Source organism: Heterocephalus glaber, unplaced genomic scaffold, assembly GCF_053883595.1.
Source record: "Heterocephalus glaber isolate CG9 unplaced genomic scaffold, H.glaber_assembly_v1.0 deba00001472, whole genome shotgun sequence".
Classification (NCBI taxonomy): domain Eukaryota; kingdom Metazoa; phylum Chordata; class Mammalia; order Rodentia; family Bathyergidae; genus Heterocephalus; species Heterocephalus glaber.
Window position 1 is genome coordinate 46115338 of NW_028258315.1, and position 72089 is coordinate 46187426.

The 72089-nt window shown below is 37.4% G+C and overlaps 1 protein-coding gene and 1 long non-coding RNA gene across 3 annotated transcripts; one reads left to right on the plus strand and one right to left on the minus strand.

The window, feature by feature from the left end:
• Positions 1 to 21350: 21350 nt before the first annotated feature.
• LOC147826351 (uncharacterized) lies at positions 21351 to 36860 on the minus strand. The gene is made up of 3 exons (XR_015439492.1): positions 36786 to 36860; positions 32410 to 32436; positions 21351 to 22339 (listed from the first exon to the last, which is right to left on the minus strand). It is a non-coding gene; the product is annotated as an uncharacterized LOC147826351 (long non-coding RNA).
• Positions 36861 to 37048: 188 nt separating this feature from the next.
• On the plus strand, positions 37049 to 49852 carry Kbtbd8 (kelch repeat and BTB domain containing 8). Of its 2 annotated transcripts, XM_004854174.3 has the most exons (4): positions 37049 to 37174; positions 37776 to 37986; positions 42341 to 43455; positions 46513 to 49852. In XM_004854174.3, the coding sequence occupies exons 1-4, from the start codon at positions 37159 to 37161 to the stop codon at positions 46974 to 46976; spliced, it is 1806 nt and encodes a 601-aa protein (XP_004854231.2). In that variant the 5' UTR covers positions 37049 to 37158; the 3' UTR covers positions 46977 to 49852. The 2 variants fall into 2 exon arrangements, with proteins under 2 accessions (XP_004854231.2, XP_021121674.2); XM_021266015.2 differs by lacking the exon at positions 37776 to 37986 and having other exon boundaries at positions 37127 to 37174.
• The last annotated feature ends 22237 nt before the right edge of the window (positions 49853 to 72089 follow it).

A 72089-nucleotide genomic window follows, 5' to 3' on the forward strand; every position in this document is an offset into this window, starting at 1 on the left:
TTATTTTTAGTCCAATTGATCTATCTATTTGTGACAGTTGGGGTGTTGAGGTCTCCCACTACAATTGTTTTAGTGCATATATGACTTTTCATGTCCATTAGCATTTGTTTTATATAGTTGGGTGCACTAGTGTTTGGTGCATAGATATTTATGATTGTCATCTCTTCCTCTTGGATTCTTCCCTTTACAAGGATGTAGTGTCCTTCTTCATCTCTCTTAATCAGTGTTGGTTTGAAATCTACTTGATCTGCCAGGAGGATAGCTACTCCTGCTTTTTTTTGGGTTCCTGTCACATGGAGTATTGTTTTCCACCCTTTAACTTTCACTCTATGAGTTTCCTTTTGAATTAAGTGTGTTTCTTGTATGTAGCATATTGTTGGATTTTGCTTCTTGACCCATTCTGCCAGTCTATTTCTTTAGATTGGTGAATTGAGACCATTAACATTGATGGTTAAAACTGAAACGTATTGACTAGTCATTGCCATGATTTTTTCTTTTTGTTGGGTTCTCTCCCTTTCCATTTAATTTCTTGTCATGCCAGATGGGTTCATTCTGCTTTGCTTCCTGGGGTTGTGATCCTCAATGTCTGTTCCTAGGATATTGTGTAAAATTCTTTGGTGTGCTGGTTTGGTATTCACAAAGTTCCTAAGATGCTCTTTGTCATGAAAGTATCTTATTTCTCCATCCATTTTGAAAGATAGTTTTGCAGGGTACATCAATCTGGGTTGGAGGCTGTTTACTTTCATGGCTTGGAATATGTCACTCCAAGCTCTTCTTGCCTTGATGGTTTATGTTGAGAAGTCTGCTGTGATTCTGATGGGCTTTCCTTTGTATGTGATTTGTTTCTTTTCTCTGACTGCTTGGAGAACTTTGTTCCTCTGTTTTGTTTCTGGAATCTTAACAATTATATGCCTATGTGTAGATTTCTTTTGATCAAGGCTATTTGGAGTCCTGTGTGCCTCACTTATCTGTATGTCAAGCTCCTTTCCCATGCTTGGGAAGTTTTCTGCCATTATTTCTGTGAAGAGATTTTTTGTCATCTCCACTCTATCCTGTTTCTTCATTGAGCCCAATCAGTCTTATGTTATTCTTCTTTGCATCATCTAGCAATCGCTGGATTGATTTCTCATGTTCCCTTATAATTTTGAAGCCATTTTTCTTTTCCTGGTCACTAATTGCAATTTTATCTTCTATATCTGAAATTCTGTCCTCACATTGGCCCATTCTGCTGTGCAGACTTTCAATGGAGTTTTTCATGTCCTTGAAATCTATTTGCATCTGTTTTATGGATTCCATTCGTTTTTTATGTTGGGATTCCATCATGTTCCTGAGCTCCTCTCTAGATTTATTAATCATGTCTTGCACTAGGGGCATAATTTCTCCTGTTATCGGAGAAATTATTTCTGATTTCATTTTTTCAAGATCCCCTTTTGTTGCCAGTTCAGTGGGTCCAGGTGGTTGTGTATCAGAGTGTTCCATCTCATTTCCCTTTGGGGTTGCTGTAGGTGATCTTTCAGTCTGATTTTGAGACTTATTTACGTGTTTTCTCATTTCGACTGGGCCAGCGGACTGTTAGCGCCTGCACGAATTACCTCCTCTGAGCTGGGTGAGGTGGGCCAGGGGCCGCGAGCAGCGGTAGGGATGGTGACCCAAAAGCCCTTTCCTGTGGGCTTGGAGCAGTGGGAGGGATGGTGGCCAGGAAGCCCCTTCCTCTGGACCAGAAGCAGTGGGAGGGCGGCTCAGAAGCCCCTCCCTCTGGGCCGGGAGCGGTAGGAGGGATGGTGACCGGGAAGCCCTGTCCTCTGAACCAGGAGCAGTGAGACGACGGCTCAGAAGCCCCTTCCTCTGGGCCAGGAACAGTGGGACTCAGTACCTTGGTCTGGTGGTCTGGTGTCCTCTGCGTCTTTGTAGTGTGGAACCAGGTGGCTGCCTCTCTGCAGCGGGGTGATTCGGCGTCTTCCACGCTACTCAGGACCTCGGTAGGGTATGCACAGACCTTCCTGTGTGCAGTGGGCTGATTCGGTGTGTTCTGTGTGACTCAGGACCTTGGTAGGGCATGGGCAGACCTGCCTGTCTGCAGCGGGATGATTTTCTGTGGTTCTCTTTTTCAATTGGGTGTTTCTCTGCTTTGGGGATCAAGGTGATGCTTGCTTCCAGGAATGAATTTGGGAGTATTGCTTCCCTTTCAATTTCACTGAAGAGTTTAAACAGTAGTGGCAGTAATTCCTGTCTAAATGTCTTGTAGAATTCAGCAGTGAAGCCATCAGGACCTGGGATTTTCTTAGTTGGTAAGATTTTAATTACGTTTTCAATTTCATTGATTGATATTGGGTCATTTAGAATTTTTAGGTCTTCTTTGGTCAAGTTTGCTAATTCATACTTACCTAGGAATCTGTCCATTTCTTCTGTGTTTTCCATCTTATTGGCACATAGGTTCTCAAAGTATGTATTGATGATCCTCTGGATTTTTGCTGGGTCCATTGTAATTTCCTCCTTTTCATTTCTAATTGCATGGACTTGGGGCTTTTCTTTCCTTTTTCTGATATGGTTGGCTAAGGGTTTGTCAATTTTGTTGATTCTTTCGAAGAACCAACTCTTGGCTTCATTGTTTTTTTGTGTCATTCTCTTAGTCTCCATTGGACTGATTTCTGCTCTGATCTTTATAATTTCCTCCTTTGCATGAGCTTTGGGTTTGTCCTGCTCTTCTCTTTCTAGAAGCTTGAGGTTCAGCATCAGGCTGTTTAATTGGGCTCACTCTGTTTTCCTAATATGAGTTTTCACTGCTATGAATTTCCCTCTTAAGACTGCTTTCATTGTGTCCCATAGATTCTGATATGTTATATTGTCATTGTCATTTAATTGTAGGAACTTTCCTTTGTATGTGATTTGTTTTTTTTCTGTAACTGCTTGTATAATTTTGTTCTTCTGTTGGGTTTCTGGAATCTTAACTCTTATTTTTTATTATTACCTATTACTTTTTTATTATTATTTTTGATCTAGGCTAGTTGGAGTCCTATGTGCCTCACTTATCTGTATGTCAAGTTCTTTTTCCTTGCTTAGGAAGTTTTCTGCCATCACTTCTGTGAAGAGCTTTTTAAATGTCATCTGCACTCTCTCCTGTTTCTTCATTGACTCTGATCAGTCTTATGTTATTCTCCTTTGCATTGTCTACCAACTGCTTGATTGATTTCACATGGTCCCTTACTATTTTAAAGCAATTTTTCTTTTCCTGGTCACTAATTTCAATCTTATCTTCTATATCTGAAATTCTGTCCTCACATTGGCTCATTCTGCTGTGACTTTCAATGGAGTTTTTGATCTCCTGGAAATTTGTTTGCATCTGTTTTATGGATTCCATTTATTTCCTATGTTGGGATTCCATCATGTTCCTCAGCTCCTCTATTATTTTATCTGTGTCCTCTCTACATTTATTAATCATGTCTTGCACTATGGGCACAATCTCTGCTGTTATGTGAGAAATTATTTCTGATTTCATTTTTTCTAGATCCACTTTCTTTGCCAGAGCAGGGAGTCCAGGTGGTTGAGTATCAGATTTTTCCATCTTGTTTCCCCTTGGGGTTACTTTAGGTAATATGGAAGTTTGTTTTTGAGACTTGTTTATGTATTTTCTCATTTCAACCCGGGGAGGGGGGTGTGTGTCCTGCTGGCACCCACGTGCCTCATCTCCTTGGTGCTCCAGGTGGTGGTATGGTGGCCTGGAAGTTTCACCTCCTTTGCACTGGGGGCAGCTCTGCTCCTCGGCGCTCTAAAAATAACTTTTAAACTGGGTGCAATGGAACATGCCCATAATTCCACCTCCTCAGGAGACTGAGCCTGGAGCAGGGCAAGTTCAAGGCCAGCCTGGACAATTTAGGAAAACCTCTGTCTCAAAATAAAAAAATAAAAAAGGATGGGGATATAATTTACTGGGAGGTGCTGGGTCAATCCCCAGTATTGGAAAAAATGTGTTTCAAAATATAGGAAATGAAATAAATTTTTATGCTTATTTCCACTGCTAATTCATTGTTTTATTTGTTCATTAATTTAATTCCTACTTCATGACCACAGAATTCAGGAAGGTCCTAGGACAAAACACGGCAGTCAACAACACACATTCAGTCTTGGCTTTCATGGAATTTATATTCCGATGGGAAATGCAGAGAAGAAGCAGTATTTGCACAAAAATATATTTCTTGGATACTGGTAATAAATAGAAAGTTCTCAAGTTTTCAAGCCAGGCAGACTTGAAATCAAATTCCACCTAGATGTGAGCTAGTGATCACATTTAACTTTCTCATCTCAACAAAGTAGGAATCACGATATCTACCCTAGAGAATTCAGTGAGCATTTAGTATAATGTCTGAAAAGGTCTGACAAGCATTCAAATCCTTCCCTTTTCCTCCCTTATTTGCATTTCTTCTTTCTTATTTTCTATAAATATGAACCTGGGTAACAAAAATTTAGCAGTAAAAATTCTTTTTGTCTATCAAATTTAAGAAGTTATTTAATAAAAAATTATGTCAAAGCAAAAGCTAAAATAATTTTCTTAGTCAATGAAAAAATTATCTATCTTGAGGCTAAGTGCATATTGAATTTTGATATCAAGTTTCTAGTCTATTGTCAGTGTTCATCCAATTTCCCTATAAACAAAGCCTAAAAGATAATTCCCTTAGGGACAACTAGATGTTACATGCAAAAGAACAAAACCCACAGAAAACAAAGAATAAACTACATACACTGTGAGCTATTTCCTCTCAGGTATTAGAAAAGCAAGTTTAAAGAATTAAAATCATTTACATTTATTATACTCAGTATAAATGTGAACAAAGTTAATGCAATCATCAATAGTTTATAAGAACTTTTTTGCTTACTAGGATTATTGGGTAAAATGAAATATTAATCTTTGTTAGAAAGCTTTACACATATTAAAATTTCCCTAGATTTTAACTATCTTTTAAAAAAATTAAATAGATAATTTAGTCTTGTGGGTGACATTATGAACAAAGACAATAATATTCCTTACATCTCTTCAGGTATTAATGATACTTATTTAAACCCTGTAGAATTAATTCTGAGCATTTTAATTTATTACAATTCATTTTAATATGACCTTCTTTAGCAAGAGTCTTAGACTTTTGCTTATAATCTAAAATTCCAATGAGCTAGAAAATCTACTACATTTTCTTTTTGTGATGTAAAGAAAGAAAAAAAATGTCATACTTTCAGAATCATGGCACCTTGGAGCAAAAGAAATTAATGTAGACCAATTCCCTTATTATAATGATGATAAAACTTAGGAGATTTAAATTACTACTTTGAGATAGTATTGTAGTCTATGGTGCAGATGTGGAGTGGCTGGGAGGGGTGGTGAGTTGCTGGGTGGGCAGGAGTCCACATGTATGTGCACAATACCGTGTTTCCTTATTCTGTCTGGTTACTGAGTGCAAATGAACCACTCAAGAACACCAGCCTTACTGGTAGATGGGAGGAGAAATTTTACTACTTACCTCAATGCAATTTTGAATCTTAATTTTAAGGTTCACACTTGTGTTCCAACAGTGCATGACAACCTTTTATTTGCTTCTTCTATACCCTTTAAACTATTTTTAAAATAATAATTAAAAGAATAAAACACAAACCCACCAAAGATATTATATTCCAAATTTGAACACATTGAGACCTCCAAAACATAAATCTTTGTCGCTAAGTTAACTTGCTTTCCTGGAGCCCTTAGATCAAAGCAGGAATCACAAGAGAAGTGCCAATAAGGACCAAAGAAGCATTGTGGGGACTGGAGGTAGTGAGGACTTCAGTGAAGGGGAGTGCCCAGTACCATCCACCCAGGAAATGGATTTCTCCCTAAGGACATATGGGGCCATTGTACAGGTCTTAGTCCTTCCCAGTAAAGAATAGAATTCTATCTCATTATGAAAATAGAAAAAAAATATTTAAGGATCCAGCCTGTGACTGGCTTCATTACCAGTTTCTCTAATGATCTGTGAATACGAACAAAAAGTAAAACAGGGAAAATCAAATGAAAGTGGAGTTACACTGTCTTTAGATTGGCAACTAACAGAACATATAAAAAGAGACCTGAACAAACTAAAACTGTATTCAGAGAAGGAATATCAGCTTGATGACCTTTAGAAAGAAAATTCTCTTTTGCTTAATTTAAAACTATTCTAGAATTCCAAGGAGCTTGTTAAAACAAACAACCAACGCTGCTATCATTTACAGCCACTATTCTCTTTCTTACTTTTTCAGCAACAATTTACAATTGTATGTTCCTCAGTGTCTTTTTTTTTTTTTTTTTTGATGTAAATGTTACATGTGTATTTGCAGTTTGTTGTTATGGCTTCAGCCTCCTTTAGGGGACAGACTGGCTTCTTCATTATTATTCCTCTTTTCTGAAATGGACCTGTTTGTTTCTTCATAATTAGATTCAGACTAAACGTTTTTGGCAGAGGTCTGACGTTGGTGACACTATGTCCTTCTGAGATCAGCCCATCAAGACAAACCATGTTCATCAGTCTCATTACCCATGGTAGGGTTTTATCCCTTGGTTTTGCAATACCCACCACATTTCTCCATTATAACCTCTACTTTCATTATAATTTATAGGCAGTAATTTACTATCATCCTTTGCAGCCATTTTTTCCTTTAGCAAGTTAGCATAGATTATGGATGTGATTATGAAACAGAAAAAAACTACTTATGGATCCAACCTGGGACTGGCTCCATTATTGCTCGCTCTAATGAATGGTGTTTACTAACCATAAGGTGAAAAACTAAGGAGAGTCACGTGAAAGTGGAGCAGCCAGAGAGGCCTGGACCTGAATGTATCCATCACCGTTATCTGCCAGAGCTTAACAGAGAAGATTCAGTCTTCATCTCTCTAATAGCAAATACCAGCACCATCTCATGGGACTGAATGCAAATTAAATGAGAGAACACAAGTACATACTGTTGCAGGTGCTGTGGAGCTAGTAAGCCTTTGTCATCATCACCATAATCATCATTATCATTGTTATTCATTATGGGTCTTTTTCTTCAGGGCTACACTGCAAATTGAGTCAATGTACCATAGTCCCATATAGTAAACAGATGAATACATTTTACAGGAAAAAACAAAAAAATCCCCAATAAATTCATATATAATTTTGTCTTTTACAAGCTAAAAATGATGCACATAGTATTTAATAAAAATATATCTATAGGGAGAGAAAATATAGGATGGGATTTTTTCTGATCTTCAAAAATTGAATATTGTTTCTAGGTTTGGTCATTGATGTAGTAATTAGCATAATCTGCCTGAATTTTTCTTGAATCTGTGATTGGTCTTTCCCCTATTATAATCTGTAACGTATCATTTTAAGATTAACTTTTCTAGAAGAATTTGATATGATTTAAAATTTTTCTTTAACATCATGGTTTAATCATTTCACAAGTTTGTCTCCCTCTACCAAACAATATATAGCCATCTGTTTCAACAAAGTCATCACTAAAATGTTGTTAACATCAGAAGATCCATGGCCCATCAGGGTGTTTTGTTTCACTAGCTTTCAAAGTCATACCAACCAACTAACCAGCACAAGTAGCAGGAAGTGCTACTATAGTTCTCTGAGTTTAGAGTCAACACAGGAAAATGAGTTGAAAATTTCAAAGATAATTTCTTTTACAGTTTAAGGTAGTGTATAAAATACTTAATTATATTCTTAATAGTATAACTGTATCATTTAAAAATGGTTATCTGAAAAATGGCTTGAAAGGGTGGTAATTTATATGTTTTTGTTGTTTATATTAGGTTCCAACTTATATGTGACATTTTTAGGGTGTATTTCCTAAATAGGCAAAAACATGCAGCTCTGATCACTATAGTATGTTAGAAAACTTTTCCTTTGCAAGGCCCAAGAGCCTCCAGAGACTTGAACACCACCCACCATACTTAGAAGCTTGCAATAAGATGAAAAGGGAACCACTGAGGGCTTTTCCCTACTGTAAATAGGAGCTTTGGCTATTTAGATTCTCCTTATTTTTTCCAAGGAAGTTCTGAGGAACAGAATAATCGCCCTTTCTCCTAAATCATTAAATATGATGTCTGAAACTGAAAGTCACAGTTCAAAAACTGTCTTGGAGCTTTCAGACTTCATTTTTGACCAATCTGCCTATATAAAAGGAGCAATTCCTGAGAAGCCAGACAACAGGGACCACATGTGAAGGAAATCTACACTGCACTGTCCAAGGGCCCACTGTGATACTGACACTGATTCCAAGAAGTTCACCACCAGAAAAGCCTTTAGGGTGATCCAAGTTCCAACCACGGCTTCTTCATTATGGAAGCCACTGCTGTGAAAAAAACTCTTCAGGCCTTTAATTGCCACTCATTTGGTGAGGTTAAATGCACTTTGGAGGGCTCCCAAGATCCAACCCTGTTCAACAGTCTAGCAGACCACAGGTCAAAATAGAGCCCCAAGTCGGTAAGATAAACTGAGGGGTGGTTTGTGAGTCCCTAAATGAGAATTACTTACAAATGGCTGTTTCTGAGAGAAGCACTAGGCAGGAGAAGGTGCCTGGCTTTCTGGGGCACCATGGGGCTGCTGAGGTTGCTCCACATTTGATTAGGCAGGCCCAGTTGGGGAGGCCACAGGAGAGGCATCTCTGCATCGTGTTGCTATGATGAATTACAGGTGTTCCCTTGTGTTTGCAAAGCTAGAAGAAGAGGTTTCCTAGAAATCAAGTTTTAGTGGCCCTCCAAGCTGTGCTTTCTATTTCAAAAAAAATGAACTGGGACCTGCTTAAATGGAGGTTGGGAGGAGTAGATGAGATAGCTGATCTTCTAAAGTTCTTTGTATGGTGCTTCATCAATGAAGTACTAGATAAATATTCACTATGGTTATTGCCACTACCAAAGGAGGGAGGGACCAGGAAGATTTTTATAAAACAAAGAGCATCACCCACCACCAGCACCACCAGCACCACCACCATCATCATCACCACCCCTCCTTCTTCATCCCTCCCTTCCTCATCCCTCTAGGCCTCAATATAACCAGCTGACTTGATGTTTTCAAAATAGGGCACCCTAGAGTTTCTTGCATCTTTTCAATATTGTTTACAGTTCATGCTGCGGGGATCAGGTAAAGGTAACCTGAGATCTGCCTCTACAGATCTGCATTACCAGCTGAGAAATTTGGGCAACTGGTTTGAATTCTTCTGAGCTTTGGTTTCCTCACCTGAAAAACCAAGATAGTAGTAGATCTTTTCTCCCCAGGTTATTCATGAGATAAGAAACCACATACTGACATGAGGATCTCTTAAAGACAGGGGTCTGAGAACAGCCAATGTCATAGCAAGAATGTCTCAAATAAATAAATAAAATAAAACCTGATTTCTTTGAGGCTCAGTTTGAACATCTCCATCTGTCTGCTTTCCCATTCTCTCATGTAGCACAGTCTCATGCCTCCTTCATACTCTGTGACATTAAGAAATGAATTAGACAGATCTTCTAGAATTAAGGAGTTCTTTGGGAGCAGTAAAAAGTCAGGTGTACAAAGTTCTTAGTGCACTGTAGAGTGTTAAAAGGCCAAAGAAGCATTTATTAAAAGATGGTGTTAACCTTGAAAGAATCTAGGCCGAAAGACATGGTGTACCATGTATCATTATAGTTAAAAAAAATGGAATTTTGTGTTACAGGGATAGAGACTTAAATCTCAGCTTTCCTGCATGTTTCCTAGATAACTCTGGGAAAGTTAAAACATTCTCTCCCAAGTTCAGTTTTTATATCTGTAAAATAGGGATAATTGTAGAAGTGCATAATCAAGATTGAAGTTCGCCAAAGAGAGGTCCCGGGTCACAGTGAACCCACCCCATCTAGCTTATGCCCATGACAATGATCCATGTAGCCACTCAGGCACCTGCAGAAACAGCCCCCCCTCCTCTGACATCTTGGCTGTACCACCACCTATCTCCACACTACAAAGACACAGGGGACACCAGACCACCAGACCACTGAACTGGGTAAGTTGGAGGGATCATCACCTCCCATTGGAACCTGGACTATCTTCAGGGGAAGGGCAGCTGGAACCTGCAGCAGAGCCTTGCAGAGCTCAACCCTACAGGAGGACAGGGAGCTCTACTTGGGACTTGTAGCCAGAAATCTGCCTGAACCTCACGGGTCTGTGACTGGCTTGCTGAGACTCATTGACTTATATCTGCACACTGCTACTCACATTGTTTATTGTGACAGCAGAGACATACCCTGAAGGTGGACTTTCATTTTCATTTTTATTTTTTTTCCAAAATTAGTATTATTGGTTTGTTTTTTTTCTGTTATTTTTAATTTTTTTCCTACTCTTTGCAAATTTTTGTTTTTCTCTTCTTTTTTTATTCTCTTTTCTTTTTTCTCTTTCCATTCCCTCTCTCTCACACTGACTCTCTTGCTGTCCCACATTGTTCTTCATCTCCATTTTTGTTCCTGTTCTGGTCCTAATTTGTATTTTTTCTTTTTCTTTTCTTCTCTTTTTTTCTTCTCTCGCCCTTGGCCTCTGGCCTCACTGCTAACCTTTCCCTATCCTTCTACAAATCTATCTCTCCCTCCCCAAATCCTTCTAACTCCCCCATCGTGAAGGGTAAAGTTGCTATATTGAAGAGTTTATTCACTATAAACATATTTTGGGTTGGTCCTAGATTTTTATTTAATTCACAGAGTTAAAGGTGATAGATTAATAACTACCACAGAATGTCATTTTCTAAGATGTTCTTGATGCTATGGTGTTGCTGATTGTATCACTTGGGCTAAGGTGTTGTTATTGATCTAGTCAGTGATCCTTCCTGGTATAATGAAAATGAGATAGCCTCAGAGTCATTAGAGACTCAAAAGCTAAAGACCAGTGATATCTGGAAGACATCTGTGAGAAGCAATCATTCCATAAAGGTTCTAATTACAAGCAACAAAGATACTTACAATAAGCAATTTCAAAGTATTAACCCAGGAATTAAACCAAGGACAGTACCAAAAACAAAAATGAGAAGACATTTAAGCAAGGCACAAACTCAGACATCCACCCCACCAAGGGTAAACTCTGGGGGAAACAAGGTAGAAAAGTCTGATAATCAACCACCTGGACACCCTGAACTGATGCACAGGAAGTAAAAAACCAGATGAATGAGGCCCTAGAAAAATTCAAAGCAGAAATAATCTCCCAGATAATGACAGAAATGGTGAGCAGAGTGAAAGACATGATTAGAGGCTCTAGAACAGAAACAGATAAAAAAAATAGATGAGCTCAGAAACATGTTGGAAGCCATGAATACACAGCATAAGAAAGAAATGGAAACCATGAAACAGATTCAAACAGATATCCAGGAGATTAAAAACTCCACTGAAAGTATGCACAGCAGATTAAGGGAATGTGAAGATAGAATATCAGATACAGAAGACAGGATTGAGGTTAATGGCCATGAAAACAGAGTTTTCTTCAAAATAGTGAGGGACCATGAGAAATCAATCCAGCAGCTGCTAGATGATGCAAAGAAGAATGACATAAGACTGATAGGAGTCCACAAAAAAGCAGGAGAAAGTACAATTGACATAAAAAAAACTGTTCACAGAAGTAATAGTGGAAAACTTCCCAGACAGAGGTAGAGAATTGGACATACAGATAAGTGAGGCATATAGAACTCCAACTAGCCACGACCAAAAAAAATCTACACCTAGACATATAATAGTCAAGAGCCCAGAAACCCAACAGAAGGACAAAATTCTACAAGGAGTTAGAGAAAAGAAACAAATCACCTACAAAGGAAAGCCCATCAGAATCACAGCAGACTTCTCAACACAAACCCTCAAGTCAAGGAGAGCCTGGAGTGAAGTATTTAAAGCCCTAAAAGAAAATAACTTCCAACCTAAATTGTTGTATCCTGCAAAATTATCTTTCAAAATTGATGGAGAAATTAGATACTTCCACGACAGAGAACACCTGAGAAATTTCATGAATACCAAACCAGCACTACAAGCAATTTTAAACAATATCCTAGAAAAAAACAATGAAGGTCACAACTCCATGAGGCCCAACAGAGGGATGCCACCAGGCAAGGTAAGAAACTAAAGGGAAAGGGGGAAAAAGAAATAAAAGAGCCAACAACAGTAAAACATCATGACAAGGATGAATCAATATCTATCAATTATAACCATCAATGTTAATGGCCTCAATTCACCAATCAAAAGAAATAGATTGGCAGAATGGATTAAGAAGCAAAATCCAACAATATGCTGTATACAAGAAACACACCTAACTCAAAAAGAACTTCATAGACTGAAAGTAAAAGGATGGGAAACAGTTCTCCATGCCACAGGAACTCAGAAGAAAGCAGGGGTAGCAATCTTATTTGCAGACAAATTAGATTTCAAACCAAAAGTAATTAAGAGAGACAAAGATGGTCACTACATCCTTGTGAAGGGAACAATCCAAGATGAAGAGAAGACAATCACAAATATATATGCACCAAATATGAATGCCCCCAGCTATGCAAAACAAATATTAATAGACATGACAAACCAAATAAGCAGTGACACAATTGTAGTGGGGAACCTCAATACCCCACTATTACAAATAGATCATCTAGACAAAAAATTAACAATGAAATTCTAGAACTGAACCAAGCTATTGAACAAATGGACTAGATAGATGTTTACAGAGTGTTCCACCCCACAAAATCAGAATAACATTCTTTTCAGCTCCACACGGGTCATTCTCCAGAATAGATGACATGCTAGCTCATAGGACATGTCTAAGTAAATGTAAAAGAATTGAAGTTACCCTCTGTATATTATCAGACCATAGTGCAATAAAATTGGAGATCAATAGCAAAAGAAATCGCAAAGCCCCCACAAACACATGGAAATCCTCCTGAACAAACAATGGGTCACAGAGGAAATTAAAGAAGAAATTAAACAGTTTCTACAAGTAAATGATAATGCCATTACAACATACAGGACTCTATGAGACAAAATGAAAGCAGTTCTACGCGGGAAATTCATAGCAGTGAATGCCCATATTAGGGAAACAGAGAGAACTCAAATAAATAGCCTAATGCAAAAACTAAAGCTAGTAGAAAAAGAAGAGCATAACAAATCCAAAGCTCCTACAAGAGAAGAAATTATAAACATCAGAGCAGAAATCAGTGCAGTGGAGACTAAGAGAACAATACAAAAAAATCAGTGAATCAAAGAGTTGGTTTTTTGAAAGAATAAATAGAATTGATAAACCTTTAGCCAATCTTATCAGAAAAAGGAAAGAAAAGCCCCAAATCCATGCAATTAAAAATGAAAAAGATGAAGTCACAACAGATCCAACAGAAATCCAGAGGATCATCAATACCTACTTTGAGAACCTGTACTTTAATAAAATGGAAAACACAGAAGAAATGGACAGATTCCTAGATATGTATGAATTGCCAAAGTTAAATGAAGAAGATATAGAAAGTATAAACATCCAAATTACAATGAGTGAAACTGAAAATGTAATAAAAAATTTGCCAACAAAGAAAAGGCCAGGTCCTGATGGCTTCACTGCTGAATTCTACAAGACATTTAAAGAAGAACTAATGCCATTACTCTTTAAACTCATCAAGGAAATTGAAAGAGAAGCAAGGCTTCCAAATTCATTCCTGGAAACAAGTGTTACTTTGATTCCAAAACCAGGGAAAGACCCAACCCCAAAAGAGAACTACAGGCTCCTTAATAAACTCCCTAAAAAACATAAATCTGAAGATCCTCAACAAGATACTGGCAAACAGAATACAGAGTGTTATCAAGAAGATCATACACCCTGACCAAGTCGAATTTATCCCAGGGATGCAAGAATGGTTCAACATTCATAAATCAATAAATGTAATACACTATATTAACAGACTCAAGGACAAAAACCATATGATCATCTCAATAGATGCAGAAAAGGCATTTGATAAAATCTAACACCCACTCATGAAAAAAACCCTAAAGAAAATTGGAATAGAGTGTCTTTATCTCAACCTGATTAAGGCTATCTATGAAAAACCAACAGCCAACATCATACTAAATGGTCAAAAACTGAAAACTTTGATGCTAAAATTAGGAACAAGTCAAGGATGCCAACTATCACCACTTCTGTTCAATATAATTCTGGAAACATTAGCCACAGCAATTAGAAAAGAGAAAGAAGTAAAAGGAATAAAGATAGGAAAGGAAGAAGTTAAACTGTCATTATTTGCTGATGATGATACTTTACATAGAAGACCCAAGAAACTCTGCCGAAAGACTTCAAGACTTAATTGACAGATGCAGTTGAGTAGCTGGATACAAGGTCAACACTCAAAAAACAATGGCCTTCTTGTACACTAATAACAGACTCACTGAAAGAGAAATTAGGGAAACAATTCCTTTTACAATTGCATCCAAAAAAATGAAATATCTAGGAATCAGTCTCAAAAATGAAGCAAAAGACCTCTACACTGAAAATTACATCACTCTGAAAAAAGAGATCGAAGAAGATATATGAAAATGGAAAGACATCCCTTGTTCTTAGATAGGAAGAACCAATATAATGAAAATGGCCATACTTTCAAAACTACTATATAGATTTCATGCAATCCTGATGGAAATTCCAACAATATACTTCACAGAACTAGAGAAAACAATCCAAAAATTCATTTGGAACCAGAAGAGACCTAGAATAGCAAAAGCAATCTAGGCAACAGAGACACGACAGGGGGTATCACGGTTCCCAACTTAAAACTATACTACAAAGCTACTGTGATAAAACAGCATGGTACTGGCAAAAGAACAAACCTGAGAATCAGTGGAATATACTAGAAGATGCAGAAACAACTCCAGACATGCTCAGCCACCTCATCTTTGACAAAGGAGCCAACCACCCTTATTGGAGGAAAGATAGCCTATTTAATAAATGGTGTTGGAAAAACTGGATTTTAATCTGCCAAAGATTAAAACTAGAACCATACCTATCACCATGCACTAAACTAAGATCAAAGTGGATTAAAGATCTAAATATTAAAACAGAAACACTACACTTGCTGGAAGATAAGTTAGGTAGAACTCTTGAAGACATTGGCATAGGAAAAGACTTTATGAACAAAACCTCAGCACCATGGGAACTAGCAAAAAGAATCAACAACTGAGATCTCATCTTATTAAAAAGCTTCTGCACTGCAAAAGAAACCACCAACAGAGCTAACAGACAACCTACAATGTGGGAAAAAAATTTTAGCAGCTCTACCTCAGACTAAGGACTGCTATCTAGAATATATAAAGAACAGAAAAAATCAGACCCACTGAATTCAAAGACCCAATTCAAAAATGGGCATCTGAAATGAACAGATATTTCTCAGATGAAGAAGTAAAAGCAGCAAATAAATATATGAAAAAATGTTCAACATCACTGGTCATTTGAGAGATGCAGATGAAAACACTGCATGAAAACACTGTTGGAATCTCTCAATACTGAGATTCCACCTCACCTCAGAAAGAGTGGCTGCTATCAAGAATTCAACCAATAACAAATGCTGGCAGGGTTGTGGGGAGAAAGGACCCCTTCCCCATTGCTGGTGAGAGTGTAGGCTGGTGCAACCACTGTGGAAATCAGTATGGAAATATCTCAAAGAACTAGGAGTAGAGGTCCCATTTGACCCAGCTATTCCTCTGCTGGGTATCTTCACAAAAGAATTAAACGAATCATACCACAGCGATATATGTGCACCCAAGTTTATAGTGGCACAGTTTGTAATAGCTAAATCTTGGAAACAGCCCAAGTTCCCATCAACTGGAAACTGGATAAAGAAGATGTGCAAGTTCCCATCAACTGGAAACTGGATAAAGAAGATGTGTTTTTTTTTTTTTTTAATAAAATGGAGTACTACTCAGCCATAAAGAATGAGAAACTAGAGTCATTTATAGCTAAATAGATGCATATTGAAGCCATACTCTTAAGTGAAATAAATAGGACAGGCATGTGTAAATACCAAATAGTTTCTCTAGTATGAGAAATTGAAAGTGTAAATAAGGGTTACCATGATTAAAATTAATAATTGACAATTTGAAATAGGAAGAAAACTCTAAAGGTGTAGGGGTAATGGGAGGGGAAGGGGAAAGGAAAGAAGGGAAAGAAAAAATTGTGAGAAAAGAACAAAATGGAAATGAAGCCTATGTAAATAGGGAAGGGTGGAGGGGGTGAAGGGTGCACAAATAATGGGGAAAAAATAAGAACCAAAGTACATCATGTACAGGTACAATCAACCAATGATAAATGCAAACGTATTGTATACCTAAAATGTACCAATAAAAGAACTTAAGAATAAAATAAAAAGATTGAAGTTAAGGGTATGTATGGAACTACTTGAAATGCTATAGAAGTTCCAATAAAGATTCACTATTATTAGTAGCATGGTATTAATATAGCTTATATTGTCATGGAGAGACAGGCGGAGAGTCCCCGCAGTCCTGAGCCTGACTCTTACAACATTGCAAAAGGTTGTGGAAGAATCAGATAGAGACTGAAAGCATAGAAGCAAAGGTGTACTTTTATTCAGCAAGCATGCAAGAGTACAGCTGCCTTGTCTCAGAGGGACAGGCAGGGGTGCCCGAAATGGAGCCACCCTTGAAGGGGGGCTCAAGATGCTGGTTTTATAGTAGTTGGGTCCTATCTTGGCTCTGGGCTGAGGGTGCCCCTACTTGATTGGTTAATGATTAACTTAGCTCATTACTAGGGACAACAGGGAAGGATCTTTTCAGGGGCCTTTTACATCTTAGGGCCAAGATTTTTTTCCTTTTGATCTTAGCAAACCAAGCTTTGCAGGGTACATCGTGAAGAGGAGGTGCAGCCACAGACTGTCAGCTCTTCACAGGTGGTTAAGCCTGTTCTGCCAGCTATCTGAACTCCTTCGGGGCGGGGGGGGAGGTCCCTCATCTCTCCCTGCCTATGCACTGTCAAGCCCTGGTGATAGTGGGACAGAACTGAATATGCTTCTTGAATTATGAGTAAGATTTGAATACAAGACTGGAGATTAGGCAAGAAGAGCAATTCAGAAGTAAGAAAGAAAAGATATCAATAAGAACCATCCAGTGGCTCCGTCTGGCCTTATAAAACACATGTATAATTAGAGTGATCAACTGTCTTGGTTTTGCCTGAGACTAAAGGATTTTCCAGGAAAGCTGGAATTTTAGTGGGGAATTGCTAATGTCTTAAGAAAACCCAGATAAGTTGATTACTCCATGCACATCTTGCAGTCCATGTAAAGGGCTTTATATTATGTTTGTGGACAACAGGGAGCTCTTGAAAATAATTGAAAAGGTGAATGACTGGTCACAAGTGACGTTCAGGCAATTAGTCTACAAAATGAAGGTTTTATCTCTTGTCCTTAACAAATAAATTGCTTCTTTACTGTTCCTCCCACCATCCTTTACTTATTTGTATCTGCCCTCTAGTGTGTATCATACTACATCTGTGTCAAACATTTGCATATGACCCCATAAACTTACAATCTCCTCGATGTAAAGATCGTGTCTTCATTATCTTATCTCCATGTTGTCTTATAACATGTTCAATATATATTGAATCAAATTGAAAACCTATGATTCTGTCTAATACAACAAGACATCTATTATTCATCTCAGTTCAAAATTGAACTTTAGGTGTCTGTGTACCTAGTAATTATTCTGATGACATAAGGTCAGTCTGTTAAAATATTGATTGGAAAACCACATACAAAATGATCCTCTGTAAAATGTAAGGAAGTATTCTTCCCTTCTTCATTATCATTTTTAATTGAAGAAATTTTTCTTACCCACTCATTTGACCAACAAATGCTTAGTGGTACTATGTGCTGGTCCTTGCTCTGGGCCTGGAAAACCAGGAAGAGTTGAGGTTCCTCACCTTATTATGTGTCAAACCCTGGGAAGACAGAAATGCATTGACTTTCCATCCAAGATTCAAGCTGTCTTAAGGTCATTTTCAAATGCTTGACCACAGTCACCCCACAGGATACTCTAAAGCTGAAATACTTTTAGAGTGCATGTGTGTGTGTATGTGTGTGTATATGTGTGTGTGTGTGTGCATGTGTGTGTTGTGTATGTGTGCAGTACTGGAGGCTTTCACACTCAGCTACAGTGCCAGCCCTTTTCTTGTTTATCTTGAGACAGGGTCTATCTAAGTCACTAAGTTGCCTAGGCTGGGCTTGAATTTGTGATTCTCCTGCCCCAGCCTCCAAGAATGCTGGGATAACAAGTGTGCACCACCATTTCATCCCTCTGGGTTTTTATACCACTGTTTAGAGCTATCCTTACAGTTATAGGGGATGAACCTTGAGTAGGGCAGCAGTCCTCAGCTGAGACAGTCTCTAGAGATGCTCACCTGAGACTTATTAGTCAGTTTCACTTTCAGTACACAAGTGACTTAGTCTTGAAGGAGGGCACCTCCGCAATATGACATTACCTCTACTGCATGGCTGATTGTCATCATTTCAGATCCACACAGTGAATCTTTACATTTTTAAGTGACACAATTTCAAAATGATATGCTTTTCTACTCTACTATATATATTTCCTATTACTATTATTTGACATTTAGGTAATTCTTCATTTCTCATTTATTTAAGGATGCCTACCTCTAGGTGTCTGGTGAGGATTAAAAATCATATAATGTATAGAGGGAATTTGAAGGTTTCCTGGCATACATAAATGTCTGGTATTTGTTAGCTGTTTTTATTAAAAGGTCCAGGAATACAGAGGGACTCAGTGATAAATGGAGAAAAGGAAATTGTGTTAGGAGTGTAAAACCTACAGACTGAAAGCACTGAGCTTGGCACTGGCAAAGTTTACATTATAATATTTGACTAGTGGGTGTCTTGGTTTAGTTTTATGTCAACATTATATGGAAGTTTGGGTTTTGGCATCTGGTAGGAAGCCTAGTTAGACTGCAAGCATGTTTCTCTTACTCTGATGAAAAGGAAATTTGAGAATATTAGAATTCTGTCCTATTGCGGAATATAAACAATGGTAACAAGAAAGGGAGAGAAATCAAGATATAAGAAAAGATCCAAATTTGAAATGCAGTGTATTTTTCCTGTAACTATATCCTCATACATATTGATTTTTTTTGTTGTTAAATTCTTTTATTGGTACATTTTAGGTATAGAACACAATTACGTTTCTCATTGGGAATTGTACCTTTACATAATGCATCTTGGTTCTTATTTTTTCCCCATTCCTAGCCCTCCCTTCACCCCCTCCACCCTTCCCTATTTACAAAGACTTTATTTCCATTTTTTCCATTTCTCATCATTTTTCCTTTCCCTTCTTTCCTTTCCCCTGGCCCTCCCACTACCCCTACCCCTTTGGACCTTTTCTTCCTATTTTCATACATATTGATTTTTAAATATTCATTATCTTCCTCAAGTCCTTAGAACATGGGCTCTTATACATAGATACTAAATTTCTCTAACTGCTTTTTAATTTACTAAACATGGTATTAGCACTAATCTTTTGGCTGTTTTAGTAAAAGAAATAATATGCTACATATTTTATACACACACATATACATACTCATGCAGTTATTTGTAAAAGTAAATTAAAAAACAACTAGATTAAAGTAGATTAAAAAACTACCTTACCCTGCTCCTGTCCTGATCCCTAGGACTGGGTTCAAAACTTTTTTTCAAACCAGAAACTATGTCCTATTCTGCATTTGTTTTTACTCCATAAAAGCCTTGTACAGTGCCTGGAATACAGTAGTCAGTAAAAAAATGTTGAATGAATTTCAGAGCTGGAAAGAATGTTAGAGACAAAAATAGTTCTTATTTCAGAACAACATCCAGAAAGATTAATGTATACATAGTGGGTGCAGAGCTTCGTGAGTGAGATTAAGGATCTAGGTCTCAGAATTCCTCACTAGGGCTCCTTCCCCAACAGCACAGTTTCACCTTGTGCATACTAAGGACCCAGGGGAACTGCTCCCAGGTTTGCTTGTCTGTCATTACCACCCAGGGTATTCATCTTCTCAGGTATATTTGTTTCTCAAAAGTTAGAAGTAAAATAGAACATTTAGAAACCATGAAAACCTCAGCATAACCTACTCATCTGCACAATATTTTTCCTTTTGTAGCTTTTTGAAACTTTTACTCACAGGATGTGTAAGATGCTTTCCTTAATCATTCTCTACAGTTTCAAGTTTCTTATTTATTTATTAATTTCACAAATTTGGAGGATGTCTAGATCATGCATTAGACAAAAGACTGGGGACAAGGGCAAGCCTGGGAGATGTAGAACTTTAGAATTTTTTATTGTAAAAATATTGTTCATCATTTAAAAGAGAGGACTATTTATTGGAAATCATGCATGATCTCATGATCCTAACACAATAACAGTATGATAAAAGCATTCTGAATTTCTTTCTAGTTTTTTTTCTTCAGCATACATTGCACAGTTAGCATTAACATGCACTAACATCTGCAAAGTTTCCCACTACATAATTAGCATTTCCACATTTCAGTATAGCCTTTGCAACTGTCATGTTCAATGGATGTGTACACCACAACTGATTTAACTATTTCCCTAAAGGTGGAATGTCTTTTCCACTTATTTGATATTTTAAATCAAGTAGAGATGAATATTTTGGGTCATATAGCTTTTTCCATAATTTTGATTCTTTCCTGAGGATAAATTCTCAAAGTAGAATTGCGGAGTCAAAGAGAATGGACATTTTTATGACTTGTCAAGCACACATTGGCAAACTCCTGCCTACAAGGGTAGAATTTTTTAATTAAATTAAAGCAGAAAATAGCAGTAAGGATTTCCTGTGACTAGTATTGCCAAGCAAGCAGAAGAGTCCCATAGTGTGAGTGGAAAGAGTTGTTTCAAATTAGGGTTCACCTTTTAAGCCCAGTTTGCAGAGTGAGATCATTATTAGAAATATGTGGAATGTTGCCAGGTGTGGTGGCACAGGTAATCCCAGCCCTAGGAGGCTAAGGCTGGAGGATCGCTGTGAGGCCAGCCTGGGCTACATAGTAAGTTCAAGGCCATCCTGATTTACAAAGAGAGACCCTATCTTTTTTTTTCATTCATTAAGTTTATTGATGTAGTTTAGGTATACATTATGATCACATTCATTGTTGGGAATTTGTACCTATACATGGTATATACCTTGATTCTTGTATTTTCTCCTTTCCCCTTCCCTCCCTTCTACCCCTCCACCCCTCTCTATTTAAAAGAAAACTTTGTTTCCATTCTTTTCTTCTTTTCATATATTTTTTATTTCCCTTCTTTCTTTTCCCCTACCCCCTGCCCCGCCCCACTTGGACCTTTTCTTCCCATTTCACTTTATCTGTTACACATTTTGATCCTCATTTACACTGTCAGTTTCTCACACCAGTGAAACTACTTGGTATTTACATGTGTGTCCTATTTATTTATTTTTTTTTGGTAGGGGATCGAGCTCAGGACCTTGTGCTTTTGAGGCAGGCGTGGTGCCACTGAGCTAAATCCCTGGCCCCTTGTACTATTTATTTCACTTAAGAGTATGGCCTCAATGTGCACCTATTTAGCTATAAATGTCTCTAGTTTATCATTCTTTATGGCTGAGTAGTACTCCATTTTATTTTTAAAAACCCCACATCTTCTTTATCCAGTCACCAGTTGATGGGCATTTGGGCTGTTTCCAAGCTTTAGCTATTACAAACTGTGCCAATATAAACATAGGTACTCATATATTGCTGTGGCATGATGGTTTTAAATCTTTTGTGAAGATACCCAGTAGGGGAATAGCTGAGTCAAATGGGACTTGTAATCCTAGTTTTTTGAGGAATCTCCATACTGATTACCAGAGTGGTTGCACCAGTCTAAACTCCCGCCATCAGTGGAGAAATGTTCCTTTTTCCCTACAGCCCCTCCAGTATTTGTTATTGGTTGATTTCTTGATAGCAGCCATTCTTTCTGGGGTGAGGTGGAATCTCAGTGTTGTTTTCATTTGCATCTCTCGAATGACCAGTGATGTTGAACATTTTCTCATACGTTTATTTGCTGTTTTTACTTCTTCATCGGAGAAATGTCTGTTCATTTCAGAGGGATCCCCTGTCTTAAAAAATTTAAAAATAAAATTCTGCTGGATCAGAAAATTGTAGAAATCTGCATAAGAAATGCTAGCTAAATTCTTGTGTCTATTTTTCTTAGCACTCTGATTTGTGACAGTTATCTAGCAAGCAGGAAGGAGAAAATTTGAGGAGTTAGTTGGGAATATAGCTGGAGTGGTACAGCACTTGCCTACCATGTTTGAGGCTCTGGGTTCAATCCGCAGCACTAGAAAAAAAATTAAAACAAACAAAAACCATTTAAAGAGATGGGGTATTATGACGTTGAACATTTCTCTTAACATTAAGTCATACTGTCTAAACAATATAGCTTAGTCAGAAGATTTAAATAAAATAATGTACTCGGGGCCAGGGTTTCCCGCTCAGTGGTTTATACTCTGTACTCAAGTGGTCATGCTGAGGTGGAACCCTTAGAAACACATCTGGAAAAGCTAGACAAACATACAGCTGGACGTCTCTCAGTAGAAAGGGACCTTCGTTTGTTCTTCACTGCATGACCTGATTAGTGAGCATTTTCTTTCCTGCATGTTTATTCCTCAAAGCACCAACAACTTTGATATCCTTCTGAGTGGCTGCAAATGGATGAAGAACTAAAAACACCTCCCAGCATTTACCTCTGCTTCACAGTTTTATAAATATTTTCATATACATTAACTTCAGAGAAGCATTGAAAGTTTATTACTATTTTTAATCCTGTTTAACAGAGTAAAACAATGGAAACTCAGATGTATTGAGGGATTTGCCTTCAATCCCTAAGCCAAGAAGAGGCTGAATCCAGAGTAAAATCCTGTGCTTGGATCCCAGATCCTATATGCCTGTCAGGCCCATACCACAAAGCACTAATCACAAAAAAGATAAGAGATGACTGTTAATGATCTGGAGCCATTTCAAAGAACCTCTGCACAGGAGAGTAACAAATGATGGAAGGTGCAAAGAAATATGGAGGACTCAAGTCGGAACTGTCACAGACAACATAGAAAACTAGGAGAACAGAATAACCAAGTTCTCAGTCACTGTATGGCTGCCTCAGAAGTCAGCAGGATAAGTCACAGAAGGGGCAGCGATCACACCCTTTCCAGCTGCACGAGTAACAAACAGCCTCCCCCCACAAACAATCTCTGGTCATTCAAAAGACTGAGATTATACACGTGGCTTCACAGTCAAGATTTCAGAAGTGCGTACATTATGTACTGTCTTTAAATTATCAGTACATCTTTGGAACAGTCTTAAACTTTTGAGACCTTTGTAGGTAGAGCATTTTAGTCAGGCCTTGGCCTTCTTTCTCACAAATCTGAATTTTTATTCACATGAAGGAACTAAGGCCTGAAGAGGCTGTGATATGCTCAAGGTCTTATGTTCAGTAAAGTGGAAGAGAAGACTGGGCCTCATCTAGGTGAAGGGCTTTTCTCACTACGATTTAGGGAAAACCAACATTTCCTTTTTCCAATAAACTTCCTGCCAATAAAACAGAAATTCCACTCTCTCAGAAAGGTTGGAACCATCACTTCTGCAAAACTTTTTAAGGGAAGAGGAAAAACAGTATCTGGCTTGTGAGATAACAAGAACTCTGACACCCATGGTCTGTATTTCTCTAATAGGAGACCCTAATGAGTCGCCGTTTGTTCATGTGTCTTCCTTCTTTCCATATCCCTGGACTTCTGGCTGTGATGGGAAGACACTATTTTCTGCATACTCTGATTTGATAGGAAGGATTCAGAATTTCCCTTTGGCCACTTGTCCAAGTCCTATTTTCCAATGAGGCTTGGCCAGACATGGAGCTATTATATTGATCTTTGTCTGCTTTCTATGCCCAATTCTTAGTCAATTTGGGATCCAAAGGAGGGCATAAATGAATTAACTGGTGTCTTTAGATACCTCAAGAGTTTCTAAGACTTAGCTTCTTTTAAAATTTGACCAAACTTAGTTTTTAAGTGCAGATATTAGAACCTCAGATTTAAATGCTTCCTAGAGCAGCGAATACTCTCTAATCCAGGTTTTCTCAGTTACAACACTATTGACATTTGGGAACAGATAATTCTTTGTTGTGAGGGCTGACCTGTGTATTATAGGATGTTTAGTAGCCTCCCTAGTCTCTACTTACAAGATGCCAGGAGCATCCCTAGTCCATCAGAAACAGAATGCCTAATGACCATGGCCTGCTCAACCCTACAGGTCAGTTGTCCCCTCAAGATGTCCAAGCCCTCCTGATCCCATTAGTTGAGTTATGGAATTATCAGGCGTTAACAGTGTATTTCAAAACTATTCATGTCAACTGTATTTATTGCAGTTTTGTAATCTACACAGATTTTGCATAATTAATCTAGTGAAAAATGAATTCAAAATAAGAGAGTTCTTTTTCTACTCAAAGTCAATGATTATGAAAGATTCCATATGGAAGAGACACATTATTTCTCACCCTTAACTCTTTTATCTTCTATCTACAAGTGAAAAAGTGTCCTAGCCTCCCCTAAAGTTACAGAGAATCCATGTGATTGAGATCCATGCAATGGAATAGTGACAAAAATGATGAACATAATTTCTAGGTCTAGTACTTAAAACTATTCTCACTCTCTGTTGTTGCACCTGCAAAGAATACAGAAGAGATCTCTGTAGCCTATGGTGAGTACGGGCAAACTTTCCATAAAGGGCCAGATGACAAACACTTTCAGCTTCACATGTTCTTCTTTTTTTTTTTAAAGAAAAACTTTCTTTTTTAAAAGAAAAACTTTAAAAAAGGTAAAAATCATCCTTAGCTTTGTGGACTGTACAAAACACTGGACTGAATTCAGTTCACGAGTACTGGTTTCCTGACTGTTGCCAAAGTGGTGGGCATGATGATCCATGTGATACCATCTTTCACCAACGTGCTTAAAAAATACCAAATTAGATATAGATAAAACACAGTACAGTATTATGGGGAACTATGAAAGTTCTGTACGTAGATTATTGAAAATCTTTAAAATTCTTATTCTATTTTAAGGAGAGTTAATGTGGAACTCATAGACTTTGCAATTACAGAGACTATAGAGGGAAGAGAAACGGGACCAGATTCTAGTGAGCAGACCTTTTCCAAGATGAAGCCTTTGTCTTAGACCAAAAGACTGCAAATGAATGTCCATGTATTGAATTTAGGTTACAAGTTTAAATTATGTTTCTCTCTTAAGATTTGCTATTTTAACAGATGTTTTATTCAAGTAAGGGGCTACTATTTTAACTCTCTTTTGTGTAAAGACAGACTGAAAGGAGACAGCAGAAGAGCCTTAAAAGCAATGTAACAATTTTATATTACCAATTCCTCTATGTAGGGGTCTTGATTCAGATATAAACGCTTCCAGGTATTTATAACACAATAGTGGCAAAGTTCTAGATGTGAAAATGTTAGAATCCTTAAATGTGGAGTTCATTGTGACACCAAATGGGTCACTGTGTGCTCGGGTTGACTGGGGCGGTAGAAGACTGCTAACTCCCTGGAGCTGGTATACCTGGAAAATAGGATGCCTTGCCAACTCAAGCAGAGATGGGCCTTAGGAAGAAAACAAGCAAGTTCCCTAGGGGACAATCTGATAAACGTTAATAATTCAGCCAAATTGTCACCATTCCTTGGTAACCTAAAACAAATCTTTGTACTTAGCAAAACACCATGCTTTTGTTTTCCTCAGTATATCTAGGAGTTTTAGTCAGTTTGGTTCTTCATTTTGCTGGAGTCCCCTGACCCATCACAAAGATACTCTCTGCCTCCTGTGTTTTCATTTGTCTCTCTATCAGGGTTTGCTAGCCCAAAGCTGGCACTTAAATGTTTGCCATACAAAGACATAGAAAAAGAACAGCTAATGTATTTTTTAAAACATGAATGGATATGGGTCAGGCATAAGAATAAGTTAAGGAAAGGTAAAAACAAAACAAGACAAAAACCCCAAAAGCCAGCTATTATTTCAAATTAATGTGTCTCCCTTATAAGTCTTTTTAAAATAGAAATAGAGCTATTCCATGGGGAACCAGACACAGGCTAGCTTTAGTATTATGAAGTATTAGCTCTGTAACTTACACAATTGTCTGTTTTTCCTGCAACTCATATCAGCTTTCATAAAAAAAATGTCCATTGTCTTAGACAACCAGTGTGGTCACAGCAAAGTGCTATAGAGTGGTGGAGCTTAAACAGCAGAGATTATTTTCCTCAAAATTCTGGAGGCTGGAAGCCCAAGAGTAAGGTGGTATCAGTATGGTTGGGTTCTAGTGCAGCCCTCTTCCTGATGACAAAAGACCACCTTGCAGCTATTTCATTACATGAGTGGAGGAGAGGGGGAGAAGGAGATGGAGAGAGGGAAAATGGAAAAGAAAGGAATGAATGTGGAATGGGAAGGGCAGAGGAAGGTGGGGAAGGGAAGAAACAGTGTATTGTCTTGTGTTTCTTCTTATGAGGGCTCTAATCTCATTCTGAGGGCCTCATCTTTAGGACCTTATCCAAACCCAATTATCTCCCAAAGGTCACATCTCCAAAAACCATCACTTTGGGGGTTAGGGCTTTAACATATAAATCTGGGGAGGGGAATGTAATTCAGTCCATGGTAGCAATGACAAGGATGGCGCCAAGGTGCCAAATGTTACAATGAATCTTTAGTCTTTATATGCATGGAGTGCCAGCTAAACACTTTTTCTTGCATTTTTTTCTCTCCATCCAGTCTGTGGCTGGTTGGCCAATCAGTTTAGGTCCAAGTGCTGATGTACCAAATTCAACCCAGACTCAATATAAAACAAACAAATACAACTTCATTTTCACTTTCTTCCACCTACCCTTTTTTGAGAGCAGGGGATAAGAAGAGGAACCACTTGAAACTGATAAACCAGGAATGCTCTAGGATCACTGTTAGAAAAACACCCTGGGGAGAGCAGCAGCAGCAACTTGCATAACTTGCATTTGTTCAACAAAGATTGTAGCAGTGCTTTCCATCATGTCCAAATATTTATTCTTTTACTTCTGGCACATTTTCTTACAGGAAAAAATGAAAACAACCAAAACATTCTCCCTTTTTGCCTCAGTGCTGCCAACCAACCAGGGGCCTCCTGCAGGGTAGGCATGCACTCTGCCACTGAGCTACACACCCAGACCCTCAAACAATAGTTATTGTCATTCCAATGCAACAGTTCAAGTTAGAGTTATAACCCTAATTCTTACTTCCTTCTTTCTCCTACTTCATATATCTTGAGTTTTTTTAGTTTATTTCTGTACTTTTTAAGTTGAAAATGTTTAAACTCGATAAGTACAATGTATAATCATAAACTCTTCAACTTGCTAAAAGGTTAATATGTTGCCACTTTGGTTTACTGCTCCTGTCCATGTGTAGTTTTATCCTTATTATTTGTGCCAAACCATTTAACAGTAAGTTGCAGAAATCATGGCCCTTCACTGCTAAAACATTGGGCTTTTTTCTCTTAGAACAATGTCATTTTCTTAATGAACAGAACCCAGGGAGTGAAGGGGATAGGTGCCTATGTGTGGTACTGGGGATTGAACCTAGGCCTTCACACTAAGCTACAAACACAGGCCTTTTTAAAAAAAATTTTTGAGACAGGGTCTCACTAAGTCACTAGGTTGTCCAGGCTGGGCTCCTGACTCAGCTACCCAGAGTGCTGGGGATACAGGCATGTATCACATACCTGGTTGAAAGGGGTCAATTTTTTCTTGAAGACTTTGTATAACGATTACATTTCCCCTGTAATTGCAGGAACATAGTAAATAAAAGATTTCAAATTGGCTTTACTTAATGCTCCTTTGACCTGTAGCCTGAGCAATTAATAAAGTGTTTGGGTTGTATTTTCACCACAAGTTTCAACTCCCTGAGGAATCAGAGCTAACACACATGGAAACATTAGCAATTTGTTAACTCTGTACATTGTAAACATCTTTGAAGCTTTTGTAAGTTGTTTCTGAGACCCCAAGCTGTGTACATTCTTGTGCTTGATCAAATTACCATCTTTCAGCCATTGGGATTAACATGCTGCCTTCAGTTTGCCCTCAGATTCCAGTGAAAAACACACACACACCGCTTTGTCAGGTATCAGGTCTTCTGTCCTGCAGCCAGTCACTCTGTAGGTTTCAGGCTTGAAGATCAGACTAGGACATAAAATTTGCCATCTGAGAAATAACTTTAAACCTAAATCCTAACCCAAGTTGAGCTTGGAGATAGAAAATTCTTTGGTGTCGTTTACTTATAGCTTCCCTTCTTTAAGAATAAAGAATTCTTCCCATGTGCTTTTTGGTTCTGCATTCTCTTGCATTTGACTGGCTTGTTTGACAAACTCAATTAGAAGTGTTGAGCTTTAACACACCTGCTTTCCATGCTCACTGCACTGGACCAGGTTGTGACTGCTTCTGTCATGGTGGAGTGTTCTTAGGAAAACATGCTCTCTGCACATCTCATCTCTCAATAGGTCTCACAGAAAACTTATCATCCATAGCAGTATCTAATTGTCTTGTCACATTTTTTCCCTTAGGACTGAACTTTGCTTGATTGTGTTGGCAGAAATATTTGTGGTAAAGTTTGTTTTGAAGAGCAGTGTTTTAAATTTCAAGATTTAAAAAAAAATATATAATCAAGTCTCTCATTTGAAGCTCAAAGTGGATATATCAGATCCAATTGTGAATAAAAGTACCATAAGCCTGGACATAAAATGTGGGATGGTAGAGCACACTTAAACTTCTCATGAGCACTGGGATATGTTGTTTTGACCGCAGACATTTCAAAGGCATAATTTGCGTGTCAGTAAGTTTAGGAGTATGTGTGAGAAAAATGTGAAAATGACAATACACCAGAGTTTCTCAGTCTCAGTACTGTCAACCTTTGGGGCTGTATAATTCTTTGTCATGGGGAGCCTTCCTGTGAACTATAGACTATTTAACAATCAATGTCTCTGGCCTCCACCCACTAGATGCCAGTAGCAACACCCACACCCCCCAAAAAGACAATGAAAATTGTCTCTTGACATTCCCAGATATACCCTAGAGGACAAAATTACCCCAGCAGAGAACCCCTGCCATACATGGCTTGAGTTTATTCTTCCAACGTGAGTAAACCAATCATAGCAACATGGTTTGTTTAAAGCCATATGTGTGTATGCTACAGATTGCCTACTCTCATGCAAGACCACTGAGTAGATACTAGGTTATGTTTATCCTTGAATCACTACAAGGGCACAGTCCTGGTAGAGTATATTTATCATTGGTGCTGACTGACTGACTAACTGACTTCTGAGAATGGTAGATATGGATTCCCTACTGTATACTTAATTAGGGTGGTTATGTTTTTTCTTTTTTTTTCAATTTTTGAAAAATTTTATTTTATTGACACATTTTAGGTATACGATACAGTTACATTCATCATTGGAAATTTGTACCTTTACATGATGTATCCTGGGTCTTATTTTTTCCCCATTCCCCTGCCCTCCCTTCAACCCCTCCATCCCTCCCTATTTACAAAGACTTTGTTTTCATTTTTTCCTTTTCTCACATTAGGGTGGCTATGTTATCAGAGTTTTAGGGTGAAAGCCCTTGCTCCTGGGGACACAGGAGCAGGCTTGACCACTTGTTCCATATACCAAAGAGAAGAGCAGTGGTGGGGGGCAGATAAAGAGTTTTTTGTTTTGTTTGTTGTTGTTTGGTACTGAAGATTGAACCCAGGTCCTGTACACTGAATTATATCCCTAGTCCTTGATTTTCGCCTTTAAAAACATTTTTTTTTGTTTTTTTAATTTTGCGACAGGGTCTCGCTAAGTTGGTGAGTTGCCCAGGCTGGGCTCGAACTTGTGATCCTCCTGCCTCAGGCTCCCAGAGTGCTGGGATTACAGGTGTGTGCCACCATGCTTGGCTAGGAAAGGAGGTTCAATCAACATGGCTAGGCCAGGAGGACAGATAAAGTTTCAAGATTTGTTTTCAAGGGGCTGACAGAAAACTTGGTTTTAGTGAAAACAAAACAAAACAAACCAACAAACCAAAAAACAAACGGAAGGTTCGGGGGTTTGCATAGCTGCCAGGATAGGCAATCCAGGTCATGCTGTGGTCCGGTTGGTGAAAGCCATAGCCTGGTTGGTCACTATCTCAGCACAGGTTCTGCAAGGTTTTGGAGCACCGTAATTGCTTGATGAAGCAATTCTGTTCCTCTTGTGAAACAGCCACTCCTGCTTAGAGGGTTAGCCTTTGTTCCATCATGGGGTAATTGCTCCCACTTGGGGGCATGGCCTTATCATGGGATGGTCTTTGAAGCTCTGCTTTCCCTGGAATTCTAAGTGACTGCAGGTTAAAACAATGACTGGAAATTGCCCATCAACTGGAGACTGGATAAAGAAGGTGTTTTTTATTTTTTGTGTTTTAATAAAATGGAGTACTACTCAGCCATAAAGAATGAGAAACTAGAGACATTTATAGCTAAATGGATGCATATTGAGGCCATACTCTTTTTTTTTTTTTTTTGGTAGCAGGGATTGAACTCGGGTCCTTGTGCTTTCAAGGCAGGCAGCAGAAACACTGAGGCCATACTCTTATGTGAAAATAAGAGTGAAATAAATAGGACAACCAAATAGTTTCTCTGGTGTGAGAAACTAAAAGTGTAAATAAGGATCAAAATGTATAATTGATAATGTGAAATAGGAAGAAAAGGCCTAAAGGGGTAGGGGAAGTGGGAGGGGTAGGGGAAAGGAAAGAAAGGAAAAGAAAAAATATGAGAAAAGGAAAAAAAGGAAACAAAGGCTTTGTAAATAGGTAAGGGTGGAGGGGGTGAAGGGAGGGCAGGGGAATGGGGAGAAAATAAAAACTAAGATACATCATGTAAAGGTACAAGATCCCAAAGATGAATGTAACTGTATTGTATACCTTACTGTATACTAATAAACTTAATGGGAAAAAATAAAAGACAATGACTAAAGACTTCTAGGCATCGATCCTGGGGTTCTGGAACTAGGCCTTTCGAAAGTCTGCAATTGGACATCTCTGCAAATCCTGAAAATTACTTTAGTTACTCATCTTGGTGTCCTCAATCTTGAAGGGGGATGAGATAAGGTATGTATATGTAAGACTACTAAGCTTTGTATTATGGACAATCCTTAAGTGATTAATATGCCTACATGCAGAGCTGAACAAAGAGCTGACCCAAAGCTTTAAGATAAGAAAATGAAGGCAGAGATGCCAAGCTTCATCTTGCTTGCAGTTATGCACTGGACACTTGCAGGTATAGCCTCTAGTTCATCATTACAGTACTATGTGTATGTGAACTGTAACAGAGCTGTCAACAACGTGGGAGGCCCCATGGCACAGATGAGCCTAGAGCAGACAGGAGCACGTGGTAAAACAGTAATTCTCAACTGGGACAATTTTACCCTTAGGTGACATTTGACCATGTCTGGGAACATTTTTGCTGGCACATCTGGAAGTGGTGATGCAATTGGCATCCAATGGGTAGAGGCCAGGGCTGCTGTTAAGCATCTGACAATGCAAAGGGCAGCCTGACATAACAAAGAATTATCTGGTTGAAAATGCCAATAGTACTGAGATTAAGGAACTCTGTGGTAAAACAACTAGAAATAAAAATTAAATATTCCTGAATGTATTGTGGAGCATCAATAGATTATCTTATAATTTTTTACTATTTTGAGGATTGAAGTACCATTTACTTCCCCTCTACGGTGTCTCTGCTGTATTAAGGTCCTCTTTGCCAAATACTTGGTGCCTGTTCCCTATAAATTTGTTCCTGTTTCTACCTACTGAAGACTGCTGCCCATTGACTTTCCTTCTAGGCTTTTTAGTGATGCCATGAGCTTTGAAAAATCAGCTTACAAATGGAGTTAGAAATTAATTGTTAATTAATTGCCATTCATTGTTTTTTAATTCTATCAGCTTGATTCAGGTTATATGCCCATCTTCAAACAGAAGGGTGTTGATGTCTCACATATTGACAGTAGTTGGCTCTTGAAATCATTTTAAGTTTTAATATTACGGAATAAATCAAGGGTCCAGTACAGCAAGTCCATTTAAGGTCTCCAATCTTGTGTAATAATTCATTTTTGAATGAATAGAGTGATGTATAGTTAATAAATACGAATGGTTGAATATATATATATATTATATATATATATACACACACACACACACACACACACTGTGTACTTATTTACTGGAAAGACAAAAATACTAAGTCATTATACCTCTAAAGTTATCAGTTTTATTTGACAAAGTCAAAGTCAAAATAGATTAACAGGGCTAGGAGAGTAGCTCCATGGTAAAATGCTTACCTGGCATTCAAAGTTTGATCCCCAGCACTGCAAAATCAAAATGAAAACAAAACAAAGTTTAACAGTGGGACTTTAGTACTGCTTCTAGCCTTTTGTTTTCTTTTCATTTCTTGGAGCATCAAATATCTCAAGCCTATTTCAATAGGATGGTGCATTTATGAGAGATTATCATTTACCTTGTGTTTGACAGATTTGGATATGTTTAATGGGGAGAAAATCCTATATTACTTTCAATACTGTATCATTCTCCTGGACTTTTGTATGTAATCAAAAGAGAGTTGGCTTTGGAGCGAAAGATCCGTATAGGACCATGTGTAAGTTATTGAAATTCTGCAGGCCTTAGTCTCCTTTGTTACATTATTGTTATAAAACTTAATTAAAACATGGATTTAAGTGAAATAAAGCCATTAATTTTTTTCCTTGTTCTATTCCTGAATTAATCCCCATCAACATATGAACAGTTAATTCTTTACCTTCTAGGTTAAGGTAAAATAAATCAAATAGGTAAAAAAAAAAGTCTTCCATTCCTTTTACAAATATTTCACTATTCAATATGGTGTAGCCTCCTTTAATGACCAACTTAAACCCCACAGCAGCTGAACAGAATTTCTTACCTTTTCAGAAATCCTTAACATTAATTGTCTGAAATATTTATTCTATTCTAACTAGTGGCTGCCTTTAGTTCTCACTGTTTACCTGATTTTGCTTTTGAATATATTTTATAGCCATAAATAAAACATAAGCTCCCTGAAGTTAGAAGTCTTGCATCCCTCCCTTTCTTCTTTGCTCCTGCCTTTCTTTTCTTTTCCTTCTCATAATCTTGCTTCATATAGTACCTATCCAGAAGGCAAGTGGTGGTAGGGAACAAAAAATATTTTTAAGGAATTGAATATTCATGCCATTAGTTTCATAATCTTTTTTATTTACATGCTAAATTACAAAAATTTAAAAGACAAATTAATGCATTTTAATGTCCCCCATATGATCAAATTCAATGGTTCATAAAATGTCATCTTCTGGTTTGTACCATGTTGAGTTCGTCCATTAACTCAAAGGGAATAAAAACTATGACAAAGTTCAGAAATTCCCAGTCAGTAAGCTTAGTGTTAATTGCTACTTAGTTTTGTATTTGTCTGAATCACTTTCTTGTCACTAAGACAAAATACCTGATATCCACAGTTCACGGTCAGCATTTTCCAGGGCAAAATGGCATGGTGGAAAGGCCTGAGTGGAGAAAACTGCTCACATCAAGGAAGAAGAGAGCAATGGAAGAAGCCAGGGAGGGAGATACACCCTTCTAGGTCATGCCCTCAGTGACCTGCCTCTTCTAATCAGGCCCTACCTTGTAACAGCAAAGTCAGGTCTGTTGACCAAATAATTCAGTTACCTTCCAAATATCTTGCCTATGAACAAATGAAGACTTTGGGGGGACATTCTCAATCTAAACCATAACAATTTTAAAAGAAACTGAATTATATACAATATAGAAGTTTCTAGAAAAATTTTAGAGTACTGTTTCAGTATCTGCTACTTTATTAATTTATATTCATCTTTTTTTTTCACTTCAACCCAGGAATTAATCCAGCCAACACAAAAATCTTTAGCAAGAAAAAATATCACATTGAACATATCAAGAAGGTTGTAGCTGAAGGCCAGGAAGAATAAATATATAAGGATGTCATTTGCTGAAAGGTGTTAGCTTCAAGTAGTCTCTCTTAAACTTCATTTTATATAGCTCTGGTCAATTTCATAGCCTCAACCAGCACTGAACAGGGAAATTGGAAAACTGCAGAATTGATTTGCAGAAGTGAAGTTCTACTTTCTTTTATACCTCCTTCATCAGAGCTGCTATTATTCTTGTGTTCTGTGGTATTATTATTGACAGTAGCCCAGGCACAGCTGATAATTGCTAAAACCCATTCTCTTAAAATGGAAACAGAAAAAAACAAGATGACTATGCAGCTTTTCCATTTTTTAAATCTGTTTTCATAACTCTTAGTCTTTGCTACAATTTAAATGTAAAGAATTACCTTCCACCAAGCATCTATGCGCTTTGCTTTTGGTACCTAGGCAATAGATATTACAATGATAAAGCTTTAAATGTCTGTTTTGAACCAAATGTAGGTCCTTCAAATATTCTAGATTTCTTTTTCAATTTTCATTCTTAGTAAAGATTTTGCTTAACTGTAAATATATCAGAAACGTGTTTTAGAGGACAATATAGTACTAATTACATTAGTATATTTAATTGGCTCCTGTTAAATTTGAAATTAAAGCTACTTCTTTGAAAACAAAGCTATTTAGTACCAACCCTGAGACAGAATCTCCTTTGTATTCTTAAAGATCATTGAGAATGAATAGGAATATTGCTTCAGTTTTGACAGTCTCCTATTTATTCTCTTCTTTCAAATGCATAATAATGATAATGAAATCTTTACTATGCAATGCCATCTGCCTAGAAGAATGGGGTCTATTTATATGTGTTATATAAATGGTAAGGTGGGAATTATAAATTTTTATTTTTCATATTAATATTGGCTTTTAAAATTTTTATTGGTTCTTTATATTCTGCCCTAACCAAATTTAGAAATCTTTATGGGTCAAAGAATCAGAAAACTTCTTTAATTAATTTAACAATATTGGCAAGATTGTAGGTCAATAGTTGAGAATTAAATGAAAAAAATTGGTCAAATTTCTTATGGACTAAGTAGAAATTCCTCTATTTTAAAAGGTTTGAAAAAGTTGTCAATTAAATTTGAATTTCAGACAAACAATAATGTTTAAGTATGTTCCAAACAATGCATATCCTGTTTTTTGTTAAATGTGACAACCCTGAGGATTGATGCCATTGATTGATAGCATCAATATTGTAAACAAAACCTCTACTTTTTAAATAAATTCAGGTCATGAAAATTGAAATTTAAAATTTTGAGCAATAGAAGTTAAATCAAGTTTATCCACATAGAACTGTACAGAAAACGTTTTTATTAAAAGGAATTATAAGTGCATGTGGATGTTCATGAACTCCATTTCCAAGCAATCACAACTTTTTCTAGTACTGGGGATTGAACCTGTAGGGCATTCACACTGAGATACATTCTCAGCCCTTTATTTTTATTTTGAGACAGGGTCTTACTACACAGATGAATTGTCCACGTTGGGCTTGAACATATGATCTTCCTGCCTTAGTCACCCAGTATTCTGAGATTACCATGTCTAGTTGACCACTTCTTAAAGAATAGTAATCTGGACTTTAAGTTCTCAGGATACCTAAGGAATTAAGCGTTTTTCATTTTTTCTCTTTCTTAATCACAACTTAAATTCCAAGATCCTTTAATTAGAAGATCAGCTGGGGATGGAGGATATGCTTAGTGTTAGAGCACTTGCGGTAAGCTGTGGATTCAATTCCCCAATATCAAAAACAGAGAGAGAGAGAGAGAGAGAGAGAGAGACCTTTTGATCTTTTCAATGTGAGAAAAATTATGCATATAGGCTACCTATATGTCCATTAAAAATTCCTTCCTACTATCTGATCCTTACATTCAAAGGTCTAGCGTTCCCAATGTTCATTTCTTGTGCTTTACATTTATTTAAACGATATTAAGGGTCTATAATGTGCCAGGCATCCTGTTACATGTCAGAAACACACGAAGAGCAAATGAAAACATGGCAACAATAAAATTTCTGCTTTCTTTCAAAAGTGTTGCAGCCTATGAAGCAGAATGAATATGGATTATTATTCCCAGGTTACAGATAGAGGAGCTATGTGCTCAAGAATTGAAAGGTCTTATCTAAGGTCTCACACTTGGTAAGCCAAGAGTCAGGACTTTAGAATTTCCCTGTTTTCAGGCTCAAGGCACTCTGAAATATTTCTTCAAAGGAAATCCCAGCCTCCTTAACCTCTCCATTTCTAAGGAGCAAAAGAGATGGCCTCTTTAATCCCTCTATAGTATTCACGAGCTCGTGAAAGTGGGACAGGTGTTTCCTGGGTGTTAGGAAGCAAGACACAAGTGGATTAAAGATCCCTAGCAAGCTTGTAACCAGACCAAGATAATCTGTGGAAACCGGAGCACCCTGCTAAGGCGAGGGTATTTTAATGAGGTGTCACAGGTGACTCATCATAAACGGGTTGCTTTTGGGCCTTCTAATATTTTTCTTCAGGTTGGGATGTCTGATTTCTTTTGCATTCTTGGACAATAGTTTTGTACAATTCTAAATTTTTCTAATTTCACAGCCATCAGGGTGATCTTGTTTTCATACCGGAAGCAGTCATTGCCACGAAGTTTAGGAAATGAAGGAAAAGGTGAAAAAAACGAGCCAGCGACCAAGACAGAGGCCTAAAATGGGGAAATTCTCACTAGGAGAGCTTCGCTTACCCCAGCCCCGAGAATGACAGCTTTCCTCGCGCTGAAGACTACGTCTCCCGGCAGGCATTGCGCGCCCCGCGGGCACAGGCTGGCAAACTCTCTGAGCTCCACCTCCGTCCTAACTAGCCAATAGGAATCGCCGGCTCCGTCCTCCGCCAGACCCGGACCACGAGGGCGCGTGGGCAATCAAACTACATTACCCGATGAGCCCGTGCACGGGTTGTGGCCAATTAGAGCCAGGAATTTGGAGGATGGGGGCGGAGCTGGATGTATAAGATACCTCATTGGCCAGCAGACGCAAAGGAGAGCCGGAACCCGGGAGCTAGAGAAGCGAAATGACATTTCCTCTTTAAATAGCCAGAGCCGGGGCCCCCATCCAGAAATGGCCGCGTCGGCAGGTGGGTAGCGTGGTGGCGGCCGGGGTGGTGTTGGAAGGAGGTGTGCAGGGAGCGGGGAGGTGAGCCGGGACCGGGCGCTAGCTGCAGGCTGAGGAGGTAGAGACGTGGGACCGAGAGAAGGATGGAGAGGTGGAGAGGAGCGGGGAAGGAGGATGAATGGCTCGGAGGGAGGTGGGCGGCGCGACCGGCGGGGATGGGGAGGCTGGGTACCCGCCAGCGCAACGCGTTCCGGAGGCGGCTGGGGGCGCCGCGTGGGCCGCCCTCCGTCCAGCCCCCTTCCTGAGTCCCCGCAGATACCTCAGCTGTCTGCCCACCAGTTGGTTCTTTCTGCGAGCACGGGGCAGCGGGCTCTCCAGGCTCCCCTAGGCTGGCCTGGGAACTTGTTCCGCAGCTCGCTCTCTGCTCTTTGCCTTCCAGATCCTGTGTCCTATGTGTAGACAAATACGTATTTGTGTAGGGAGGCGGGAGGGGGCGCGTCAAAGAAACATGCCCGCGCGCGCGGGCACACACACCCACCCACACACCCACACACCCACACACAATTCTTCGACGCCGTCTCTGGCTCGAACTTCTTGTGGTTCTACGATTTCTCTTCTCCTAGATTTAAGTAAGTCTTCCCCAACACCGAATGGGATTCCATCTTCAGACACAGCGAACGATGCCATGGACCCCTTCCATGCTTGCAGTATTCTTAAGCAACTCAAAACAATGTATGATGAAGGACAACTGACAGACATTATAGTGGAAGTGGATCACGGGAAAACCTTTTCCTGTCATAGAAACGTTCTTGCTGCAATCAGCCCTTACTTCAGGTATGATGATAGTGGAAACTTAACCCTAACTGCACGGAGCTCCCTATTCCCCTCAGTGTTGTCTGTTTGATTATTATACTGAGATGGGACAATAAAATGAAACCCATGAGTTTTGGTTTTTGAATGTAGGTGACATGCCATGTCTTAATAAGCCCTTGTTTTTGACCCAAGAGAATCTTATATAGTTCATGAGGTAGGTTTTTAAGTTAATGGACTTGTGTTTGTTAAAGTTGATAACCTGAAAATCTAGATTTATGCTACTCAGTATGGCAGCCACTAGCCATATATGACTATTTAAAGTTAAATTATTTAAAATGAAGCAAAGTTAAAAATTCAGTTCCTCAGGTACACTAAACACATTTTGAGGATATACCCATATGTGGCTAGTGGCTGCCATCTTGGACAGCACAGATATTAAACATGTCATCCTTCAAAGTTTTATGGGACAGTGGTGATCTAGAGTATGTTCCAAAAAATTACTCATGATACATATTTCTTTAGAGTGTATAACTCTTTTAGAGTTTAAAACATAGAAGCTTGTTTCTTTATAAAGTACTATACACTAGATTGTTTTAGTATTATGGAAGGAAAGGCAGTGGAATAAAAATGAATGAAAATTTGGTTTCTATGTGTCTTAGGCCCCATGGTACTGATTATTTCCAAGATTTCTGGAAGTATTTTTATGCTGTTTTCATTTTCATTTGTATTAGTTTTGTTTATCATAAATTATTGAAAATTAAGAATATAAAACTTGGGTCTGAAAAATAGCTTCCTACTCTCAGAAAAGTTGAGTGGAAAAGGCAGTTTCATGCCTAAGCATAACTTTGAATAAGTGCTCACTTTTTTAAGCTTTCCATATTCAAAAGTAGTACATGAGTGATGGTAAAATCACCTTCTCAACCATACACTAAAAGTACTTTTTCCTTTTGAAGGTGCTTAACTTTTAGGGCCCATAGCAGTGTAATGATACAGCAGGTAGTTTCTGGTTCCTCTTTTTCAGAGTGCTGGGTTAAATATAGTTACATGCTTGTAATGTAACCATTTAGACTTGCTTGAGTAAGTCACTGGACTACTGAGTATTAATTATCACAGGATGGGGCCAGGGATTTAGCTCAGTGGTTTCGCCGCCTGCCTAGCAAGCTCAGGGACCTGAGTTCGATCCCCGGTACCAAAAAAAAAAAAAAAATTTATCACAGGACAGTGAGCTGGAAAGAAAAAAAGATGAAATTCACATATGTACCAAGTACAAAGATTGGCTTGGCAATGAAAACTGATGGTGAGATTTATCTACCCAGGCTATTAATTACATATGATCATGTCATTTATATATTTAAATATATGGCCTGGTTACTCCTTATCAAATGCTGGCTAAGCTTACTTTATATGTATTGGGTTATAAAATCTCTATAAACCTATCTCTGTACAGTTGTTATTCCCATTTTATATATGACAAAACTGAGGCTCAGTGAGTAATGCCTAAATCATCTACCTGATTAGTAAATATGTCCAAAGGTAGATTTGATTCCAGAGCCAGGCTTCTTAGTCACTGTATGACTTAAGGAACAAGTAAAAATGAGTCCTCTTTAAAGTTTCCTTTCAAAGTTTTTTATTGTATATTAGATTTGAATAGCAAAAGAGAAAAATGAAACTTCATAATGAAAATTACTACATCTAATTGAAATTTTATGCTCTAAATTAGCATTGAAGGCCTACACATATTACTTTAAAGATGATGTATCCACCAGGCATGGTGGCACATGCCTGTAATCCCAGCACTCAGGAGGCTGAGGCAGGAGGATCACCATGAGTTCCAGGTCGGCTTGGGCTACACAGTCAGTTCAAGGGCAGCCTGAACTACATAGTGAGACCCTGTCTCAAAAAACAAAAACAAAACAACAACAACAAAAGAAGTATGTATACAATAGATGTTCTTAATTTCCAAGAAGTTAAAAAAATGCTCTGAAAACTTCCTGAGCATAAGGTATGCGAATTCCAATTAAGATGTGTGGCTAGAAAACTGAAGTATTAGATTAAATTCTCTTGCTAGAATTTTGGTACAGAAGTTTCTTGGCAGCAGTGCTACTCCTGATATGGGATGGAGAATGTCATACTTAATAATGTCTGAGTCTTGCATCATAGACAGAAGAATTAGAACAGCTAGAAATCTGGTATGGCAGGGACGTGTCAGAATTAAAATTTGTATGATTATTAGAAAACTTTTACTACTCAGAATTTTGTAAGTAAACTTTATTTAGAGTTTACTTGAAGAACCTATTAAAACAGAAAACTCATCAGATATCAGACCACTCAGGACCAGCCTGTTCAAGTCCAGAGTAGTTCCCATGATGAAGGGATATGCGGTAATGTGTTCCTGTGGGAGTTAATCTCTGCCTAATGAAGGGCTTTATTTTCCTTTCTAATTGGTAGCTGTATAGGTGAGTCTTTCAGCACATGAATTGAAAACCAGCTCGTACATAGGAACATTAGTCATTAAAAAAAGCCTGTTAAATTTTACATTGTAGAAGTAAAAACAGAACTAAACATTGATTATTGTACACAGCAAGCTTTTATACCCTTAATGTTTCTCATATTACATTTAAGATTAAGTCCATGTGTTTGTTGGAGATTTCAAATGCAACTGGAAATATTCTCATTTTAAGGATATTTCTCATAACACTTAAAACTAAAAAGGGAGGAGTTTGGATTTCAGTAATTAACTTTATCACCAATATTAGAACAATCTCTCCAACAATTGTTTGTGAAGTATGCTAAACTTTGAAAGCAAAGATAAATATGGCAGAACTGCTTCTTCAAATGACTTTTAAAACAAATTTTTATATTTATTCTATAAACATCCTAGAATGAAACCTTGAAGGAAAATAAAGGTAAATGATGTTTGTAAATGACTAACACTTCAAGAGCCATTGTTTTTTAGCTACTTAATATTTTGGCCAAGAAAGTCTCATAAATACACCAATAGTTTTAATTTTTTAAAAAAGCTTGCTCTTAAAGACAGAAGTTTGGGACTTAAAAATCATTATATCTAAAGTATCAATAATGTGTTAAATGTTAAATTCTCTTTAGAAGGCATATTGACACTACAATAGTGTTTATTTATGTATAGATATAAATAAGTAAAATATGGTAACTTTAACTAAAAATATAAAGTATCTTGTTTATGGATAGTTTTCAAAATGTCCAAGAATAAGTCATCTTTAAATTCCTTGTAAGGATTAAAGGAACATTCAAAAGATACTAGATTTTAAAGGAGGAAGTAGAGAATATGCACTTTTGAAGAACATCTTGATTTTTCTAAGATGAAATTTTTAAAGATATATTTTGGGCACAAGTTGCCTTGTAATTTCCACTGGGACATACAATTTTATTAGACTATCTGTTAATGTAGCATATTACTACTCTTACAGGTATTCTTAAACTTTCTGGATCATGTCAATTTAAGATCTCATTCCCTAAGGCAACTTGGGTAGAAGCTGGGATAGGGATGCCAAGGAAAATCAGGTGACCTGAAATATGCCATGTGATTCGCTGGTTTGCTTTACTTGGGTATATTCTTTTTTCATAGCTGGCACTGTGGGAGAGAGACCAGTTCCCTCTAACCCCCTCAGTTTTTATGTGGGCTCTTTAATTGGACCTATGGACCCAATTAATATAAGAGCTGATTAGTAAGTGGAAAGCATAAAAGTTTTATTAATTTTACCTGTACATGAGGATCCCAACAGAGTCAAGTCTGTAGAAATAACGAAAGCATGATTCTGTTGTACTTTTTAGACAGAGAACATAAAATTTGGGAAGGAATGACAAGGCAAATAGATGTCTGGACTAGGGCAGTAAATTTTAGGGATGTTACCGAGAGATATCAGGGAGAGAGGAAGAAGCTCATGGAAGATAAAGGTTACTTGGAGAGTTTGTCTATTCAAGCTCACTGCAGCCACAATTGTCCAATTACTCGGGTGATCGAGGCTATTTTCTAGCCTTGGTATATGAAGAACATCCTTCCCAAAAGACTGCATGGCTTGCTGTTGTAGGGAAAGACAGACAGTTACAATTCCTCAAGTGATTTCACTTGAAATAATCTGCTACTGTGGCATATTTGGGGATGGCTCACCTTTATCTCCTTCAGCATAAATTGGACTAGCAATGAGAATAGGGATTTAGAGAATACTTGCACTAAATCCTTCTGCTAGATGAGCAGTTTTTCTCCCTGTCCAGAATATTGGAATATATTCATTTAGTTTGAAAAGTTTATCTTTATGATAACTTTATACTTTCAAAATTTGCCACAATAATTTTTATTTGCAGCACACAAAAATTATTAACACTCTTTCTTTCTTAGATCCATGTTCACGAGTGGCCTTACAGAAAGTACTCAAAAAGCTGTTCGAATAGTTGGTGTTGAAGCTGAATCAATGGATTTGGTATTGAATTACGCCTACACCTCTAGAGTTCTTCTGACAGAGGCCAATGTTCAAGCTTTGTTCACTGCAGCTAGTATCTTCCAGATTCCTTCCATACAAGATCAGTGTGCTAAGTATATGATCAGTCATTTGGACCCACAGAATTCTATTGGCGTCTTTATTTTTGCTGATCATTATGGTCATCAGGAACTTAGAGATCGATCGAAAGAATACATTCGTAAAAAGTTTCTGTGTGTCACCAAAGAACAAGAGTTTCTCCAGCTGACGAAAGATCAACTCATAAGCATACTGGACAGTGATGACTTAAATGTAGACCGAGAAGAGCATGTTTATGAAAGCATTATAAGGTGGTTTGAGCATGAACAGAATGAGAGAGAAGTGCACCTTCCAGAAATCTTTGCCAAATGCATCCGTTTTCCTCTGATGGAAGATACCTTTGTAGAGAAAATTCCACCTCAGTTTGCACAGGCTATAGCCAAAAGCTGTATAGAAAAGGGACCATCTAGCACCAATGGCTGTACACAGAGGCTTGGAATGACTGCTTCTGAAATGATCATATGTTTTGATGCTGCTCACAAACACTCAGGAAAGAAGCAAACAGTGCCTTGCCTAGATATAGTCACAGGAAGGGTGTTTAAACTGTGTAAGCCACCAAATGACCTGAGAGAAGTTGGAATTCTTGTATCACCAGATAATGACATTTACATAGCAGGCGGGTACCGGCCAAGCAGCAGTGAGGTCTCCATCGACCATAAGGCAGAAAATGATTTCTGGATGTATGACCATTCCACCAACAGATGGCTGTCCAAACCATCCTTGCTTCGGGCCAGAATAGGCTGCAAACTTGTATATTGCTGTGGTAAAATGTATGCAATTGGAGGTCGTGTTTATGAGGGTGATGGGAGAAATTCACTGAAATCTGTAGAGTACTATGACAGCAGAGAGAATTGTTGGACAACTGTTTGTGCAATGCCAGTTGCAATGGAATTTCATAATGCTGTGGAGTACAAAGAGAAGATCTATGTTTTACAGGGTAGGTGCCAAAGTGATTTAGTTCTCTGAGGAAAGGTAATATGTCAAGTGTGCTATACTATTGTGCTGAAGCAGGTAACAGTTTTCGTTAATTGAATAATACCTCTGGCTTCTTTATCAGGAACTATGTGTTAGAACACTGTTCTGCAAAAGGGGTGTGGTGACACATGCTTGTAATCCCAGCACTCAGGAGACTGAGGCAGGAAAACTGAGAGGGCATCCTGGGCTACATGGCAAGGCCCAGCCTCAACCACCTCCCCACCCCAAAGAAGAAACTTTTGAATCAAAAAAAGTTGAAAATATTCAAAAGTATTTTTAAGTTACTAAAATGATTATGTGAAGTTTTTGTTCTTGTGTTTTGATATCATGTGAGGTATTTTTGAAAATATTCTTTAATAAATAATAATTCAGGATTTTGGGAGAACTATTTCTGAGCAGTTTTAAAGACTTTAAAGAATAAAACAAGGTTAATACATGGCTAATTTTGCTCTACATATATATGTGTATATATATGTGTGATATATATATATATATATATAAAATCAAGAGATGTAGCACTGCTTTTTTTTTTTTAATGGGGTTTACAGGATTGGTTTAAAAGCAAAAGAAAAAATGAAGTATTGATTAGAGTTATACTATTCACTTACCAAAGATTTTTGTATAAGTTTTGTAATTGCAAAATTATAAAAATTGATAACAAAAAGGTAAAAATTATAGTCCTAAGATTTTTAGTTTCATGAAATTTATGTTGGCTTTTATAATAGGTTGTTTTCTTTTTTTGCACCAAAGAACTTTGAGATGTCACTTTTTTCCTTTATTATATGTGTGACTAGCTAATACATTTATCTTAAAAGAAGAAAAACTATCACAGGCCAGTATATCACTAAGATACAATAGAAGTAGAGTGATTGGGTAAGAGTATAGAAGATTTGATTTGTGAGAATAATACTTTCCTTATATTTTTTCTTATGTTTTAGTTGCTTGGATGTTGAATAAAATGTAGATAATACCAAAATCCTTATTCTTTTTTTTTGAGGCAGGGAATTGCTATGTAGTCCAGGTTGGCATTGAACTTACTGTGTGGCTCACGCAGGCCTAGAACTCTTGGTGACCCTCCTACCTCAGCCTCCTAATCTCCCAAGTTGCCAGGATTGTGGATGTATGCCCCCATACCAGCTCTTCTGTTTCTTAATGGGCTATATGTGAATGTTTTCCATATACTACTACTTGAGTAAAAAAGGAGAAAAGGCAACTTTCATGAAAATACACATAATTTTTAAGTTCTTATCTCATTTTAAAAATCATATTTTTTACTCTAGTCCTTTGACTTAAAATTTGCTGGAAATTCCTGAATGCTTTTGCTTTTGATATTAAGTTAATTCTCCAGAAGGAGGAGTACTCTCTTGTACCTTATTTTAGTTACATAAAAGCACATGCATAGGAAGACATATATACTTCATGCAGTATGGTTGGATAGATTTTATCCAATATGGTGAAACTGTGGGTGTGTCTTAGTGACTAGTTAGTTGATAGAAATAGAATTCATTATTACATTCCAAAACTGGAATATAAAGGTTATATATTAATGCAAATAGTGTTGCAAAATAGTGGTGGATTAATAGAATTTAAGGGCCAGAATGAGCATCATTTACACTAAGATTATATTCTATATAAGAGGAATGTGCGGTCTTGAAGGTTTTCTATAATTGGTTATTGATTTTTATTAAAGATGATGTTAGATTTTAAAAAATCAACTTTTCTGTATGTCATCTGTCCTTCATATAATTTAGAGAATTATCACATATTGAAAAGTTGTAATTCTTATCTTCTTTATCAAGACTCCAGTAATAAAGTTAGTCAGTAAGGCAGGTAATGTACAAACAGAAGCTGAGGCTCAAGTAAAATTGTTGTTAAAATGTCTGTTATTCAGGAGGCAGCTAAATATCTAGAGGAGAGTAACCTTAAGTGAAAACAGTTTTCAAGGGGAAGCTTAATTTAGATTCTGGTACTGCTAATCTGCACTAAAGTCTCTTTACATAAATAAACCTGGCATGAATTGTTGGAAGGTTATGTTGTACAGGTTGAGCACCCCCAATCCAAAACTAGACAATCCAAAATGCTCCAAAGTCTGAAACTTTTTGAATGGTAATTGTGACAGGTCACATTCTAAAAGTGGGCACACTAAAAATATTGTATAAAATAATTTTCAGGCTATGTATAAGCTGTATATGAACATAAATGAATTCCATGTTTAAACTTGGGTTTCATCTCCAAGCTATCTCATGTGTATGCAAATATTCCAGAGTTATTCTAAAATTATTTTAAATAAGGAATCCTCAAATTACAGTGACTCTTGGACTATAATCTGTTCATAAAGAGTTCAGAATTTTATTATAGCACTTAGGCACATGTTGCCATTAGCAAAACTCTTATAAATCTTCAGTACTTTAATTCTTACAGACACTTTCCTATTGGCAGTCTGACTTAGCATACCCTTTATTGTCAAATTAGAACAGAAACTGACACAAAGTCAACTCCATAAACCATGTGTACATTCCTATCTTTTCTATCTTACCCAAATTTTCTCCTGTTGAAATTTTTCTCAATATTTTTGCCACACTGAAGTAAACATATCAGTGACCATAAGCACAAATCTGAATGATTCCATATGCTGTCTTCTAATGAAATAATTACTGTATCAATGTGTAGTGTCTTGTTTATTATGAAACTACATATATGCATTTTGGCCTTGCTGGCTGCCCACTAATAATAATGCTTCTTTAGAGCTGGCTTCAAATAAATTTTCACTAACACACAATTGGCTAAAACTAATGGAACCAAGTCTTTATTATTCTGCCATCAAGCTGAAATAACTCCTTATACCTCTCCCATATGAACATTGCAATTCAGGTTGACTGCTGTATTATCTGTTACATATTTTAGAGAGTTAATTATTTGAAAACTAAACAGTATATGCTGTTTATAGTCTTTAGAGGTTGGAATTATAATATACAACCAACATTAAAAATGAAAAGTACATATTCTTTTTCTTTTTTAGGAGAATTTTTCCTCTTCTATGAGCCTCAAAAAGACTACTGGGGTTTTTTAACCCCCATGACTGTGCCTAGAATCCAGGGCTTAGCAGCTGTATACAAGGACTCTATCTACTACATAGCTGGAACCTGTGGAAATCACCAACGTATGTTTACTGTAGAAGCCTATGATATTGAGCTCAATAAGTGGACTCGTAAGAAGGACTTTCCATGTGATCAGTCTATAAATCCATACCTTAAGCTGGTCCTCTTCCAGAATAAACTTCATTTATTTGTTCGAGCTACCCAAGTGACTGTTGAAGAACATGTCTTTAGAACCAGCAGGAAAAATTCCCTTTACCAGTATGATGACATTGCTGACGAGTGGATGAAAGTGTATGAGACCCCGGATCGGCTGTGGGACCTGGGAAGGCATTTTGAATGTGCTGTGGCTAAACTCTATCCTCAGTGTCTTCAGAAAGTACTTTAATGAGGCCTTCATGCCTCACTGGAATCTCATACTGAAAATGCTTGTCTGAAGGAGTGATGTCAATATTTAAGAAAGCTGTGGGCTGGGGACAGCTCAGTGGCACCGCGCCTGCCTCCCAAGCACAAGGTCCTGAGTTTGATTCCCGGTACCGCAAAAACAAACAAACAAACAAACAAAAAACAAGCTGAGAGAGTTTTGTACACAGAAGTGGGTGCTGTTAAAGATTATAGCATAGGGAGGAATTTGCTTTCACTTTTGTGATGTTTTCAGTAAGGAAAAGGTAACAAAGTGCAATTATCAGCATTTTTTCCTGGCATAAAAGTCATTGTATCATTCTAGAACTGTGATAAATAGTCACTGAGATACTCAATGAGTCAAGACAACTATGCACCCCTTTAAGAGCAGTTAGGGTATTATTGGGTAGAGACATCAAACTAGCTTGACATAACTTTTTATTTTAAATACGGGTAACAATCTGAGGCAATATCACTAGGACTTTATTTAGCTGTGACCTCTCTAACACAGAGAAGCACTAACTTAGATCCTCATTCTTAATATTTATATATAAATTTACATATATATTTTTGTGTACTGTTTTCAAGTGTACTGAGATTTAAATGTGTTCTGTTATTAGGTAGACCGAAGGAAAATCAGTCTCAGAAAGAATTTTTAATCTGACTGTTTCACATTTTCCATATAACTTTAAGTTAAGCTAAAGTTTAAAGTGGTAGTTTTCTGTCAAAAACTTCTTCAAGTGCTAACACTGTTTCATTTTTTTAAAATCCTGGAAAGGGCTCAAATTTGCAGGTGGCTGGTGCTAGTATAAATTAATTCATGTATATAGCTAGGTATTTAAGTGGTCTGAGCCCATGCTTGTCTTTCAGATTAGTGTGTTTGTTTCATGGTCTTAGTATTACTTTACCTGTTGAATTCTTGTGTTATCACAAGGCTTGGTACTTACGTGATAGGATATGGCTAGATATTGGCTAACTGGATTTAATCATAGAACAGCATGACCATTGTACCACATTTGCATTAACATGGGCCATTTTGTTGCCCAACCTCCTTTTCCATCCTCTGCCTGTCCAGTCATTGTTGGTACAATCAAAGCTAACTTATAATGTGAAGTTTTACAGCTACCTTTAAAATTCTGTTCCAGAAACATAAAAGATTTGTGGTAGTCTAATAATTTAATGGCTTTTGAAGTTTCATATTATAGTGACAACCTCATTTTTTTTCTTTTTGCACTTCACAATGATGAATACTTTTATATTGAAATACTGTTCTAGCTGAAGAGGATTGACAAGGAAAAGAGTGCATGAACAGAACCATATAGCTTTATAGGTACTAAGTCATTTTTCATCTATAACTGATGAATTTCTAACAGAAATATTAATGTGAGGGACAAACCAACTTATGTGTATTTCTTGGGCAGATATTTAGATCGATGACTTTTTCTTCACTATGGCTGGAATAACTGATAAAAGATAGCTTAGAGTCTGTCCTCAGTTGGAACAGTTTTATTCTCTTGAAGAAAGCAAACTGGCATGGTTTGTATTTAAAAAGATCTTGCACAAATTATAATGTGATACTGTGAAACATTGAAAGCATTGCCTCTTTGCATCACATACCTCACTTTTCAGAAACTTTCCAAACTGCTTTACCAAGACCTGTACATGTAAGGACAGTTTTCTGAAGCAGAAGTTCAAGTGGACAGCATTTATAGAAGTAACATTTTAAAATCTAGTCTTAGAAAGCTAGATGTGTTGTTTCTTCTTATTGGCCTTATTGTCTGTAATCCCTTTTTAAACTTCATCAGCCAATGTTTTTCCTCCTCAATATTTCTTTGTCTTCTGTTTTTATCTTCATGCTGTTTGTGTTATTGAGTCTTTTTTTGAATAATTTTTTACAGTTTTATATTGCTGAGGGGAAGGAAAAATAACCAACTTTTACAAGAGATGTCCATGTAACTCACTTTTGAAAGCTTTGTTGAGTATCTAAGGTCTCTTGCCACTTTTTGACAATCTTCTGTATTTAGAAAAAAATGCATTACTTGAAAACATGACATAGAACATTAAGTTAGCATTGTCTAGGTGCCATGTGATACATAGGAGAACAACAATGTGGTTAGTTCTACAGTAGATCTGCACAACAGTTGATCCTTTTACTAGAACAGTTTATATTGAGAGTATGATCTATGTACAGTGTGTCAAAACCAAGGCTTAGAATTTGCTATGGGATTAGAATATATCTTGAATTTTGTATGAGGAGCTATTTGTTTACATTATATATAGCTGGGATATTTTGCCACTTCTAAAATGGTTTTAGAGGAGGTCCTAGAAAACTAAGATTAGTGATATGTGTGGGTTTATGTGTAGATCTTTAAAGCATATTTTCATAGTATGATGAGAACACAAGTAAAAGGCACAATGGCTACTGCAGAATTAAAAGCTCTAACGTATGCCAGTCCTACTTTACTTATGTTTTTGCATTTAAAGAATGTAAGTAGCACTTTCCTATATATTTTTTACACATTGAAAACTGGACTTGGTTTAACTGTGTTATAGGAAGGTAGAAATTGTATTCTTGATTTTCCATCTTCGTTTCCTGTTATCCTATAAAGTTGATGCTTAAGTGTTAAGCTAGTTTCTTTGCTGCATGAGAAAAAGTGGATATAATCTGTAAGGAATCAGAGTCTCTGTAAAGCAGTTTAAAATGGCATTCAATGTTCAGTGCTCAGGTATGTAGTAAGTACTGTAGTCCTATGGGGGCAAATGTGTAGATATTTTTAAACGTTTTGCTGTAATTGCACAAATTTTTGCATTTTTACCTGATGTCATTGTTTCTTATAATAAAACCTTTCTGACTGAAAACTTCGAGTGTTGTAAACTGACCTCTGATAAGTGAGTTTTGCAGAATTAAAATTTGATGAAAATCTTGAAATACCTCATGAATGATGTTTTAATCTATCCAATATCTGGCCTGTGATAGAAAATGAACTGGTTAATATAGGATGCTTTTTAAAATGCTAAAGCAAGCTCACTTCTATCAGTAACTCTGTCCTGGCCCAAATTGTTACTGCCCTCAACTCTTCTCTCTTTACACATTCCATATCTAATCCATCAGAAAATCCTGTTGCTTCCTCCTTTGCCAGACTCTGTCTGTGTGTTCCTGCACACTGTCACCCTCAGCTAGCCTGTCTTGTCTGCCTTAATGCAGTAGCTACTGACCTTACTTTCTTCCCATCACTCTTGACCCCTTGTATTCTATTTTCCCCCACATACTAACTAGTCCAAGTGATCTTGTTAAAACATAAACCAGTTCATGTGCCTCTTCTGGTCAGATCCCTCCAGTGGCTTCACATCTCTTCATATGCATGCCAAACCCCTTACATACATTATCTACATCCCCAACCTCATCTTTTAGACCTTATTGTCATTTCGCCAGCTCACTGACCGTGCTGTTCCTCAAACATGCTGAGCACCTCCAACACCAAGACCTGTGTCCTTGCCATATTGTCAGATCAGCCCTGGCAACCTACTTAAGTATTAAAAATGTCACTTTACCGGAGAGCCTTCCCTGATCACTTAATTTTCCAGCTCCTTCTCAACCCATGCCACATACTATTTCCTGCTTTTTCATATACATCCTCCCCCATTAAAAAGTAAGCTTCACAAAGTCCAGTAATTTGCTTTATTCACTTGCACTTTAGCTCAATGCCTGGCACCACATAGTTAGGCATTCAGTAAATGTTAGAAAGTAGAAGGAAATAAACTTTCAGTTATGTGTCAGACCACACTGAGAAGCAGTAGAACCAGATTGTCATCTTTGTTATTAGCAGATAGAAAACTCAAAGACCAAGTGAATTGCTAAAGGTCATCTAGCAAAGGGCTCGCCTGGGATTAGAAACAAGATTTCTACTTTCATCTCTCTCCTACATGCTATATTAGTTCCCAACAAAATGAATAGTAAAGGTAGATGCTCCATATTTTGATTAATGGTTGCTGTTTAGTGTTCCATTTCTCCCCAATGCTATTATTTAAAATATCTATTGCAATTTATATCTGATTCTTAGTAGATGGGGTAGGCAAATACCTCCTTTGTTTCCCTAACTGCACCTGCTCCCCATTATTATACTATTGTACTAATAAGCTATGGTTATAGGTTCTATCCCTCAAGTAAGTTGATCCTCTAAAGATTGTTCTGTTCATGTTATCAAATTTGTAGGCATATTGTTGTTCATAGTATTCCTTTTTTCTTCTAATGTCCATGCAGTGAGCACCCCTCTTTCACTTCCAACATTGGTAACTTGTATCTTATGGTCTTCATTAACCTGGCTGGAGGCTTACCAATTGTATTGGTCTTCTCAAGAATCAAGTTTTAGTTTTAGTTGTTTTTATGTATTGTTTTGAATTTCATTGATTTCTTTCTAACTCTTTTAATTTCTTCTCTCCTGATTGCTTTAATTGCCCTTTCTCTTAATTACCTAAGATGGAAGCTTAATTACCAATTTTAGATCTTTTTCTATGATCTATTTTAGATGTACAGAATGCTATACATTTCCCTCAAGAACTGCCTGAATAGCCTCCCACAAATTTTGAGATGTTGTATTTTTGTTATGTCTACTTGGAGAATATACTCTTTCATAACTTTAATACATCTTTTTATCCCTGATAATTTTTCTTGTTCTGAAGTCTTCTCTGTCTCAAATTGATAGAGACCCTTGAGCTTTCTTTTAATTTGTTAGCTTAATTTATCTTTATCTTTTACCCTATCTCGGTTTTTATATGCAAAATAGGCTTCTCATGGGCAACGTATAGCTGGGATTTATTTTCATATACACTGTGAGAATCTTTTTTAGTTGATGTGTTTCGACCACTTACATTTAAAGTGATTACTGATATATTCAGATTGATATCTGCCATCTTTGCAATTATTTTCTATTTGTGGCCTTTATGGTTCTTTATTTCACCTACTTTTTCCTGATTTCTGTTTTTGTTACCAGTACTGGGGATTGAACCCAGGGAGCACTAAGCTACATAGCTAGGACTGTTTTATATTTTATTTTGAGAAAAATTATTGCTAGATTGCTCAGACTCAACTCCAACTTCCAATTCTGCATCAACCTCTAAGTAGCTGGGATATTTTAGGTGTGCACCACTGTACCCAGCTTCTTTCTCTGCTTTTAAAGAAGCATTTTATATTATTTCCTCTTTATACATCAATTACCTTAAAATTTTTTCAGTGATTCCATTTGATTTACAATAAACATTTTAAAATTAATATAAGACCACCTTTAAAATAACACTGTACTGCTTCACGTATAGTGCAGGTACCTAACAACCAGGCTGCTAAGTCTTCCCTTCCAGCCCTATGACATGCATTGCTGTCATTCAATTTACTTACCATAATCTGTGGCAACCACTCAATACATTTTAGTTTTTTATTTGAAAGTTATCCTTTTTAGATCAATTTACATTAAAAAAATGACCTTCATTCATTGCCACTCTGACAGTGTTCATTTCTTTATGTAGATCTAAGTTTCTGATCTGTGTCAATTTCCTTCTCTCCAAAGAATTGGCTTTGTTTGACACTGCTTGCAAGTCAGGTCTGCAAGTGGTAAATTCCTGCAGATTTTGTTTGCTTGAGAAATTCTCCATTTCTCCTTTACTTCTGAAGAATAATTTTGCTGGATTTAAAATTCTTGATTTGTTTGTTTGCTTATGTCTCAAAGTAAATAGTGTCCTGATTAAATCTCAGTTGTTGAGTGGGCCTGTATCATTGGGCTATGACCTTCACAGGTGTTTCTCCACTTCATCTCCCCTCCTCCATTCTCCCTTCTCTAGCTGCAGCAGTCCCAGTTTTATTTCCTTGAAGCCTGGACTCCTGCTGACCCTGCTTTTTCCCTTAGGAGAGAAGAAAAAACTAAAGTGAGTTGGAGAGGGAGGAATGCTTTTCCCCCAGCTTTTATTAAGCTCGGTCAAAGTATTTTTCCCTAGAGAATAGGCCTTTGTTTTCTTTGTTTGAGATACTGGAGATTGAAACCAGGGAGGCTTGAGCTGCATCTCAGTCATTTTTCTTTATTTTGAGACAGGATCTTGCTAAGTTGCCCAGGCTGCCCTTAAACTTGCAATCTTCCTGCCTCGGCCTTCTGAGCTGGGATTACAGGTGTGTGCCACCACACTCACCTGGAATAGGTGTTTGTTATATAAAAGATTTTAACTGTATTTCCTAATTATTATTTCTCCTTTTCTCCAGTAAGAGTCACTAGGAGCTTTCTGAGATCTTTTCCATAAGAACACAGTGAGGTTCCAGTGGATGAAATCTACAAAATTATAGGGAGCTTTGACTGGAGTTCTTTGGAGTTTCCCTCTCATGAGTTCATTCTCAGCCTCCAGTAATTCATCAAATAATCATTGAGTATTCTTACAAGTTTATGGCTCTAGCTGCTGTCAGCCTAGGTAAGCATATCTTGACTGTGACCTTCTAGATTAACTTCCACTCCAGGCTTCAGGGTGACCGCCATACAACTTGATTTCTCTCACAGTCCAAGAGTCATTGATTTTCAGTTTAAGCAGCTTTTTCTCATTGCAAAGTTGAGGCTGAAGATATCTAAGATCTTAACATTTTCAGGACTGAATATAGAAGTCCCCGTAATAGACTTTTAATACATACATGTTGATTAGATGAATGAATTATCCTTTTTTTATATGTATGATGTATTTCACAATAAAATCAACTCACTTTGTTAAACATGTTCATGCACTTAATCATTTTTAGTATCTTTTACTTGTAATTTACATGTTCATGAAATTACTGGGCACATAGTTCAGTGAATGTTGACCCTCTGATACTCAGCTCTCTAGGACCAAATTAAAATTAAATGACCTAGTTCAATTAAAATAATCAATCATTCTGAAATATTTTTCACAATTTAAATTAAAAATTACAATGTAATCATTTAAAATTATCCTTATTGTGGTTATATGAAATATTTTCTATCGTCTAGTTTGTTAGCAAAAAAAGAGATTTAATAGGTCCTTTTTTCCTTTCTTCCCTCTTCCACAAATATATGTGTAACTCTATGATTTGGTAAACAAAACACTAATAAATATTAAGAAATGAAAACTGTAGTGTATTTTCTAAGTGTTTTATATTGGTTTTATGAACACAGATTACAGTGTTGTGGGTGACTGTGGGCGGATTACTTAACCTTTCGGAGCTTCAGTTTTCTCATGCATAAAATAGGCTAATAACATAACCCATTTTAGAGTTGGATCAAATAAGCATTTAAAACACTCATCACAGTGCATGATACATAATGAAATCTCCATGAATATTTGTTCTTATTAATATTATTCATAACTATACTTCTTTTAGACAGACTTAAAGCATAACTTTTGTAGAACAATATTGTATAATAGCTAACATAAAATATATACTAATGAGAAGTATAACCATTTGGACTCTGATTGTGCCCATAAGCCACGCATGAAAACAATTTTCACAGTTTTACAGTCACACAGTTCTCATTTTCATTTCTGGACTGTGCATTTTTAAAGGAGTGAAATTAAATATGGTATTTAAAGCAATTTATACAAAGCTTGTAAAATAAAAATCAGATTTTTCTTCCTGTTTTTAAGAAGTGAAAGGGGACTGTCCTAAGATTTTATTTTGTTATTTTGTTCTCATTTAGAGATACGGGTGATTTGAACAGCAAACATTTATTTCTCACAGTCTTAGAGTCTAGAAGTGGAAGTTGGAGGTGTGGACATACTGTGTGTCTAGTGGGGGTCCTTTTCCTATTTTGTTTTCATTGCATCTTTTTTATTGCATCCTCTATGATGGAGAGAATAGAGACAGAAAACAAACTCTTAACTGTGTGTGTGTGTGTATGTGTTCTTGTGCAGCACAGGGGATAAAACTCGGGGTCTAGGCAAGTGCTCTATCATTGAAGTGTTATCTCTAGTCCCTCTAATGTCTTTTTATAAAGACATGTGGGCCCTACCTCCATGACCATTGAGGGATTAGAATTCCAACTTATGAATTTGATGGGAAAGGGGGAAACAAATACGTGGCCCATAGTAGTATCTAATAGAGTTCTCAAAAATCCTTTGAGAATAAAAAAATAAAGTCAAAACACCATACCAATTTCTACTAGGATGTCAGGAAACCAAACTAAAGTCTTAAGGAGCCTATACTAAGAGGAACCACACAGTGTGGGGACTATTTCCTTGTAATCAGTGAGAACCCCAGGTGATAAGAAATCCATGGGTGTTCTTTTACAACTGGCCTAAAGCTAAGGAGTTAGGTCAAGATTAGTAATGGAACATAGGAGTCCAGCATCCCTAGAGCCAGTTTTAGTTGAATTTGAGTAAATGAACAACTTAGTTAAAAGATACAGTGCAAAATCAGGAGAAAATAGCTCAGAACAACATTTAAGAAATTCAATTCAAAGGGGAGAAGAAGACAACTGAGAAGTTACCAGTGAAGAAAAGGAACCTCAAAGTGGTAGTACTGCCAGAGAGGACTTCAAGAATGAGCTCCAAAGAGAACAAATCAAATTCCCACTAAAGGCTCCTGGAACTGGCAATTTAAAGGTCAGAAACAAGGAAGTTGTTTTTAGCAAAGTTTTAGGGATAGAACTCAATTAATGAGGAGGCTGTGAATGGGCAAATGTGCAGGCACTCTTCAGGAGGCAGGCAGGTGGGGAGACTACAAGACACAGAAGTGCTGGAGGAATGGTGTTCAAAAAATCAGAGCACTCATGCCTTTTCAATGAAAATGGGAAATAATATAAAAATCCATGCAAAAATACATAGCCCAGCTAATTTCTCAAGTTTTCCCAGTTGAAGGTTCTCCAGTAACCCTGATCCTCCTAAAAGTAAAAACTGCAGGGATATGTGCGCACAAAAACCTGGTGACAAAGAGGCAGGACTGACAAAGACAAACCCCTAGAGTTAAGAGAGGAGGGAAAAAAGGAAAATCCTGACTCAGAGAAAGAAACACACTTTCTATGGCCTCTCATATTTCTGCCAGAGAATGTAAATGGTAACAGTTTCTGCAATTTCTCGCTAATTTGCCCCAGAGCCAAATGTAGTTCCCACCCTTGACCCAAAACATCTGGTCTGTGATAAGTACTCCAAAATCCTGTGTTTTATAAAGTATGTGATGAGTGTGCCGATGGCAGGAGTGACAGGGAGAAGAATGGTTGAGCTAATCAGAGCATGCGCATACAAAGGTGGGGAGGATGTGAGGTCCATACATTCAGTGTTTGTACAGCACAAGAAGCCAGGGCCAGCTTCTCAACAGCTTACTGTCACCTAAGGGCCAGCTCTAAAGGGGGAGTTTTATAGATTTCGACCCCAAGCTGTGTAGTATATATCCTGGAAGAGTGTTGGTTGACAACCTATAAAAACATATTTATAAAATATGTATTTATATTCATGCATCAATGATATATGCAGCAAAATACGCACATCTCCATATATGTATGTCTTTTTAAGGTTTCTAATAGACGATTATGATATTTTCTTAAACCTACTTCTCCTGTTTCAAAAATGAAACACTATCCACGCTTTACTGGGGATTGAGCTGTACAAGTTTGATTTGCTATTCAGCATGATTAATTCTATACTTATCATACTTGTGTATGACAATAACCTCCTAGGTGAAATATATTTTAATGCTTATGAGTTGCTGGCTAATATCTTATTCTGGAATGCCAACTTCTTTTCTGAAACGCTTTTGTGTATATTATCTTTTTGGATTCTATGACTGGTCCTGTGGCCTTCTCATTGCTTCCCTTTTACTGCTGAGGAAACAAAGACACTGAATTGTTAAACTCATGGGATTAGCCTTAGCTATCAATGAAAGCAGACATACTAGATCCTTTGCTCCCCAGTGAGCAGGAAGTGGGAAGATGGCCTCAATGGTTGTATTCAACCCCAGAACACAGAGATGCAAGAAGTGCGACAGTTGGCAAGGGACCCAGTTGGGGATGCGAAGCGAGTGAGCTCACTTTTGGAAGAGCCAAGTTTCAAGTGACAGAGGATGACTATGTATAGATTGTTGTGCAGCAGCCAGGATGGGTGTGGAAACAGGAAACTGGATGGAGGTGATAGGTCAGGCGAAGATGTAGAGCTGGTGGTCTTCCAAATGCTGGTCAGAGCTCGAGGCCCTTATAGAGGCAGTGAGGGAGAAGGCCTTGGATAAACCCAGCCCAGGAGGCCTGAGTGAGGCCTCAGGAAGGGAAGAATGGGCTTTCAAAGGAGCCAGTAACAGGGCTGGAAAGAACCAGGAACACAGTACGGAGAAAAGGCAGGGGCCATGTGTTGGGGAAAACTGGGTGTTCCAATGACAGTGACTTCTGAAAGCTCAGTTAAGCCTTTGTGCACAAAATCTTCACTGTGAAAGTTTTAAATTCTGAGGTAAAAAAAATTGTTTATTCACATAGAACAACCAGATAACTTGATGAGCCAGAATGCTACATTCCCTAACCAATGACTCAGAAGAATTTTTCTCTATTGTGGCATAACTGTTTTCTCACCCTTCTGTACCTTCTGAAAGGGCACTGGTTATCCTCTGCTTGGAATAAAAGCTCCTTGAGGGCAGCAACCCTCAAGCCATGGTGCAACCCTCATACCATGGTGCCTGATATGGAGGAGTCCCTCAACTATTGCAGGAATGATGGCATGAATACCTCTCTTCAATTCCCACAGTTTTACTGGGTTTATTTTTTTCCTCCCTGGGACTCTGACTTCATATTTGCTGTTGTTTGGAAAGATACATTTTCAGGCTTACTTGTAATTAGCAAACATTTTTATATGGGGCTTGGCATTTAACATCCAGAAAAGTGGTGAAATCAATTTGCTGCAGATAAAAATGGACAGATGGAACTATCTGGTGCTTTTCCACACATATGCTATATATACACGAACAGATCATTGCTTATTGTGCTCCACTTGAGCTTTGGAAGAGTATGGACTTTTGTTTTGGACAGTGAGCACTAGGGTGGAAATAAGGCCCTCTTGACTAAGATGGGGTTTAGGGATAGATGCAGAATATTTATCGGTGCTTTCACACACTTTTCCTAAAGCCTTGTCAAATTTCTCTAGACAATTTAGAGTTCAGTTTTATCCAAATAATGATATATTTGCATGGATTCCATCTATTTTATCATGTTCTATGCATGATAGAGGATAAAGAAAAATAAAATCAACAGAAATGGGAGAAGGGGAAAGGAATTGGACTCCAGAAAGGAAGTGTTAAACTTCTGGATCAAACTTATGTTTTAGTGACAGTAGAAACCGTATTAATTTCTTCCCATGCCCCAGTAAATTGAGACCCAGAAGGGTAGCCTGATTGGTTATATTCAAAATAATGACATGAGCTGTGTATGGTGCTGCAAGCCTGTAACCCCAGCACTCAGGAGGCTGAGGTAGGATTGCCATGAGTTTGAGGCTAGCCTGGTCAACATAGTGAGTTCAAGGCCAGCCTGGACTGCATGGTGAAACCCTGTCTCACACACACACACACACACAGACACAGACACACAAACACACACACACACACACACAAAGAAAGAAAGAAATGTTTTCCTTCTGTATATTTGAGTTACAATATTGAAGTTTTGCAACCTGCTTTGCTCTATGCACAGATCACTTAGATTCTCAGGTGGGCACCCACATGCGTTTCGAAAATATTTGTTCTCTTCCCTTTTCCCGTCTCTGATAACACATATTAAAGCCATCCTCCCACAGCTTGTTAGCATCCAGTGCTATGATTGATAAATAATAAGTTATTCTGGTTTGCTGATCTTTGTAAATTACCTCTCTATATTTTCTGGAAGGTTTTAGAATCTTTTATTTTCATTTGTATTCAGAAATTTTACACTATATGCCTTGGTGTATATATTTTTTCATGCAACATACAGGCACTCTGGGAAATTCTTCCGTGCCATTTATTTGATAATTTATTTCCCTGTGGTTGTAGCTTGTTTTCTTTCTAAAATTCCTATTTGCCAGACATTGGACTTCTTAAATATATTTGTTCTCATACATTTTTTTCTCTCTCTTTTCCTTTTCTAGAAGATTTTTCTTGATTATAATTTCTAATAGTCTAATAATTCAGCTAGTGTGTTTTTAATTTTGCAAATTGTATTTATTTTATTATCACCTTTTAATGGGTATGTTCTTATGTATAAAATATCTTATTATATTTCTCTGAGAATCCCAGTTTTTCTAACATTTTATCAGGAAAATTTTCAAATACCAGAATTAAAGAATTCTACAGTAAATACCTATACACCCCTGACCTATATCCTAAAATTAAACTCTATAATTTCCATATATTTATTTTATTACAAGCCTATCCATCTTTTCAACTAATAACTTTAAAAGGGTTTTGTGCAGCAGGCGGTGAAACTACTGAGCTAAATCCCCCTTAAAAGGGTTTTGTTTCCTGTGCTTTGAACTACCTCAGTTTTATTCAAGATCCATTTCTTTTGTTGTTTATCTTTCTCTTTCCTATAACTGGAGTTCCTAGCTGATCCAAATCACATTGAAGAATAAACTCTTAAAAATCCTGACCATGTCCACCAAGCTTTGAACCCAAGGTGTAAACCCTTTGGCTGCTACCATCTGTATATCCAGGAGGTTAAAGGAAAGGTCTGGCTGTTCTATATATGAGACTACAGTCCTCATCCTGTGGTCATTCTCATTGCTCATCAGTGCTTGCTGCCATCCTTGGCACTTTCTGGTGCCAGGGCTCTCCAGGATTTGGTGGATTGAATCAACTTTCTTCTCATCTATATTCACCTGATGCTTTTCAGGTGTGGTTACTCCAATCTACTAAATCCACTCCTCTTTTTAAATCTTGCAAAATTTGGTTGAAATCTCCTTTTCACAGTTGTTACCTATCATATTTTCTTGTTCTTGTGCTTGGATGGCTTGTATATACCTATATAATTTGAACACATGTATATTATATATGCACATATTTGATAATATAGTAGCATGATTTACAAATAGAGTAAATTATATATGCATATATATATAATTTTCAACTATCATTTTAATGGAATCTAAGGATGGGAAGGAGAAATATACACTTAGCTTATATTATGGAAAACTTGTCTTTTTCTTCTTGTTTTCTATATTGTCTTGTTTCATGAGAGTATCTTCAAGTGATATGTTCATAAAGCCTTTGTGTCTGGTATACTCTTTGAATCCTTGTGTACCCGATTTGTGTGTCTGTGTGTGTGTATGATGCTAGGGATTGAACCCAGGGCATTGTGCATGCTAGGCAAGCAATCTACCACTAAACAATGCCCCTGCTCCTGTTTTTATATTTTCATATTACCCTTTCCCTAGCTTGTCTGAGTTCACAGTCCTTTACTCTTAGGATAGTGTAGCACTTCTTCATTATCTCCTAGTATTTAGTGTCACAGAGAAGCAGCTTGATGCCAGTTCTTAAGTGAGCAGTTATTGTTGACTTCTAGAATATGCAAGATTTAAACTTTATTCTGTAATTAAAAACCAGGAAAGGTTGCTTTGGGGATAGTGGTTGTGGAAGGATACTAGGCTTTGGTAACTCCAGCATGAAGCAGAAGTCATAGCAGGACTGGAGAAAAGGTGTTTCCCTGTGTACCTGCGAGTATTTCCTTTTGATACTCACCTTCTCAGAAAAGGAGGCCTGAGAGGGCCATCTGAGGTGCTGTCAGTGTTTTAACTTCAGGACACAGATGTGTAGAGCAATAAAGAAGAATAAAGAGAATAAAGAAGCTGTTTATCCACCTAATAGAGACCTGCCAGCTGCCATCCAAATCCAACTTCCTCCCCAAGTGGCCTGCATACCTTGAATTTAAGGAGTTCTCTTAGCACAGGTGATAAGCTGTCTAGCAGAGATGACCCTTAGAATAGCAATCTAACACATTCAAAGAGAAAGTACAGAATAGCCAAGATAGCCAACTGCAGATAGGCACAATCTCACCCATTCCCCATCTGCTCAGAAATTGACTGACCTATTTGGTTAGAATATGGGTCATATCCCTAAAAAACCCATTTGTTAAGGCTTTTTCCTCAGGATGGCACTATGAGAGGAGGCAGAGTCCTAGGACGTGGGGCTTGGTGGTTCTTATGTTGCTGGGGGTATATCCTTGAGGAAGATTGTAAAACCTTGGTAGGTTCCTTTTTGTCTGCTCCCTGGCTCATGATGTAAGAGGTTTTGCTCTGCCCCACACTTCCACTGAGATATGCTGCTTCACCACAGGTTCAAAATAATGGGGCCAATAAATCAAGGTCCTGGAATCCTCAAAATTATGAACCAAAAATAATCCTTTTATTTTTATAATTTAAGTAGCTCAGGTATTTCATTATAGTAGTGAAAGCTGAACAGACTATGCACATTTAAAATTTGAACTTCATTTCAGATTTGAAAGGGAAGCTTCAAATGGTTCCCAGGTAAATACAGAACCAAGGAAATAACTCTAAAATTAGGTAAAAGTTGTTACATTTTCTTCAAAAGTAAGTGAATGTAGCTTGAAAGTAACCTGAAAGATCTTTCAAATGAATGATGATGTATAGGTCTCAGGGGAGACCATAAGAAGAAAACATCATTATGGGGATCTCTTTGCAGACTAGAATGGAGTTAGGGATACAGGAGGAAATAAATGGGCTTGCCATCTACATTTACTCTGAACCAGATGCTTTTCCTAGGGATAAATGCTGAAAAGTACAAGGCAGCGGGTGGGAGCATAGAGTAGATTAGCTTTGCATGTGCTGGCCAGATCGGCTGAGCAGAAATACTGTGAACCCTGAATCACTGAAGGAACTGTGACACAGGAAGCTAGCTACTCTAATCCTCTTGCTTGGCCCAAATTGAGGAATTCTAGAAACTGAGGAACAATAGTTTCTCTAGGCCAGAAGACACAAATGATTTGATGACAAGTAATTTAAGAACAAGATATCCAGATTACAGCCATGGGCACTCCCTTCTCTGGCCAACTCAACTCATCCATGCTCTGTTCTCAAGTCAGACAACCAGCCAAGATAACTGTTCCACATTCAAAGAAGAGGAATATGAAGAAAGGCACATCTTGGGATCAATATACTGATACAATAAAAGAAAAAAGAGAAAGAGAGGGAGACAGAAGGATAGAGGAAGAAGAAAAGGAAAGAAGGAAGAAGGGAGAGAAAAAACAACAAGAAATTTACAGATAATGAAAACATAAATAGAAGACTTTCCTCAGGAAAAAAATTGTAGATACTGCTATTAAAGTCAGAAGAAAAGATGCTATTATTTATCCTTGTTCTATTAGTGCAGATCACCATACAATTAGGAAAGAAAAGTAAGAATAGATCTTGTGGACAAAAAATCAAAAAGATTATTTGTGAATTATTGGTTTATAATTAGGACTAATTACATATAGTTAAGTTAATTTAATAAATTTTAAGAGATTGTTAATATAGAAAGCAAAACACAGGGATATGCAAACAAAGGACTTTTAAAATAATGATTTAAAAATAACAGCCTCACTTTAAAGTTACACTTACAATGATCCTTAAGCAGAGGAACAGAGGGCTCCACCACCAAGCAGCTCAGCCTTTCGGGCTGCCATACCAATGGCCCCAGAACAGAGGAGCTGAGCCCCATCCAGCGATTAGGAAAGCCTTTTGGCTCACCATACCACCACCCTCAGCTCAGAGGAGCAGAGCCCTGCTCAGCACCTAGAAGGTGACCCAAGCAGGTGCCAGCAACACACCATCACCCCTACCCCCATTAAAATGAGAACACACATAAATAAGCCTCAAAACAAGACTTCCAGATCACCTAAAGCAACCCCAAAGGGAAACGAGATGGAACACTCTAATACTCAACCACCTGAACTTCCTGAGCTGGCAACAAAAGAGGATCTGGAAAAAATGAAATCAGAAATAATTTCTCAGATAACAGCAGAGATTGTGCCCATAGTGCAAGACATGATTAATAAATCTAGAGAGGACACAGATAAAAAAAATAGAGGAGCTGAGGAACATGATGGAATCCCAACATAGGAAACAAATGGAATCCATAAAACAGATGCAAACAGATTTCCAGGAGATAAAAAACTCCATTGAAAGTTTACACAGCAGAATGAGCCAATGTGAGGACAGAATCTGATATAGAAGATAAGATTGCAATTAGTGACCAGGAAAAGAGAAATTGCTTCAAAATTATAAGGGACCACAAGAAATCAATCCAGCAGCTGCTAGATGATGCAAAGAAAAATAACACCAGACTGACTGGAGTCAATGAAGAAACAGGAGAGAGTGCAAATGACGTAAAAAAAAACCAAACTGTTCACAGAAGTGATGGCAGAAAACTTCCCAAGAAGGGGAAAAGAACTTGACATACAGATAAGTGAGGCATATAGGACTCCAGCTAGCCTTGATCAAAAATAATTTTAAAAAGTTAATAATAAAAAATAATAGTTAAGGTTCCAGAAACCCAACAGAAGAACAAAATTCTACAAACAGAGAAAAGAAACAAATCACATACAAAGGAAAGTCCATCAGAATCACAGCAGACTTTGCAATGCAAACTCTCAAGGCAAAAAGAGCTTGGAGTGACATAGTTCAAGCCCTAAAGGAAAACAGCCTCCAACCCAGAGTGATATAACCTGCAAAACTATCTTTCAAAATGGATGGAGAAATAAGATACTTTTATGACGAAGAGCACCTTAGCAACTTCATGAATACCAAACCAGCACTCCAAAAAATTTTAGACAATATCCTAGGAAAAGACAATGAGTATCACAACCCCAGGAAGCCCAGCAAAATGAATCCATTGGGCATGACAAGAAGTTAAACAGAAAGGGAGAGAATACAACAAAAAGAAAAAGTCATGACAATGACACGTCAATACGTATGAGTTGTAACCATCAATGTTAATGGTCTCAATTCACCAGTCAAAAGAAATAGACTGGCAGAATGGGTCAAGAAGCAAGATCCAACAATATGCTGCATACAAAAAACATACTTAATTCAAAAAGAAACTCATACACTGAAATTTAAAGGGTGGAAAACAATATTCCATGTGACAGGAACCCCCCCCAAAAGCAGGAGTAGCTATCCTCTTTGCAGATCAAGTGGATTTCAAACCAATACTGATTAAGAGAGACAAAGAAGGACACTACATCCTTATAAAGGGAACAATCCAAGAGGAAGAGATGACAATCATAAATGTATATGTACCAAACACTAGTGCACCCAATTATATAAAAGAAATACTAACGGCATGAAAAGTCAAATAAGCAGTAATACAATAGTAGAGGGGGACCTCAATACCCCATTGTCACAAATAGATAGATCAACTACACAAAAAATAAACGGAGGGGTTGAGGGAGGGCAGGAGAATGGCAAAAACATAAGAACCAAGAGAGATTATGTAAAGGTGCAAATTTCCAGTGATGAATGTCATTATATTGTATACCTTAAATGTACCAATAAAATTAATTTAAAAAATAGAATGGTCCTTAATAAATTAATTAGTATCTTTGGGGGTTAATCAGCACATGTAAAAACATTTATATGTACAGAAGGTCCACTTTTATTTTACTTTTTTATTTTAATTTCTTTTGGTACCAGGGATCAAACTCGGGTCCTTGTGCCTGTGAGGCAGGCGGCGGAACCACTGAGCTAAATCCCCAGCCCTCCACTTTTATTTTTTTCAGTACTGAAGATTGAACTCAGGGCCTTTGCCCTAAGCTGCATCCTCAGCTCTTTTTTATTTTGAGGTAGGGCCTTGCTAAGTCACTTAATTGCCCAGGCTGGGCTCAGTCCTCCTACCCCAGCTTCCAAGAGTGCTAGGATTACAGGCATGAACCACCACAATGGGAAAGATGCTCCTTGATTTATGATGGGTTATGTGCCAATAAACCTATTGTAAGTTGAAAATTCTTTTGATACATCTGATCACTGAACATCATAGCTGAGCAATACAGCACATTTTAATGTGACAGGTATTTACTCTGATGATTGTGTGGCCGACTAGGAGCTGTAGCCAGCATTATCAGAGAGTATTGTAAGTCATATGGCTACCTGAGGGAAAGCTCAAACTTCAAAGTATGATTTCTGCTGAGTATGTATCCTTTCACACTGTCAGAAAGCCAAATAATCATAGGTTGATCATTGTAAATTATGTGCCATCTGTATTTGATCAATAATTGTAGTGTTTGCAATAGTACATGGAATAATGTGTTTTAAAGATACAGAAACATGTACTTTGGACATTAATAAAAAACTATACATTGTGTGTGTCTCATTTTTGAAAAAGACTTTATGTATACATATGTATTTTGTCTATGTATGTATCATATGTTAAAGTAAAGTCTCAGCAGTATCTACTTTTATGGAGGGGAAGTGTTTATTGTTTCATTTCACTTCTTACTAATTATTGTTTGGTTGTGAGTGTTTTTTTTTTAAATGCAATGAATAAAGCTAAGACTAAACTCTCTGAACTTGAAACCAGCTCTACCACTCACTGGGATCATTGACAAGTAACTTGAGTTTCCAGTGTTTGTGTTTCTTTCTTTCCTTTTTTTTTTTTTTTTTTTTGGTACTGGGGATCGAACTCGGAACCTTGCGCTTGCGGGGCAGGCACCAGAAACACTAAGTAAGCTAAATCCCCAGCCCCTGTGTTTCATTTTTAATATGGAGATAATAATAGTATCCATCTCAGGGTTGTTCAAAGATAAGTAAATGAATATATATATGTAACACAGTTTAAAACTTCTTGCCACATATAAGCATTTGGTAAAGCTGGCTATTATTTAGGAGCATGTGTTTAATAGTTGTGAAATATTTGCTCTGGATTACTTTTTATTACTAATTAATTCTTATCAATGACATATTACATAAAAATTTGATATGTTTTCATAAGTGGGTACCAAACATCAAATTTTATCAATTATACTTCTTTATTGCTTCATAAATTAACTTTTATATCAATATTCTCATTATTAATTTTCAAGCTTAATTTAAAAATGTTACAGTACACCACTTAACACAGACTCTATTACTTAACCAATTTGTTTTTTAAAAAATGAGTATAAGACAAGGTTTTTAACTTCTTCTAGGCTTTTGTTTTCCCCTCCAAATTGCATTGATCCTAAACTTTTTTTCTTTTTTGGTACCCAGGATCAAACTCCAGACCTTGCACTTACAAGACAGGTGGAAGCACCACTGAGCTAAATCCCTGGCCCCATATTGCTCCAGAATTTTATGCAAAGCTGCTTAGTTTAAGGCTATGGGGAAACAGCAGGGGAACAGGGCCAGAGAAGGGGCTAGGGACCAGATACACTGTAGTATCTCAGGCCACTCCTCCATGCCCCACCCAGACACACCCAGGAACCTACTTTACTAATCTGCTAGGTATTTCTTAATCCAATGAAGTTGACTATCAGAATTAATGGTGACACCAGGTTAACTAGTAGCTTCAAAAAAGTTTCACGTACCAATTCCTCACAATGAATATGATCATTATGTACTGCAAAAATGTACTAAAAAATATAAATTAAAAAAAATTTTCTTTCCTCTTAGGAATGGTATGAACCTGAAACTGTTTGAGCTAAACTTGGATTCTTCCATCCTGGTGTTCTTTTATCCCGTTAAGAAATTACATCCTGGTATGAGAATTCTTCAAAGAAAGCAAGTTAGTGAAAATGAGTAACAGCCCTTTTCAAGATAGATCTTATAGCATCACTTTCTTTTCTCTGAAGAACTATATCATGAATCTTAAGATTCACACCTATTTTATTAGGAAATAAAGCCTCTCAAAAAGCTCTGTGGTATCTATCCTGTCTCAATTATTTTACATCATCTAAATTCAGTGGTGTTGAACCTATGGCATGCATGCCGCACCAGGCTGTTTGTATCATTGAAAGCTCTGAAAGGTTCACTATCATTGATCTAGTTTATTGCTCCCACTGTCAGGAGTGGATCAGTAGAGTAGGATGTAACACTAATGATCATAATTTATAATTAATTTGAACGCAGATAAAAGGCTTATGGTAAGTGAATATCTCATATTTCCCCAAAACATACTATATGTACATATACTAAAGAGAATTTGTAAGACTTTGATTTTTCCCTACCTTAAAAAAAAAAAAACAACAGATAATGTATGCTCTTTTAGTATCAGAAGTTAGGTTAAATGAAGCCATTTTAGCTGCAAGACTGTAACAGGTAAAAGTGATTAAATATCTCCATTTCAGAAATGTTTAGTGCAGAACTGAGTGTATTCTTTCAAGTTAGAAAATACAGAAGAATTGAGTAAAATATGTTAAGATTTCTGATTGTTAATGGTTTCTCACTTTTTTCCCCCTACCAAATTTGTTTCAGAGATGGATTAAATCTTTTTATTGCAATTACCACAACAGTCATCCTGTATTGATTTTAAATGGGGTGATTAACTTTCTACCTCTTTTTTCACCTTCTAACAGATTTTTCATTAGCAACAAAGGCATGATTTTGAGAGTGCATTTTGATCATTAAGTTATGGCTCTTTGTAGATGTTTCTTGGGAGAAGGGCTCCAAGTCTTCACATAGATTACTGTCTAATTAGCCAAAAGAGGGTTGCTTTCTCCTACTGAGGATCTCTGGGAAGGCAGATGCCTAGTGACCCCTTAGCAGTCCATTCCAAAGTCTCATGACAAGAGCCTAGGTACCCCTCTGTAAACCACACACTCTGGGACAAGAATTTCATTCCTTCTCCTTGGGAACTTTGTGGACATGGAGAATATCTAATCAATATAATTTTTCTAGGAAACTTTCACATGATTGAAAAAGACAAAAATTACATTTCTTTATTTATTCTTTTCCTATATTTGACTCTTTTGAATTATTTTTCCCCTCATTTTGGACCCTTTCTAAATTCCTTTAGAAGTGTGTGATCATAAATTGTTTGACTGGTACCCAATATTACCTACTTTGTATAATGTTCTTTGCATGATATATTTCCTTCTCAATGTACTCCAGCAATTCTACTTCATGTTTATTTTCCTCCAAAGTATGACTTTTAAACTTGTTTTTATTGAATTTCATAGACAAACTTGTCCTTTAATAATTTCCAGAGCCTTTGGCCATCATGTTCCAGACAAACTGCCTCAGCTCCAGTCCCACCAAGGTGATTGGTATTCCTGGGAATCCACCTCACTTTTCATGCCTCGGAACTTGCATTTTAATTCCTCTTCTCTACCTGAGGACTTCTGTTTGTTATTTCAGGCAAACCTCAAATATCATCATATTTAGGAAGCCTTGCTAACATCATTCCCAGGCTAAGTGCTACTCTTTTGTGTTCCCATGATGCATACTACGCCTGCTCTCTCATAGAACTTGTTCATCTACAAGTCCATCTCCACATCCTGAGAACAGCGATGAAGGTTATTTTGTAGGTAGTGACCCTCATCTACTCCTGTCTCTGCTCCCAATTCCTAGCAGTGTACCTGGTTACACAGCTGGCTCTTCAGAAATGTTTGTGGAAGGGAATTAAGAAAATTTAAAAATGTATTCCTGCTGTTTAGGGTAAGGCAACCCATGTTAATTTTATGTCATTTAAGAATTACACATCCTGCTGGCTGTGGTGGCACATACTTGTAATCTCACCTCTCTGGAAGGCTGAAGCAGGAGGATACCAAGTTCCAGTCCAGCTTGGGAAATCCAGTGACTTAGCGAGATCTTGTCTCAAAATAAAGGTGAATGTGTGCTGGTGATGTAGCTTAGTGCAAAGGTTCTGGGATCAATTCCTAGTCCCCTTCCCCACATACAATTACACATTCTGAGTTCCTTCAGTCATTTGATCCCAGATACTATCAGAAATAGTATCTTACATGTATTAAACACTGTGTGACAAACACTGTTGTAATACCTTAAAATAATAATTCATCTAAGATTTACAACAACCCTGTGGGGTAGATATTGTTACTATTCTCATTACAGGTACAGCAAGAGATTTACAGGAAGATTAAGAAACTTGGCAAAGATCATACAGTTAATGAACAAAGTAGCAGAATTTGAACCAAGTCTATCTGCACTTTATGCCACATAGCCTGTCTTATGTCACCAAGGTCATTTGATAATACAGTTCAGTTTGGCTCAGTTTTACTGTCAGTATGTTTTGAATGCATATGTAGCAGCCAGGATTGAGCTCTGAAATACACAGTGAATTCTGCCTGGGGGAATCAATAATCATGAGAGAGAGCTGAATATATAAATAATTAAAACACTTTGTGATAGGTACAAAACAGATAACACATGCTAGAGGAGTGATAGGCGCTTATAAGTATCTGTTGCCATGTGACAAATCATTCCAAAGTTTAGCAGCTTAAAGCAATAGACATCAATGATCTCACAGTTTCTGTGGGTCAGGAATATGGAAGTGGCTAAGCTGGTATCTTTGCTCCAGGCTCTCTTGGAGAGTGACAACCACGTTGTTTGCTAGTACTGCAGTCTTAGCTGAAGGTTCAGTTAGGGGAGGACCATGTCCTTATAGTCAGAATTCAGTTTCTTATGAGTTGTTGCATTGACAGTTTTAGTTCCTCACTGGCTTTTGGCAGGAAACCTCCCTTAATTCCATGTCATGTGGACCTCTCCACAGTGGTTGAGAAATCTACTTTCTCTGTATTTTTACCAGCAGTTAGTGTTGTTAGAAGAGTTTTGTTTTATTTGCTGTACTGAGGGATCAAACTTAGGGCATTCTACCACTGAGCTGCATCCTCAGCCCTTTTCTTTTTATTTTGAGACAAGATCTTGCAAAGTTGCCTAGGCTTGCCTTGAACTTCCAATCCTCCTGCCTGAACCTCCTGAATAGCTGAGATGACAGGCATGTGCCAACACACCTGGCTTGTCACAAATTTTAATTTTAGCCACTCTTATAGTTGTACAGTAATATTTTTACTGGAGTTTTACTTTAATCCCACCTTTTGGCTGTGGCCACTTTGTTGTCTATTGATTGCCAAATATTCAGCAAATCTTCTCCATTATGCTTAGAGGGAACTCAATTTTCAGCCTTGAGTTTTAGGAATTGTTCATTTTACAGCTTCAGTAATTGTTTATCCACTCTCTTGAGTTTCACTGGATACAGACAAATTAGTATTCAGTCCAAAGACTCAAAGGGAGCCTCATAAAATTTCTAGAGTACCATCGCTGGGAATTGTAATAAAAATGTTATTGATACTTAGAATCTTCTGGTTTCTTAGTTCCTTCATTTCTGATGCAGTAGTTATTATCTCTGCCTTACTCCACTTTTCTTTATTTAAGGTGGATCCTCCTACCTTTGCTTCTTATCTCATCTCCTGCATAATCTTCTAGGTCCAGCTGGGTTATCTTGGTTTATTCAATGTATTCACAAGGGTTCTTTATAAGAGGAGGGGCAGGCGACTAACAGTGAGAGAGAAGATGGAAGCAGAGATCAGAGAGGAGAAAGATCCTGTTCCACTGGGTTTGAGGAAGGAATTACAAGACAAGAATGGTAGGCTGCCTTTAGAAACTGAAGTCAAAGAAATATGTTCTTAGAGTCTCCAGAAAGAATATACAGTTCATTAATACCTTGATTTTACCTCATTAAACTGATTTCAGAATTATGGTCTCCAGAACTATTAAAATAATAAATTGATGTTGTTTTAAACCACTAAATTTGTGCTGATTTGTTACAGCAGCAGTAAGAACTTAATACACACCATTTTGTTCTCTTTCATCTGCTTTTTACATCTCTTTCTTTCCCTCTGTTTCGCCTCTCTACCTTTAGCTTACTTGGGGTCTGTGCATCTATATTATTTATAGTCCTTCTTTGACATAATCTTTTTTCTTTTACTACTTTCATTCCATTATTATCCACTCATCACTTTTTTCTCCATACAGTAAATCCTCTGCCCAACATTACCAAAATTTCTTTTTGAATTTAGCTTATAAATCTATATTCCATCAGACTAACCTTAAGTTTCCTTCTCAGAGTCTCTGCAATATTTAGTAAACTGGATTACTTGATCTAAAATAAATTTTATTTTTTAGAGCAGTGTTAGACATACATAAATTGAGAATACAGTACAAGGAGTTCCCATATATCTAACCAGTTTCCTGTACTATTAAGTATTACTGTTAATATGTTTGACATAATTTATGAATCAACATTGATGTATTATCATTATTATTGTTATTAACAAAACTTTATATTTTATGCAGAAATTACTTAGTGTCATAGTTTGTGTCTAGATGTCCCCCTCAAAGCCTTATGTGGTCATATGTGGGGCTTTTCAGAGGTGGCAGGATCTAGAGTGTGTGATGCTGGGTTTAAGGGTATGTGATTACTAAATTAGTTTGCTGATTGGTTTGGCATAGTTCTGGGTAGGATTAAGGGTGCCTCGCCCTGGGTATGAGTGCTACCTTCCCTAATGTCGGGTAGCCTGGTTATAATATAGAGGGTCAGAAAGAATCTGTTGTTTGTTGCTTGTCACTGCCTGCTTGCTTTTGCTGCCTTTTGCCTGCCATGAACTGTTTCTCTTCTGTGATGTCTCTCTGCCATGCCACCCTGCCTTGAATCCAGCCAACTATTAACTTAAACCTCCACAAACTGTGAGCCAAATAAACCTTTCTTTCTTTACCCTTGAGAGTTGGGTATTTTGTCTCAGTAATGAAAAAAGTAACTAAGACAGCTTTTTATCTCATAATTCTTTTCTATTTCAGGATCTGTCTGGCATATCACATTATATTTAGCCATCGTGACCCTTCAGTCCACTCTTAGCTGTGACAGTTTCTCACACTTTCCTAATTTTTGATGATGATGACAGTTTTAATGAGTATTTAGAAGAATGCTCCTCAGTTTAGATTTGTGTGATGCTTTTATATCATTCCACTGTCGTTTCAAGTTTTGGGGAAGACGACTACAGAGTAAAGTGTCATTGTCATCAAATCATATTAAGATACTTCCTGTCAACATCACTTAGGACTTTTGATATTGGTAGTGAATCACCTGGACTTAGTAGTATTTTTCAGGTTTCTGTATTGTGTAGTCCTTCTCCATTTTTCCTGCTGCACTTTTTGGAAGTAAGTCAGTATATGGACCCCATACTCAGGGAGT

Bases quoted from the DNA above. Each gene is read 5' to 3' on its own strand.
- Kbtbd8 (XM_004854174.3), top strand. The intron at 37,987-42,340 runs GTATGATGATAG...TTTCTTTCTTAG, and splicing joins GCAATCAGCCCTTACTTCAG to ATCCATGTTCACGAGTGGCC. The intron at 43,456-46,512 runs GTAGGTGCCAAA...TTTCTTTTTTAG, and splicing joins GAAGATCTATGTTTTACAGG to GAGAATTTTTCCTCTTCTAT.